The sequence below is a fragment of the Maniola jurtina genome, chromosome 21 (genome assembly GCF_905333055.1).
Source record: "Maniola jurtina chromosome 21, ilManJurt1.1, whole genome shotgun sequence".
Lineage (NCBI taxonomy): Eukaryota > Metazoa > Arthropoda > Insecta > Lepidoptera > Nymphalidae > Maniola > Maniola jurtina.
The window spans coordinates 6,496,745-6,553,581 of NC_060049.1; the positions used below are offsets into that span (position 1 = coordinate 6,496,745).

The 56,837-nt window shown below is 35.9% G+C and overlaps 6 protein-coding genes and 1 long non-coding RNA gene across 8 annotated transcripts; 3 read left to right on the forward strand and 4 right to left on the reverse strand.

Annotated features, from left to right (window-relative positions):
• Positions 1 to 19,696: 19,696 nt before the first annotated feature.
• On the reverse strand, positions 19,697 to 25,755 carry LOC123876546. Its single transcript, XM_045922852.1, has 2 exons — positions 25,368 to 25,755; positions 19,697 to 20,902 (listed from the first exon to the last, which is right to left on the reverse strand). Exons 1-2 carry the CDS (start codon positions 25,509 to 25,511, stop codon positions 19,697 to 19,699), a joined length of 1,350 nt encoding a protein of 449 aa, XP_045778808.1. The 5' UTR covers positions 25,512 to 25,755.
• Positions 21,269 to 25,372, reverse strand: LOC123876506. The gene is made up of 2 exons (XM_045922812.1): positions 24,948 to 25,372; positions 21,269 to 22,739 (listed from the first exon to the last, which is right to left on the reverse strand). The coding sequence occupies exons 1-2, from the start codon at positions 25,120 to 25,122 to the stop codon at positions 21,961 to 21,963; spliced, it is 954 nt and encodes a 317-aa protein (XP_045778768.1). The 5' UTR covers positions 25,123 to 25,372; the 3' UTR covers positions 21,269 to 21,960.
• Positions 25,756 to 26,559: 804 nt separating the features above from the next.
• On the reverse strand, positions 26,560 to 30,443 carry LOC123876507. The gene is made up of 2 exons (XM_045922814.1): positions 30,172 to 30,443; positions 26,560 to 27,725 (listed from the first exon to the last, which is right to left on the reverse strand). Exons 1-2 carry the CDS (start codon positions 30,403 to 30,405, stop codon positions 27,207 to 27,209), a joined length of 753 nt encoding a protein of 250 aa, XP_045778770.1. The 5' UTR covers positions 30,406 to 30,443; the 3' UTR covers positions 26,560 to 27,206.
• On the forward strand, positions 26,700 to 28,748 carry LOC123876505 (protein ALP1-like). 2 transcript variants are annotated; one of them, XM_045922811.1, is made up of 3 exons: positions 26,700 to 27,155; positions 27,755 to 28,060; positions 28,159 to 28,748. In XM_045922811.1, exons 1-3 carry the CDS (start codon positions 26,700 to 26,702, stop codon positions 28,339 to 28,341), a joined length of 945 nt encoding a protein of 314 aa, XP_045778767.1. In that variant the 3' UTR covers positions 28,342 to 28,748. The 2 variants fall into 2 exon arrangements, with proteins under 2 accessions (XP_045778767.1, XP_045778766.1); XM_045922810.1 differs by having other exon boundaries at positions 27,755 to 28,748.
• Positions 30,444 to 33,559: 3,116 nt separating the features above from the next.
• On the forward strand, positions 33,560 to 35,910 carry LOC123876508. Its single transcript, XR_006798372.1, has 3 exons — positions 33,560 to 33,806; positions 34,465 to 34,994; positions 35,181 to 35,910. It is a non-coding gene; the product is annotated as an uncharacterized LOC123876508 (long non-coding RNA).
• A 3,614-nt stretch (positions 35,911 to 39,524) lies between these two features.
• On the reverse strand, positions 39,525 to 41,525 carry LOC123876547 (jerky protein homolog-like). Its single transcript, XM_045922853.1, has one exon. The coding sequence runs from the start codon at positions 41,157 to 41,159 to the stop codon at positions 39,525 to 39,527; it is 1,635 nt and encodes a 544-aa protein (XP_045778809.1). The 5' UTR covers positions 41,160 to 41,525.
• A 5,980-nt stretch (positions 41,526 to 47,505) lies between these two features.
• LOC123876503 lies at positions 47,506 to 56,240 on the forward strand. Its single transcript, XM_045922809.1, has 2 exons — positions 47,506 to 49,434; positions 52,507 to 56,240. The coding sequence occupies exons 1-2, from the start codon at positions 47,686 to 47,688 to the stop codon at positions 52,516 to 52,518; spliced, it is 1,761 nt and encodes a 586-aa protein (XP_045778765.1). The 5' UTR covers positions 47,506 to 47,685; the 3' UTR covers positions 52,519 to 56,240.
• Positions 56,241 to 56,837: the final 597 nt, after the last annotated feature.

A 56,837-nucleotide genomic window follows, 5' to 3' on the forward strand; every position in this document is an offset into this window, starting at 1 on the left:
TGCCTATATCGTCTCCCTCTCTACTCCTTCCATCCTGTAACCAAAACATCCAAGCGGGAGCATCTGATATGTCATTGGTTCGTCTCCCGCGCATCTGAACTTTTATTGGTGGAAAGAAGAAATGACGTTTCTATGTTCCGTCCTATAGACACACCCCAATGTCCTGGCTGGTCCACCCGTTGATTTCTCGTTTCCCATGGTATTTTTTTATTTTCACGCATCTGGTTACAATATTATAGCATTGTTTATTGCACTTCTAAAAGCTTTTCTAAAGAAAGACCCTTAGACCATGTTAATTTTTTGTTAGTTTATGGATGGACTCAAAGAAATTTTAGTTTTAAGACGTATTTCTCAGCCTCTTGTATTTAATTTATTTCGTTTTTAATTTTTTGTTCTACTATTCTTTGAACTTTTAGGGTAATTTATTTCTCTTTCACAAAGCCGTTTTCTTTCTAAGAGCAAAAACTTAAAGGGATGGCCATAAAATCTATGATGAATAGGTATGACCATCTCACACTCCCCCAAAATAGATTTTTAATACACGTAGTAATCCTCTTTTTGTCCCTGCAGCTGTGCTAGTCGTTTCAAAATCTATTTTTCTCCTTATCTGTATTAGAACGCTAGTCTTAAACCTCCCACGCCTATCTATTATACCCTCGGGCATGACCATAACTACTTAATTCAGGTATCTCCTTGTTTAGTGTACCCCAAACTACCTGTTTTCTGTTCCTTTCAATACTCTAATTTTACCTATCTTTCTAGTTATTTACATAGTACCTAAACAAATGAATGGCATTGTAGTTACCCTTAACCTTATCAGTATGAACGTCTATTAATGTATATACATTATTATATGGAACTGCCCCTATTATGTACGGTCCTTCATATAAGCGCATGAATTTTTTTGTCAACTTTTTATCTGCATCTGACTTCGTAAAAGTCTTAAGTTTCACTAAATCTCCTATTTCGAATTGTATTAACTTATGATTCTTGTTATAATGTAATTGTCTACTTTCGGCCGCCTTATCTATGTTTTGTCGTGCCTGCTGTCGAATCTGTTCTAACGGTTCGCCTTGTAAGTCTGCCCTCACCGCTGAGTCAGTGTTGAAATCAGTTGATAGCAGAGTACGTTTTCCATATATAATCTCGTTTGGCGAATATCCCGTTGTAGTATGTATTACCTGATTGTAATAATCTTCTATATCCGATAATAGATCTACCCACGAACGATGTGATTTGTCGCAATACGTCCTGAATAATCTACCTAACTCTTTATTAACTCTCTCTGTCGAATTTGGCCGTGGATTTCTAACAGATGTGTGCGTTAATTCGATGCCTAGTTGGCGAATACCTAACTCGAAAACTTTCGAAGTAAAGTTCGCGCCTCTGTCCGAACATAATGTCTTAACTGTGGCCTGCTTATGAAACCTTTTCACACAAGTTAAAGTAGCTTTCCCACTAGCCTGGCGTAGTGGGTATAGTCTGATTAACTTACTATAAGCATCTTGCATTACGAATATGTATTTAAAACCAAATGGTCCTGCTGGTAAAGGTCCAAAAATATCGCAAAAAACTCTCTCTCCTATTTCCTTCGCTATTACAGTTTTAATCGGCCCCGTGTGCGTTTCCAAAGCATGCTTTGACTTTTGACATGCCTCGCAAGCTCTTACAACACGACCTTATACGAGACATATTTGGGAAATAATATCGACGTTTCATCACGAGCATAAACCTTGTATCGCCCGAAATGACCTACTTCTTCATGTATGCTAACTATCAAATCCCTTAGTATGTTCTCGGGAACATATAACCTTAACATATCCCCTTTTATGTCTCTTCTGTAAAGAATCCCTTCTTTAAGCACGTAGTACTTTGATTCAGAAGTGTCTGCTATTTGCACGCGTCTAATTATCTCACTGGCAGTCTTGTCGCGACTTTGATAACTACCTATCTCTTTCCATTGCTCCCGCACTAATCGTCCTAATGATGTTTTAAATAGATTGGCCTTGTTAGTTAATACATCGGTGGTCCCCTTTAAATGTCGAGACAATTCGTCTGCTACAATGTTTAGTTTACCTTTCACATGTTCGACCATGTAATTAAATCGCCCTATAAAATGTACCCAACGTATCATCCTAGCGCTCAATAATTTGCACGTCTGCAAGAATATCAGGCTTTTATGATCAGTCCTAATGACTAAATTTGCTCCTCTCAAATATGTTTCAAACTTTGACAAACTGAAAATGATGGCCCATAGTTCTTGTTCAGTAACTGTCCATTTGCGTTCTGTCTCTGTCAATGCTTTACTACAGAACCCTAATAATTGTTCTTCACCTGCTTCATTCAATTGATAGACATAACCCGAAACCCCCAAATTACTGCTATCGGTTTGTAAATAATAAGTTCCCTTAGGGTTTGGGTGTACAAGAAGTATCGTGTCTATAAACAATCTCTTCACCCTTTCAAAACAATCATTATTTTCCTCTGTCCACGACCATTTTGTATTTTGTTTTAATAGGTCGCACAGTGGTTTAACCTCCTCGCTATATTTTGAGATAAATCTTCTGAAATAATTTATTAATCCCAGAAATCCTCGTAATTGTTTTATAGTCCGAGGTATAGGGAAGTCTAATATGGCTTTAACCCGTTCAGGATCCATACGTACCCCGTTAGTGTTTACTATGTGTCCTAACAACTTTACCTCTACACATAAGAACCGACACTTCTCTAATCTTCAAACTCAAACTCAAATTATTTTTATTCAATTAAACTTTTACAAGTGCTTTTGAATCGTCAAAATAATCTACCACTGGTTCGGAATGCTGTTCCTACCGAGAAGAACCAGCAAGAAACTCGGCGGTTGCTCTTTTCAAATGTACAATTTACCAGTTCCAGTTTACTTCCAGTTAAACCTGCGGTTTCTAATTTATCTAACACTCGATCTAAATGTTCTAAGTGTAACTTTATGTCCCCCGTAGTGAATATGACTATGTCGTCTAAATAGTTTACGCAGAACTCTCGTACTCCTACTAGGATATAATCCATTGCTCTCGAAAACCCTGCTACAGAAGTCTTTAATCCTTGAGGTAAAACACTATAAGTATAAGTCTTCCCCATAAACGAGAATCCAGTATACTTCCTAGAATCTTTATGCAAAGTTATTTGAAAATAGGCATTATTCAAATCAATTAAACTGATATAATTTACTCCATGAAAGGATTGTAAAATCTCAGATGTGAGTGGAGGTGCGCCCGCGTCACCTATCATTTTCTAGATAAACCATTGATTTAAACGCGACTTGTACACTGAGAAAAATTTCAACTCAGTTGTGCGCGCGGCCCTATGTGTGGGTAAACCTTGTACATATACAGTGACTTTGTGTGCGTGACAAGAGGTACAGCCGGGTACAAATACAAATACAGTTATTTACGGGTTATATACGGATTTAAAAAAAAAAAACTTTATTTCAATTTCAGAATTAAAAAAATTTATTTCGTAATTTAATGTTTATTTATTGAACATTATTCTAAATCGCTACTTGAAAAATCAAATGATGAATTTTCGGATTCGCTGCTCTCACCAAGGTTAATTATGATTTCTGACTCCATGTCAAAATGTCTATAGTATTCTTCTTCTTTCTTTTGTACATTTACAAGTATTACCCCACATCCCTTCATCAATTTGACTTAAACGTTCATTTATGAGTTTCATTATTTCCGTCACATTTTGGTCGACACTATGCGAAGCAATATAATTTTTTAAAATTCCCCACACATTTTCTATGGGGTTTAGTTCAGGGTGGTATGGTGGCAATCGAAGAACTTTTATGCCATATGGCTGAAGTATGTCGTCAATCTTGTAACAGATATATTTTTCTTTATTTTTTGTAATCAAATCATACAGTTCAATTTTTTTCATATCTTGATTAAAAGCTATATTTTTTTCTGTCAGCCATCTCTGCAGTTCTATTTTTTTGGAATTAGAATTAGGGGCTCTGTCATTTTGAACTTTATGGTATGAGGCATTATCAAGCACAACCACAGAGTTAGGTGGAAGATTCGGTACTAGACGTTCTTTTAGCCACTTTTCATAGTTTTCTGCGTTCATGTTAGAGTGGTAATCACCAGAAACACTATTTGCTTTGTATGTCAATAGTGCGTTAGGTACGAAACCTTGTTCTGAACCAGCATGCACAATGATAATTCTTTGTCCTTTCGACAGGTTTCTCTTTAAAGGTGGGTCCATCTTTATTACCCCATCCTTTGTTTTGCACATGATTAGTTAAGATGTAGCTCTCATCTGTATATACGATACACCGATTTTCTTGACTGTATCTGAGTAAATTTTTTAGATAGGAAAATCGTAGTTTTTGGATGTCATGCCGCTCTATAATAACACGTCTGTTATCCACAGTTTTTCGCCATTTGTATCCCAACTTTAACAAAGCTGTATGCAGAGTCGAAATACTTCCATCATAGTTAAGTTTATCTTGAAATATTCTTTTCAACTTTAGCAAGGTAGGTAACTCGCGATGTTCTAAATGGTAAATAGTTGGTAAATGGTTTGAATAGTGGAACGTATAAAATCAACGTTAAAGTTGTCTAATTCTAACTTCTTTAAACGTTTTTTACGGTCTTTATGCGGAGATTTAAATTTTGAGTCAGATTCTTTTCCTTCAGCCACTATATTAATACCTAATTGTTCGCTCTGATACCCCCACTGCCATTGCTGTTCTTTTCCGTACGCTATTTAAATATTCACTTAATTTCGATATTAAAATTGGACTTGCACTGCAAACTGGATCACTTACTAGTTCCAATATATCTTTTTTCAGAAATTCGTATACCTTGGCAATGGTTTCTCGAGTCTAAAACGATAATACGTTAACGTCAACAAGGATAAATTTTTCACACAAATCACAATAAATTTATTAATCATCTTAATCTAAACACACCATCGAGATGTTACATAAAAGTTACATGATAAAAATTCAGTTTTATCTATCTTTGTTTATTATCACATTATTATTATTAATCTAAACACCTACGAGATGTTACATAAGAAGTCATACTACATACCGCGTGGAAGTGATTCACTTCTATAAAGCTTCTCTAATGGCCGAAATTAATGAGGTATCTTTTTACGATTTGCCCTATTAGAGATACTAATTTGACATAAACTCCACACACGCTACGTCAGAGGAGGTTGGCGAATTTTGACCCAGCATTTTTAAACTACCAAAAAAAACTTCTAATGGGTCTTGATTAATGAATCTGGGATAAAAATACTGAATGTTATAATTTTCAAATAATAATTTAGACAATCGTATAAAGCTCTCTAAGGTTGTGATACAACCTTCTAGGGATGGAAAACGCACAAGTCGAAGTTTTCCTGTTTGTATTGCTAGTTTACAAGTAGTATCTTCGAATGATAATTGTTTCAATTTCTTAATGGCTTCTGTCTAAAACATTTTATACAACGAATTAATTTTTACTATTTTACGCAGTTTTCCTTTCGCTGCACCGCCTGGATAGCAATTGACACTATCAAAAAGTTTGTCAAAAATTCTACAACTTCTGCTGTTGTCTCCATACTGCTTGTCTTTCCAGCGTGTAAATTATCTGAAAAATATTAAATACAGATAGAGATGAGTAAAGTATGTAGATTGAATTTTTTTATGATTAACAATCATCTATTCAACCAGTAATATTATTCTTGTAAATTATGCTCTTTACATAGAAATAGAGATAATTATATTAATAACTAGATGATGCCCGCGACTTCATCCGCGTGACTTAGGTTACCGTTTTACCAGGGCAAAAGGTCACTTTCCTTGCCATCAAAAAGCCCGTTCAATACAAAATGTATGAGAAAATGAAATTTTTTCATAATTTTTGTTTTCGTGAATTTTTCCGATATTTTAAAAGTTATTCTGCTATTCGCAATGACTTCTATGTATACTACTAGACAAGCAGTTTGGAATAACAATTGTGTCGCAATTTTGGGTCCCGTGGGCGGACAAAGAGACGGGAGCAGGCACGGTGAATATGCCTTCCACCTTCCAAATGAGATGCGACTCCAAGTGATTTGTACCTTTTTCTTTTCTGTCTCTTAGAGTTTACCAATGTAACAAGTGAAAATTGTTATAGTTACCTATTATAAACATTGTACAAAATCTGTAAGAGTAGGAGAACTAGCTCCAATAAAACTCGCGCCATTGTTATTATTCATCACAGTTTATTATCAAACTTTTAACCATCTTTAATATTACTTTTATCCAAATAAACCTTTACAAATACTTTTGAATTATCAAATGAATCTACCACTGGTTCGGAACGCCTTTCCTGCCGAGAAGAACCAGCAAGAAACTCAGCGGTTGCTCTTTTCAAAGATTTGATTTACAATAAGATTCGATTTACAATATTTTAACCGAAATTACATTTAACCGTCAAACTTTAAACGAACAAATTTGAAAGAAGTTAAGAAACTCAACATTTAAACCAAAGTTACAATTAACTGTCAAACTAAACCGAATAAATTAAAAAGGTAGACAAATTCAACGTGTTATCACTTCGACTGTCGATAATAGAATGCCGCTCCGCTGGACCGCTTCGCTTTTAAATACTATCGTGGCGGTGGGGTTCGGAAACGTCGACGACGTACGATGCGTCATTGAGGATTCTACTCGTCATTCGATCTATGAATTACGTGTCTCATTATTGCGCCGATACGGCCATACTGATCATAGGCGCGTCCCTGCGCCTACTCTCGTCCTTTTTCTCTGCAATAAAGTGCATAAATTAGTGAACCAACATCACACACACATAAACCCTTATAATTTCGAAATCAAAAATGGTTCCTCAACACTCTTATCACGTTAAGAATCTCATAGCCTCAGGGCCTCGACACCCATATTAGCTTTCACGTTAACTCATAGCCTTCACGTTAACACATTTCAATTATCTTGGAACACATAAGTGATAACGTCAGAACCTCATAGCCTCAGCGCTAATTTTGGTTCAGCCTCAGAGCCTCGGCGCTCATTTTAGCCTTGACGTTGACACATGAATTACAAGACAATTGAAAACACATAGGTAAGTGATCATCAGAACCTCATAGCCTCAGCGCTAATTTCGGTTCAGTAACCATTTTTTGCTTTTTTTTTTTTTTTTTTTTTTCACATTTCAATTATCTTAAAGCACAAATGACGTTACAACCTCATAGCCTCAGCGCTAATTTTGGTTCACACATCAAATGGACTTTAAGGATAATTGAAACCCCAAGTGATGACGCCAGAACCTCATAACCTCAGCGTTAATTTTGGTTCAGCCTCAGAGCCTCAGCGCTCATTTTGGCCTTGACGTTTACACCTTCGGAGAGATAGTAAAAAGTGATGACGGCGGAACCTCAAGCCTCAGCGCTAATATTGGTTCAGCCTCAGAGCCTCAGCGCTCATATTGGCCTTGCCGTTTACACTTAAATAATGGAAAAGTACTTAACTTATAAAAGCACGTCAGTCTGCGCGTCAAATCCTCACTTTGCCGTACTATTACGTTTACTCATAGCCGATACGGCCACATTACTTTGTACTTCAAATTTTGGTACGCTTTCCAAACGTTCGTTAATCGTGGCAAACTTTTCTTCTGGTCCCATTGGTTTACTTCGATGAAGTTCACGTCTATTGTTCAGTAATATTCATATTCAGAGGATATTCTTACTTCAGCTTTTACGTTAACATTTTATACAATATTATTATCAGTTTTTTTTTTCTTTTTTTTTTTTTTTTGCATTGTTTATCTTTTTGTTTGTTTTTTTTTTTTTTTTTGCGGTATTACCCTTTTCCTCTTTTCTTTTTTTTTTATCATTACTATCCCATTGTTTTTTTTTTTTTTTTTTGTATCATTGTTTGATAAATACAAAACCCCAACTCTACCTAGACCGGCTCTTCCACCCCTATACCGGTCCCAAACCGACCATCTAGCCTAGCTACCACAACTAGTACTATGACCTCAACCAACGGAAACCACATAAGGTAACCACAACTGTAAAACCTACAGTAAGTACGACAGACCGTGTCTACTGAGAAGTGTCTCTGACCAGAGCCGCAGAATAATGAATCGGTTTTGATATATACAACACCCAGCGTTACGAATTCATAAAACACCACGGGATTCTATAACTAGATCTGATATGTATCACCGACCTGTAGAACTCTGATTATAATAACAACAAGTAACTGGGCGACGGTACCTTACACTAGATTGGCTCCATCGTAACTACTATCTCAACCGTCTAATCAACATTTCTAACCAACAATATCCACACGTAAATAAATTCACATTATCTGTACAAATTGGAACGAACTCACCAATTACAACTGCAACTTAAAATCACTTTCACAGTACTGACTCAAGAAGTCCTTTCACTACTTCACTCTGTCGAAACACCACACGTAATGAATGCCGCTCTGCCGCTGGTTAGCGTGTCTACCCCAAAAATCTCCCTACCACTTCACGCCATTTTATCATAAAAATACCCGCGCCACTTGCTATTGGTCGATTCAAACATATCACAAGACTGCCAACATAAAAAATGATATTGCCAATATTGTTAAAGTTGCCACTTGAAAATAATATTGACTATGGATAAACACGATTTACTCAAAACTTTGAATAATTATGGAATTATTAAACAGTAAATTTAATCGAATCACGACAATTGTAATGTTATTATCTGTTCGTATTTGGTTGGTACCAAAAATTTGTAACAATAAGAAGAAAAAAGTGGATTCGCAAACACATCTCTTTATGAGGTCTGTACTATTTGGTAGATAATAGGAACACATGGAAGCACTTAAATTATAAAATCGCGTCAACACCTTGAAATTAAAATTTAGATTGCACTACAGGAACAAGTGAGGTCTGTCAGTCAGTCATCACCGATGTGGTCTCATTGATTTCTTAAGTGAATTACATAATTTGAGAACATGTTCGGCCATTCTGCCCATGACAACCTTTTCTCGTCGGTAGACAATAAGTACCTCAGATATGCCGTGATTAAGTCAGTACTTTCATCTCTTTTAGGATCGCTTTATGGTGTGATTTGATGTATTCCACTGAAGGTTTGATTAGACATTTTTAGCTTTCTCGTAAAGCTTGAGCTTGATCTTAATATGGGATGGTGTTATTAAAACTGATTTAAATTGTCTGTCAATCGTCCGAGTAAATTACTTAGTAGAAAATTCTTTATAATAATGGCCTTCTTAATGAACCAAACTTATGAACATTCAACAAATTTATGACTACAAGACTCGTATCTTGGTTGAAAAATGAAACCTTAAAAATTTATTCACTACTATCATTTAAGACAAAAAGGAAACTGGGATACCGGTTCTACGTATCGTTGATATTTGGCATTGGCACGCACAACACACGGAAACGTTTAAGTGCGAAACTTGTAATTAGAATAAGTCTGAACCGAACGAGAAACTCGAAAGAAATGGCCAATACGAAGATGTTCCAGTAAGTCTTTAAGATAGCTTGGATTCGGGCTCCAAATACCTAATCGAGCAATCCATGTACCCACAAATGTTTAATCCGCCAAATGCGGCAGTGGTCTGAGAAACACGCGGAACAACTATTAAAATATCAACTTAAAAAAAAATTAAAAATCTCTGAGATTAAATCCTACAAAAGATATTCATAACCAACGGCCAAGAAAGACAATTTAGTTTTCCCAACAACACTTCCTAACGGAGCCAATACTTTTAACGGAAATGGAAAATGATCAGCAAATCACCAAAGCCGTTGAGTCACCTCGCACAGACCCGTCAGCTCACCACAGAGTTTGTCAAAGTTATTCGATAAACCTGTATTACGAAGAAAACAACCGATTCTATATGACACAACATCCAGTCAGTAGCTTGGTCCTTGGTAATAGTATTCCACCATAAAACAGAAAACGTTGAAAAGAAGGAACACTGCCGATCAGTGTCTCCCACCATAAAACAAGCCCTTGATCTAGTACGGTATTAAGGATCACTTAAAAAAACAAAACTACTATGCTATTATGACCTCTCAAAGTGACTGCTGTGAAATTTAAGAATATTCAACGGTTCGCCATTAACAGCGAAATCTACGAATAATCAAAAACGATTTTGAAGACAAAAATAAACGGAACTATCCAGAAACACAACAGGAGTCCGATAAATTGCTTAAACCCGTCTACTATCATCTTGGGACCACGAAATAGTAAAGTAAATGTTTTCAAAGAAATACACCTGTGAAGCTTTACAAAACACATCTGCTTCTAATAGCGGCCTACCACTGGAAAAATAAATAAAGATTATGATAATAATAAATGAAATGATGACAAATAAAACAGCTCACACCACGCCAGGCACGTCATCTTCTGTCGGCAACTATCTTTGAAATCTTAGGTTTGTATCACGTTCCAGACTTTGGATACCTTCAGCCATTATTTCACTTATCCAACATCATACGTATGCCAATTCACTCAGGTTATACTCCTTGGATTGATTGTTCTAAAACTGGTACTGTACTCCGTGTCGTGGTTTTAAGCAAAAATTCCCACGATTTTACTGCTCCTAAATGAGCGCTAGCTGCTTTCAGTCGCACTTCGTTGTATTTTAAATCATATTCATTTCTTTCACATCAGGGTTGAAGTTTGACAATAAACGGCTAAAATCTATTCATTATTTCTCAATCTATGTCTCTAAAGTATTATCCAGAAATGCCGTTGCTATTAGCGAGGCGATGATGGTAATTGGCGTTGATTCATCCCACTTCTGATGTAAGAGTAGGAGAACTAGCTCCAATAAAACTCGCGCCATTGTTATTATTCATCACAGTTTATTATCAAACTTTTAACCATCTTTAATATTACTTTTATCCAAATAAACCTTTACAAATACTTTTGAATCATCAAATGAATCTACCACTGGTTCGGAACGCCTTTCCTGCCGAGAAGAACCAGCAAGAAACTCAGCGGTTGCTCTTTTCAAAGATTTGATTTACAATAAGATTCGATTTACAATATTTTAACCGAAATTACATTTAACCGTCAAACTTTAAACGAACAAATTTGAAAGAAGTTAAGAAACTCAACATTTAAACCAAAGTTACAATTAACTGTCAAACTAAACCGAATAAATTAAAAAGGTAGACAAATTCAACGTGTTATCACTTCGACTGTCGATAATAGAATGCCGCTCCGCTGGACCGCTTCGCTTTTAAATACTATCGTGGCGGTGGGGTTCGGAAACGTCGACGACGTACGATGCGTCATTGAGGATTCTACTCGTCATTCGATCTATGAATTACGTGTCTCATTATTGCGCCGATAAATCTAATGTACTAATCATTGTAAATATTGTGGTGAATGTATCACCTATTAAAGTAAGTACCTACCTAATACCTAATACCTATGTATAGGAAGTAATAAATTAAACGCAGATAATCTTGTACCGATCGTTTATTATAATTATTAATACAAATATCTTAACATGTCTTGACTATTAGGTAAGAAATATACAACTATATAATGATAACGGTGCGTAAAAATTACTCAATTAACGTTAAGTATGCTATAAGCTTATAAAATTGCTAAAGCTTATAAATTATAAATTAATAACTTACTTATGAAAGGTTACGCCACCAGAAGACTTTTTAACTTTTTGAGAGTAATTTTTGCAATATCGTAGTATGCGATTCGGCATTTTCGTAAATATTCAATATTTGTCCAATATCTAAAACACAAAAATTATAATTAAGTACCTATTTATAACCAATTGAATTTATTTTTCTACAGGTCTACCCTATTCCACTTAGGGCATATCTGTTTAAATAATTCTCATAATCTTTGTCAACGTCTTGGTAGTACCGCTCGCTCTCGCGTATTTTTAGTAAAGAGTAAACGTGATGGACAATTATGATGGCAGTTGTGTATTTATATTTACGATAATTATTGTTTTTAGACAAATACCAAATAAATTACTTACTTGATTGAAATAAACTTTAAATCACGTAGAAAAACTACGCACATAAATAATTTCAGTGTTTTATAGGTCGCTTTTAACAAAATCGGTGTTAGTTTGTCGAAAACAACGTTCACGGCTTACAAAATAGTGCACTGATCTTCTCGCTTGCTCGCAGTGGACTAAACGAGTTACGGTGAATTGACCAAGACTTAGTGAGCAATTATTTAAGGCGACAGAGCTTGTCTAGTAGTATACATAGAAGTCATTGGCTATTCGGGACATAGACAAATACAACAAACCAAAAACCATGAAAATAGGTCTAGCCGTTTTAGACTTATAAGTGTTCAAACAAACCCATCTTTATCAGTACATGGGATAAAAAGTATCTTATATCCGTCTCCTGATTCTAAGCTACCTCCCCACCAATTTCAGCCAAATCGGTTCAGCCGTTCCTGAGTTATAAATAGTGTAACTAGCACATCTTTCTTTTATATATATAGATTATTATTATAGGCATCCGGTACTCTTAATAATTGTATGCTAATTCAGTCATACTTTATTTAATTACTGAGTACATTGGTGTATTTTAGCATTGCAGCAGTTCGAGTCCGATGAGGAGAGAGTTGGTAGACACTAGGAAAGACATCCACTTTCTTAAGGAATCGTTCCTGGGAAAACAATAAAGGTTATGCGTCTCATTAGTTGAGGTGCAACCACAGACACAACACTTAATTGGTCCCATGACGATACATTCGCGTTTTGCGACCACAATCCTAAAAATCAAGATGCAAGCACATATAAAATAATATTGTAATCTTTGCACGCAAACGTAGGAGAATTTGGAAATAGCGACCGAAGATCAAGATGACGAGCAAAGATAATACCACAGACTAGGTATTACAATGGCGAGTGGTACCGGGTGGTACCTACATCTGTGGCTAAGAGAACGATTGCAGCGCCAAAACGATACATTTTGGAACTAAGCTGTCATAGCCCTGAACTCTATAGAATTCGCCAATCTCCTTTCTATAACTAGTAGTAGGGGTGTCCACTTAAAAAATACATCGATGTTTTTTTCGATGCAATACATCGCGGCTGTGCATCGATGTTTTTCGATGCATCGGTTAGAAACATCGATGTTTTCTCAAAATCGAGTACTTTTTCTAACATTGCATCACAAGCTGTAGTCGGTCTCCTGAACACATTTTTTATTATAGATTACTCCTACAACATGTTACTAAACTATGTTACTAAAATAAAAAAGAAAGACTTTTCATGCAGTAGTCATTTATTAAAAAAAAATATGGCAATGTGTGACAATAAGACTTATATCCAATGCTCTTTTGGAAGACTTTGCAAAAACAAAAGCCTATTTAAACGTTTCCCTTTCAGTCTGTTTCGTTGCTGATTGACGATTTGTGCTGCTTTAGAAAATAAACGCTCAGACGGTACTGACGTTCCCACCATGGTCAAATATTTATAAGCAATTTTATAAACTTTAGGAAGCTGAATTTTCAGATCATTCCAAATTTCCAATGGGTTCTCATTGAGTCTTCCTACTGGACTACGCAAGACTAAATTAAATTACCATTTTAAAATCACAAACATTTGAAAGTAATAGGGGTTAAAGCATAGACATACACAAGACTAACAGTGACAGATTAACGGTGTTACAAAAAATGAAACGTAAATGTGTGCGTGAAATAGAGTTGTCCTGACTTTAGCATTTGTATTATCGATAGTCTTACTGGTGAAATCATAGGACACTAATGAGTTAGTTTAACGAAGTGAAGTAAAAAGCATCTTATAATCTTAAAAAATCAAATACATTTCAAATACACAAATAGTAACAAAGCTAAAGCTAGGTAACAGATTATTATTTATTAATGAAATGACTTTAATATTTTATATAAATAATTTATTAATAAATTCTGAGATAATTATAGTTATTTTAACCCCTTATAACATTTTTTATTGATATTTCGATAGAAAACTATTAAAAGACGTTTTAAAAAAATCTTTTTTTGAGAAATAGAGCAATTTTTGGGATTTTCATATAAATTACCGGTTGGTTTTCCACCTTTATTTTTTAAAGGGTGCAAGTAAATTTAATTTAATTACAATAACACTCTGATATAATGTCTAAGTGACAAGTTAATAAAAATGAATAGTATAAATGGCGCTCAATTCATAGCTAATGACCTCCCGATAAGCACTTAAATACAGTAATGTACGGGTTACCCTTAACCCTGTATATGAAATCTAAGTCACGCTAAATAAAATAAAAATTAGTGAAAATATTTATTTCGTTCTTTTCTTTTATTGGAAAGTACCTAGTGTTTTATATTGTATTTTACATACATCACATGAAACCTATCACATCAAACCTACCGGTAGACACGATTATCGACTATCGATACTTGTGACGTCATTACTTTGTCAATCCCTATCGTAAACAAACGTGTTTAAATTTTACACAAAATATCCAAAAATTCTTCATTTAGCAATGTAATTTGATGATAAGTCTTAAGGGAAACCTATTATCTAAGCTTCCAATAGCTATTTTGCCTAATTTTCAAACAACAAATGATGAAATAATGATTATAAACAATTAGTATAAATAATCAGTAATTACCTGTGAAACGTGTATGTACGCAGATTATAACGTCTTGTAACGTCACATTCGCTCACTGAACAAGACACCATGGTGGCAAGACATAGATTTTACGTTTTAATCGTAAAATTATTTAGTAAATGCAAAAAATCACCTCGACTTGGAACAGGCCGAACTCTTACGGCCCGTTACTCACGTAAACAATGACTTATTGGCATCTTGTTTCGCTATCTCGCTTTCGCTCGCGGCAGTGGGTCTTATCTGACTACCTCTCGCTCCAACGCTTTGTCAGTCTTTGAGCGTAGCGAAAAGTATGTCTATGGGTTAAAGTATGAAATCGCCGTTTAATTGTAATAGGTACTTCGAATTGACATAGAACCTTCATGGTTTGAGATTTTTGAGTGAAACTTTTTTCATACGGTACCTATGTAGTTCTTCTTTTAAAAAATGTGCAACATTCGATTATCAACTTTCAGTTGTTTTTTCTATTCAGCTTAGACAATAAAGTGGATACTTCGAAAATTCGTGTGATTTTTGAATACGAGTTCCGACGCGGAAATAACGCGGCAGAAACAGCTCGCAATATTAATGTTGCGTTTGGAGAGGGGACTGCTAATGAACGCACTGTGCGATTTTGGTTTAAACGCTTTCGTGATGGAAACTTCGATTTGAAGAACGAACCACGTGGAAGACCGCCCACACAGGTGAATAACAATGATTTGAAAGAGATGGTAGAAGCCGATCCGAGCCAAACTACCCAGGAATTAGCGGCATGGTTTAACGTTACCTTACCAACAATATTGACTCATTTGCGTCAAATCAATAAAATAAAAAAATATGAAAAATGGGTGCCTCGTGATTTGACTGATCTGCAGAAAGAAACGCGTGTTGAAACTTGCGTTGCCTTGTTGAATCGATACAGAAATGAAGGAATATTGGATCGAATTGTGACATGTGATGAAAAATGGATTCTTTACGATAATCGTAAGCGGAAAATGCAATGGCTGACCCCAGGTCAAACGCCGCAACAGTGTCCTAAAGCAAAGCTTACCAATAAAAAGGTAATGGTAACTGTTTGGTGGTCTCAGCGTGGTGTTATTCACTATTGCTTTCTCCGATCTGGTCAAGCAATAACGGCAATGTCTACTGCGCCGAACTCCGAACAATGATAGCGAAACTAGCAGTGAAACAGCCCGACTTATGAATCGATCTTCACCATTATTGCTCCATGATAACGCGAGACCTCATACAGCACGAGAAACCGTTTTAACTGTACAGGAACTGCAATTAGAAACCATTCGTCACCCTCCGTATTCGCCAGACCTTGCTCCAACGGACTACCATTTTTTTCGTGATTTGGACAATTTTTTGCGTGATAAAAAGTTTTCTTCTCAGGAGGCAGTGCAAAATTCTTTCACACAGTTTGTCCAATCTAGATCACCAGAGTTCTATCGCAAAGGCATAAATGAGATTCTATTAGATGGCAGCAATGTATAGATAATAATGGTAATTATTTTGATTAAATAAATATGTTAAATTAAAAAAAAAAACGAATTTTTATTTTTCAGTACAAATCGGCAATTTCATACTTTAACCCCTAATACATTTTTAAACATGTAGCCCAATATCGGGATTTAAGCAGTCACAACCGTCTTCTTCATGAGTTGTATCAGTATTTTGGTCTGTATTAAACAGCACATTCATATACCAACTCAATTCAGAATGGCAAAAGCCATTCATCTCCGAACTGCTTTAATAATAGGTTTATAACATCCCGTTTCTTCGCAGCTGTTTTTGGATGACCTATACCAATCTCATTTAAGGTCATGCGATGAAAAGTTTTATTGCTTTTCAATAGATTAGTATATTTTTCATTGTCTTGAAATCTGTAGTGATTGTATCCAATGCTTTTACACTCTCTCTCGAATATATTTTTTTAATAAAATAAGTATATCCTTTTTAAATCTCTCATGCCTTGTATTTTTTTTAAAGTCTATTCTAAGCTTTTTACATCGAAGAGTTTCCATCCCTCCCCTAAAAAATTTACTTTTCCGAACTCAGGCAAAAACTCTATATGTTTACACGGTGAAAATTTAGTGGTTTTAGAGCCAGGGCTATATGAACTATCCTTAAGCAATACTATCAACTAAAATTGATTGTTTTGGAAAACTAAGCACTTTAATTATTTGATAAAAAAAATATTTCGACACAAACTCGAATCTGTGAGAAACAGTAGTAGGCGGCGAATACGCATGCGCTCTGAGTGCAGGTGCCCGAACCGCTCTGAGTGCCAGGGCCCGCGCCGCTCTGACTGCCAGGGCCCGCGCCGCTCTCGGTGCAAGTGCCCGCGCCGCTCCGAGTGCAAGCGCCCGCGCCACTCCGAGACAAAGCGACCTACTACTACTGGTTCGCGAATTTTCCCAAACAATAATTTCACTTCACCACGGCTCCAAAACCACTAAATTTTCACCGTGTATACAGGGTGGAATTTTGTAATGCCACCTGAAGGAAAAGTACTCTTAATACTGTAGATAGAAAATTTTACTCCAAGAAAACATTCCTTTATTTTTGAATAGAAAGAAAACTACATTCAAAGATTTTCAAAAATTCGCTTGCCACACCCGGGAATCCAACCGACTAAAATCTGTAAAAATTACAATCTGTACTTTTATTGCATAGATCGTTAGGATCAATATAAGAATCAAATCTCTCTAAGAAACTTGATAAATTAAATGAAAGGAAAACCATGAAATCTGGACTTATAAATTCAATGCGTCAAGTTAAAGCTCTTTAACTCAAAGATCCATCTGTTTACTTGTGTTAGTAATTAATATTTAATAATTATTATTGACGTCATTTGTCCATTAAAATAACGAATTACTATTTAGATAAGACGATTGCAATTTGCACGTGTTTGTAATGCAGACTCTATTCTTAGATACATAAATAAATATATCCAGATTTCATGGTTTTCTTTTCATTTAATTAATCAAGTTTCTTAGAGAGATTTGATCTTTATTATTGATCCTAACGATCTATGCAATAAAAGTACAGTTTGTATTTTTTAAAGATTTTAGACGGTTCGATTCCCGGGTGTGGTATATCGGGTCTATATTCAAATTGTCATCAATTAGGTACAATCAGGATAAAACACAAAATACTAATAAAAATTTAAAATTTGTTTATTTTAGTTTTTCATTATAGCTGTTCATTGGCATTTAAGAACATAATTTGATTGACTTTTGAGGATGTCAGCCTTGTTCTTCTTTCTGAAATTATGTATCCACTTTTTGAAAAAGCCCTTTCGCATGGCACAGACGTCACTACTATGTTGCATATCTTAGTAAAAAGAGAGTAGAGTGATGGATAGAGGGCTTTGCGTTCACGCCACCAATTTAGTGGGCAGTCTGTTCGAGGTATTAAATTTTCTTTTAAGTATCTCGTCGACAGCCTTGGTATGCGCCAATCTCGGTGTATTTGTGTGATTTTGCTTGATGGTCAAAATCGGACCAAATAGACATTTCGTCCTCGTTATCTTGAGCCATCTTGCAGTTGTTAGCCACATCGTCGTCGTCTCGATTTAACTCGGCGGCTTTTTCAATTAAGACACATTTTAAAATTGTCAATGCATCTTAACTTTTAAATGCGTGTTGTTTGAATCTTGGGTCTAAATAGGTGCACAAACCAATGGCTTCATTATGTTCAATATCTTTAAACCGTGATCTAAGTCCTGCTTTTAGAGTTTGTACCAGTTATTTAACATGCGCAAATAACTCTTTTTTTAAAGTCGCTCATATATAGAAGTCAAACCCTGTGTCATTACAAGAGCTTTGCTTGCTGTTAAGTATTTTTTAGCGCTCGTCGTGACCGTAGCTTCATAAAACGGCTTAAGGACAATAATCAGTTCCTCGATGCATCTCCACTCTTCCATCGGAATTACCGGCAGATTTGCATTCAGGTTCGGGATAGTGGCCCTTAGTGCCTCCTGTAGATCTGAGAAGCGCTGCAGCATGAGATATGTCGAGTTCCATCTGGTGGGAACTGACACCATCACAGTTTTCACATTGCCTTGAAGAACATCTTGAGCATTTTTATCTGATACTTCAAAAGTTTTTCTTTCGCTTGGGAACTTCTTTTGAAATGCGCTATAAAAATAGCTCTTATATTCTAAAGAGTGCTTACAATACTTTGCAATCTAAAACAACAGTGTTATAATTTTATTTTTGTACGTCGCAAGTAAAAATAGCTTTTATCATCATGAACTAAGTGTTCACATTACTTTGAATACTAGGAACTTACTACAAGCGAATTAGAGGAAAAGAACCGCTTTCCGGTCAGAATCAACGTTCGTGTACATAGATGGCGCCACCATCGTTAACATGGTATATTATTTTCCAGTAGCCACATTTAATTTCATCAACTCTTGACGAAGATGAGCCTGAGGAAAAAAAATCTATAAATCAGTCTGTTTCAACTTGCAACACAAAAAAGTATATAAAAAATATTGATATTAAAAAACACAAATCTTGTTTGTTATAATGGAGTGATACGGTGCATTATCCATCACAATTACTGATGGCTCAGTTAGATTGGGCACTAACTTTTCAGTTACCCATTTGGTGAAGTTTTGAGCATTCATCTCAGAATGGTAATCTTCCTGCTTGTTTTTATCAGTAAATATTAAAAGTGCATTAGGTACAAATCCTTTTTCACTTCCAGCATGCACAATTATCCACCTCATTCCTTTAGAAACATCTTGTTGGACCCCAGGAATATCAAAAGTTTGCCAACATTTTGTTACTTTATAAGACTCGTGTATGTAGCTCTCGTCCAAATAAATAATGTTTTTTTTGCAGCTCAGGCAGTCTTCTATTTTCTATAATTTGATTTAAATAAAACTCGCGTTTTGAAGCAATAATTGCTGGTTTCTCGGTGAGGGTCAGTCTGTTTGATATGCATTTTTTATATCTAAAACCAATAGAAATCAAAAAAATTCTAAGAAGCTCATGGCTGCCATCGAAGTTTAGATCTTCCTTTACCACCGCCAACAGTTTTCTTAGTGTAGGTACTTCTTTTTGCACCATTTAGATTTCATTTTGCAAGTCCTCTCCCTCCAATTCCCTTACAAGCTCTAGAGGAATTCCACCACTTAGCTCAATGCTAAAAACTCCATCTGGTTGAACATGCTCTCCATAGTAACTTCTCGCTTGTTTCAGCTGATATATACCGAGGCTAAATAATATTAATTCTTCTTCGGTCAGCGTAGGAAAGTCATTAAAGTCTGCCATATCCGGAGACATGGGCTGGAACTGTGCTCTCATTCTATTCAAGTTACGTCTGGCGACAAGATCTGCCAGTGTATTGGGCATGTTCATCCTTTCCCGGATTATTTGTAAAAAATCAGATGCATGGACATTATCCACTATTAACACGTGATAAGCATTTATTAATGCTGCTGCGATTCTAAAATATTCAAACATATAGTGCAATGTTACATTAATATGCACGTTTCTCAGCAGGCGGAAATCTCGTTTAAATCGGCCATTCACTAATTCCACAACCCAGCGGCAAAGAGTAACAAGGCGTGACTTGTTTGCTTGTTCCGTGGTTAGTTGCGATGCTCCTGGATGCTTTGTCTCCGGCATTTTTACAGTGTAACCATTTCCGTCAAGAATGGGAACTGCATCTCTGAATCCACGGTCCAAAATAAATACGTCCCCGCTTTGATAGAACCATTGGAATAATCCATCGCCATGATCACTTTCATTTTCAGCAATATTCTGCATTATCTGCGCATCTGAAGAAGTAGCAGCGTGTGGACCTGAAACTTCTATTATGTGACCGTCGCAGCAGACAAATAAAAATGGTTTTACTAAGTTCCGGAACTTGTGACTACTATAAAATTTTCGTTGAAAAAAGTAGTTAGAGCTTTTTTGTATGTAGATGTATGTGCCGTCTACAATTGTAATAGCTTTTCTTTCTTCGGGAGGACTTTCAATATTTCCAAAAAGACTTTCTGGGATAAGAAGATTCCTTCGTGTGACATCTTCCCGAGTCATATGGTCAAACCCCAAATGCATTGGAACAAAGTCTCGCAAAAGTGCTTCTCGGCCGGTCGCAAGCATTCGCGCGAATGAGGATTCGCTCGTTTTAAATATCGTTGCGAGCCTAGCATTTGAGTCGCCAGTTCGGATCTTTGCCAGTAAAGCTGCTAAAATTGTTTTTTTGTTTCTTCTCTGATTTAAGCTCGGAGTGTTGGCCAATAAATCAGAGAATTGTTCAGCAGTAAGGGCGCTTTTAGTGTCACGCGGATTTGCTCACGCACGCGGGATTGGACCGCATGCGTAAAATTTCACGCTGCGGATCATACGCAGCATGAGTTTCAGTTTTCTACGGGCTGCGTAACGGTATAGACGTGTTCAAAAATGATCAATGTCAGAAGAATATGTGTCGCTTACATACTTTACAAACGACGAAACAAGAAGACAAGAGTACATGTTGATCCCTTTCTTGAAAATAGGCTTCTTGCTGGGGCGTTTGTTACACGCTTTGGAAAACTACAAAATAATGAACGTAAATTTAAAAATTACTTTCGAATGTCCATTCGTTCTTTTGATGAACTGTTGTGTAAAATTGAGAATAAGCTACAAAAAAGCAGTTTACGAAGGATTACAATACAACCGATTGAGAGGCTCGCTATTACATTAAGGTAAGTTTTAAATTTTAAATATTTAATTTCCTGCTATGATTTAGTGGAAAGGGATTTGAACAGGTAGGATAAACGTTTTTTGACTTCAAATTACTGTCATGTGTAAATTTACATGTGCAAAAAAAAATTTTGTCATGTACTCTGAAATTTCATTGTTCATAATTTCATTCAATTTCATGTTGAAATTTCATTAAATAAGATTATTTCACTCATAAAATGTCGCCATTAAAGTGGAATCATTCCTACCTTTCATCACACGCTACTTATTATAATATAGATAAAAGTTATAGGTTTGCACATGACAGTAATTTAAAGTCAAAAAAAGTCCTTAATTGGTTTGGGATTGGTACGTTCAACCTACATACACAATCCTTTTTTTTATCTGATAAAGTACACATGGCCACAGATCAAGTTACCCAAAACCAGCATAAATGGAACTCGCGCCTTGCGTATTATCATACTTAGGTAACCCGTCGGAGTCCCGCTTATACTGGATTTGAGTAACTTGATCTGTGCCGTGTGTACAACCGCACTCATATGACTAAACAAACAATTAGAGAGAAACTGGAGAAAAAAAGTTAATCGTACTCATTTTAATAAAAAGAGTTTTATTCATAAATTAAAAAATCAAATTTTACATCATTCATTTCTTTGTAAATTTGTATCCTGAGCGTTGACATTACTTTCGCCTGTAGATGATGTTGTTGCTGGGGTATAAATTACGTCATAAGACGTGATATTAAACAGGCCGCTTTCAGTCGAAATAAGAGTTTCATTGTCATTCACTGCAGCAGAACTAATAGCATTGTCGTTAAGACTCGAAGTATCCTGGATTATACTATTGGTTTGGTAATCTTGATTTATCGGTGACAAACTGTCAAGCTCAGTAAAAGCACTAGAACTTGTTGTAGGTATGGGACTGTAGTATGCAGGTTGTGTTTGACTTTCCATTTCCATAACTATATTTAACACTTTTGTTCTGAACATTAGTTTTTGATATCTAGTGAATCTTTTTAATGAAGGCTGCAGAGACTGAAAGAAAGCCAAATCCTCACTTTCTAGCTCCAGTTGATTAGACTTTAAGCATTCTAATAACTGTGCCTCAAATTCAGATGGTGCTTGCTTTTTAGATTTTACTTGTTTTTGTTTTGATGTTGGGTGAGAACTTTCTTGACGTGAAGTATCTGGTTGCGTGGACTCATTAGGTGTTTCTAAATTACTTTGTTCAGACATTTCTTCACAGAGTGACTCTTCTCCAGCAGTTTCCGTTGTACTGTCTAAGAAAGTCAAAATGTCATAGTAAGAATATTTCTTCTTCTTCTTCTTACTCCCAGAGCCGGATGGCTGATTTTTTTCAGATATCTTGTCTTTCTGGTAAGTGTCCCTTGCTGTTCGCCAGCGTTGTTGTATTTTCTTGTCTGAAATGACAAAATATAATAAGTAAGTGGCAAAAGTACACACAGTTTCAGATCAAGTTACCCAAAACCAGTACCAATAAACGGAACTTGCTAGGGCCTCGCCGGGCGCCGAGTCGTCTACGATAATAAACAACGCATGAGTCCTGTTTATACTGGTTTTGGGAAGCTTGATCTGTGGCCGTGTGTACAAATCTGATATTAGTTGGAAATTTAACTGCATTCGATTAAAGGCCCTCCTTAATTCACACATGTTGTCAACTTTACACTGTCTCATGAAGCATTAGATAAATCAAGCAATATATATATACCTATACAGAGTGGAAAAATAAGGCCGCAGTTGAAGGAAAAGTACCCTTAGGCGCAACGCAAACGGCGGGCCGGCGCAGGCCGGTCAATTTCGCCGCGAACGATAGCGCAAAGTGAATCTTATACTAGACGCAGACGGCGCGGCCGGGGCGGCGCGGCGCAGACATCGACGAAATAATTCATTTTTTACAAAAATAATTAGAACTTCATTTAAGGATTTTTGGAAAAACACCGGATTGAATCGGGCAATTTGTTTATTTGTTACAGTAAAATTTGCCATCATCAAAATTAAGGTGAAAACTTCCGGAAGTCACTAGCGCTGTAAGTTTTTAAATTGTTTTAACAAAAATTTGCTTTATTTGCATCTGTCAACCTTCATGAAGGAGGACATCTTGTAATGTAAATATTGCCTGAAATAAACGATATTTCATTATATTATATTATATATATTTATTAGATTCCTTTCATTTGCCGGAAATTTTACCATAGGGGTTAATTTATACAGAGAAGATTTCTTATAAAATATTTACAGCATAGTTATGTGTCTCAAATCTGCTAAAAGTGGCCACTTTTAGCAGATATGAGATACATAACTATACTTCGAACTTTTCATATGAAATCATAACTGCATAAATACCCCCCTATGATAAAATTTTCGGCAAATCATAGAAATCTAACGTAGCTATAGTACTGTAGTTAAAACGAATTAAAAACTTCTAGCGCTAGCTACTTCCGTGCCCTTTCACCTTAAGGGTATTTATTTTTCTTCTGAAGTAAAATTCGAGCGGTGCATGCTGTCTTATGTCTGATGTCAGCATTATTAATATATTATGTTATCATATTATTAATATATTGTTTTTGTTTTCAGATATTTGGCAACTGGTAATACATTCACTGATCTACACTATTCCTATGTGATTGGAATTGCAACAATTAGCGAAATAGTAAGACAAGTTTGTTACATAATATGGATTGAACTAAAAGTCTGAATGTATTCCACAGCTTAATGGGATCAAATGGAAAGAAATCGCAGAGGGATTTCTCACATATACAAATTTTCCTAATTGCTTGGGTGCAATTGATGGAAAACATATAAGAGTGATTCGGCCGCCGCACAGTGGATCACTATATTTTAATTATAAGAAATATTATTCTGTAGTGCTCCTCGCAATGTGTGATGCTGATTATAATTTTACATATATTAATGTCGGTACCAGTGGAAGCAACGCCGATTCAACCATCTTTAGAAGGAGTCAATTGTATACGAAACTGGAAAGTAACACGTTGGGTATCCCTGACCCGCAAGAGTTGCCTATTATTTGCCCCGAAGTAGCTTATCCATCTAGTGTAAGAGCAAAGTTGCCGTTCGTGATAGTGGGAGACGAGGCATTTGGTTTATCATCACATGTGATGCGGCCTTATGCTCGTGATAATTTACCTTACAAAAAGAAAATATTTAATTACCGTCTGTCCAGAGCTAGAAGGTACATAGAATGCACTTTTGGAATTATGTCAAATAAATTTAGAATATTTCACAGATCCATGAATGTCAAGTTAGATCTAGCACAATTAATAGTCAAGACGGCATGTGTACTTCACAATTTCATAAGGAAACGGGATGGCTACAAGGTCAGCCATACATTTGTCACAAATGGTTTTACGGGACCACTACCCAGGCAGCAGACTGAAAGTAGTAATACGTCGGCAAGTAATATCAGAGATATATTTGCAGATTACTTTATCAATGAAGGAAAAGTCTCCTGGCAACACCGATATATAATTAATTAACTAAACTCAAAAGGTTTTAGAAGGTTTTTGATGTTATTTGTGAATTAAATAATTATGCTTATATTAATAAAGTAATGATGCTTGTATAAATAAAATAATGAACCAAACACATACCCGCCTCTTTTCTTTCCTCTTCGCTCAAATTTTCGTAGTTAGGTGCCAATTCCTTCAAAATATCTCTCCATGCAGCCTCCCTCGCGTCCCTGTTTTTGTATAATTCATTGCGTTTATCCCACAAAACGGGCCGCAGATGAACTTCAATGATTACTCGTTCTGTATCGATTTTCATTTCGGTAGTACAATACGGCGCGTGCGCCCCGCTCGACTCTAAAATGGGCACTGAAGTTGTAGGCAGCGCTTACGCATGCGGATACCCCGCACCGGGGTGACGCCCCGCACAGCGCCCCGCGTCCCGCGTGCGTTTATCACGCTTTACAATAGATACCTATATGAAATTGTTCTTTGCGGATGCTACGCATGCGGTCCAATCCCGCGTGCGTGAGCAAATCCGCGTGACACTAAAAGCGCCCTAAGACCAGTCCAATCGTGGAACTCTTTGTTATTGATCAATTCATAATGCTCAAAATCTAAAACTTCTGTTTTGATGTGGTTTATTAACAACCTTAGCGCACTAACGATCTGTGCAGAATTAAAATCTTGAATTAAATTGTCTTGCATAGCAAGTAAATGCCATTCATCTTGCTCGAGGTGTGTGCTGCAAACACGACCTTTTTCTGAAATTAATACACTGTATCGGCAAAGAACACGTAGAATAATGTTTTCTGATATTCTGTGTCTTGTTGTGTCTACACAGTGTTGAAATACACAAGAGTTTGCCGTATTACTAGTTCGGACATATTCAGGTAAAACTGTAGAATGAGGCACAGCGTCAACTCCTTCGCCTGCAACATCAGGTTCTTCGTTGTCAGGTTATTCCTGCACTTCACGTTGACGTCGGAGATATTGCCGCTCGGCCCTTTGCCAACAAGGTCGGCATATAACATCTGTAGGTTCATTCTGAAAAAAATGTTTATCAGCTTAGTAATATATCATTAAATAAAAAAATAATAAATCTGCGGAGGGCGGGGGGCCCTCTTTATTTGAAAACTTGTATTTGTTAAAAAACACATAGCAGTAAATGCGGCTTAGGTTATATGTACATGAGTATTATGATGTTTGTTCGTAGTAAATATCTTAGGCATATTCATTCGATATAGTGATAATACAATCCTTTCCTGATGATCCAGTAGATCTTCAATAACAAACTGTGCGATTTCGATGTGTTGTGATTCACGGGATGTCCAACTATAACTTCGGCGATCACCAATAGGCACACGACACGAAATACACAATTGTACGTTCATAATGTCAGTTAATAAGCCACAGAGCTGCGTAAAAGCTTCGCTAAATACACTTGATATTGTATCACTTTAAGAACAAGAGAGTAATGTCACGATAGCCGTCCGATGTAACCAAAGTCGCATGGATAACTGACTGGGCGCGGGCGGTCGGCAACCAATAACAATGCGTTCACGCACCCAGGTAGCCGTCCCTTTTCATTATTTCTCGGAATTCCATTTGAAGTTTTGAGAGAGAGAGAGTAACCAGTAATGATTGACTCTAAAAAGACAACATTCTTTATTATAAAGAAAATGAATGTGTTAAATAGTACGTTTTTATATTATTTTGACCACTAGGATTTGACCTTGATTATTTTGCGGTCATGTAAGTTACTTTTATGGTCAGTTCACATTATTCCAGTCCAGTAATCCAGCGAGTTAATCCAGTCCAGTACTGGACTGGATTATATCGTCCACATTATTCCAGTCATTCAAAAGCTGTTAGATCGATAACACTATAGTGACAATGCTTTCAAGAAAGGAGTTTAGAAATTGTTTTAAAACTGTTCAATTATTACTGTTAGAAGAAGTAACTGATGTAGTTGAAGAAGAACTAAAAAGAAAAAAGCGGATTTGGGTGAGAAACTGGATAAGCGAAAGAAATGTAAAAGGAGGCTCAACAATGCTTTTGCAACAGCTGAAATCAGAAGATGCCTATGAATATAGATTGGCAATGAGAATGACAGCAGAAAATTTTGAGGAGTTGTTATCATTAATTTCAAACAATATTCAACGTAACGATACATTATTAAGAGATGCCATACCTGCAAAATTAAAACTAGAAGTCACTCTATCCTTTTTATCTACTGGAAATAGTTACAGAAGCCTCAGTCATCTGTTTCGGTTGCCAAAATCATCTATATCGCAAATCATATCAGAAGTTTGTCAAGAAATAAAAAGGGCATTAAAAGATCACATCAAGGTAACTAATTTTCTTTATTATAATTTCCTCATACTTAACACTATTTCACATTTAAGCTTGATTGAAAGCATTCATAATAATATTGGCGTATTCTGTATCTTCACACAATAAATTAAGTGAATCATCAGTGGCTTGGGTGTCTGTAGTAGATGCTGGACTCATTGAAAATGTATTAGAACTTGGACCAGGCGCTTGTAGTATGTGAGAATAACTCGTATTACTAAATCTCAAATCGTTCAGTCTACATTTTGTTACCACTTTTTGTATTTCTTCTTGGCCTAGGATAGCCTGTTCTGTGGAAAGTTTTCTTAATTGCGTTGCAATGTATTTTCCAAAGATATCAAATTCATCTTCCTCTCTTTCTGAGTTGGAGAAGTCATTTTTGATCTCCTTCATGTTTTTGACAATTGCAGATAACTCTGTTAATCTAGACTTCTTCTTTCGTGGTTCCGGTGCAGAAGTTTCCGGTGTAGGAGTTTCCGGTGTAGGAGTTTCTGGTGTAGGAGTTTCTGGTGCAAAAGCGGAGGGATCGTCATCAGCCCGCACTCTAGATTGAGATTCTGTATTTTCCTGAAAATAAAATTATTATTTTATTACAGGTACCAAGTACGCCACTCGAATGGGGACAAATCGAGAAAGGATTTCGGAATAAGTGGAACTTTCCCCTTTGCTACGGAGCGATTGATGGAAAACATATTAAAATTACGGGCTCCAAGGAGTATGGAAGTGTGAATTTTAATTATAAAAAAGATAATAGCATTGTTTTAATGGCACTTGTAGACCACGATTATTGCTTTACCTATATCAACGTAGGAGCAAATGGAAGTGCATCTGATGGTGGTATTTTCAAAAACTGTTCTATCTATAATCAATTGGAAACTAGCGGCTTTATACCAGAAGGAGGGGTAATTGTAGCTGATGCTGCCTTTCCATTAAAAACATACATGATGAAACCATATCCTGGGCCCAATTTAAGTTTTGAAGAAAAAATATTTAATTACAGATTATCACGTGCCAGACGCATTGTCGAAAATGCTTTTGGAATATTAGCAAACCGATTTCGAGTTTTCGAAAAGGCTATTTCGACAAAGATAGATACTGTGGATCACATTGTATTTGCAGCTTGTTCTCTACACAACTGGTTACGAAAAAAGTCGAGCGCTTATCTAACTACTTGTTCTGTTGACCGCGATGATATTGATACCCACAGTTTGATTGAAGGTATGTGGAGAACTGACGTACGCGGTTTAAACAGTATCACACAGCAAGGCAGTAACCATTCATCGTTAAGTGCAAGAGAGAAAAGAACACAGTATACTAATTATTTTGTGAACGAAGGGAAAGTACCGTGGCAAAATAATATGATTTTTTAAAAAGTAGGTAACTGTAAATTTTATAGTCACTGGTTGTAGACGAAAATTCATTTCAATTTATCATTCATTCTAAATAATCTTAGAATTATACAGGGTGGTCAAAAAGTCGTGGATCAAACGCAATAGGGAGATAGAGGAGGTGATTTCCAGCAAAAAACATTTCGACTGCATGGCCATATTTAAATTGCCCTAAAAGTTATGAATATTTTTGGGTTTTTTTTAAAAATACCAAATTCTTTTACAATGAGACTAATAAAAAAAAATGTAACAAAAAAACAATAAAACAAACGATGTTGTGTCATTACTAGATAATGTATCAGCACTACAAAAGTTCTTTTGAGGCTCTGGGTACCAAATTACAAGACCAATTAATTTTTTTCCGAAACTTTTAAAGCGTTACCAAAAATTAAATGTCACTTTAAAAGCGCACTGTGAAAAAAAAATGTACTACGGAAAAGTGACCCTATATCAGGAAAACTTGCCGATTTAATGCCAATTCAAATGAGGTATAACACATTACCCTTTGTTTTATAATTCTGGTTTTATAATCGTTCTTTCATATCAAGGTGCAAATTTCAGTAGATTAGTTTAATTCAAAAAAAAATTGAAGATTATCATGCTGCTAGTTAAACTGCTAGTTTTTTGTACGTTGGAATGCTAAAAACATCACTGTGCTTGTCACACTTAAAATTTGTGAAAAAAAAAACATAAACTCTTTACTACCACCACGTACCAGAACTACCCAGAACGCCCGTCTTGCAAGTAGTTCATCTTTTCTAGGAAACAAAAGGATAAAGAAACTATGCCTCTCTTTCACACTAATCATTCTTCCTTATTCCAACAACGCAAATAGTAAGGATGATTAGTGCGAAAGAGAGGCATAGTTTCTTTATCCTTTTGTTTCCTAGAAAAGATGAACTACTTGCAAGACGGGCGTTCTGGGTAGTTCTGGTACGTGGTGGTAGTAAAGAGTTTATGTTTTTTTTTTCACAAATTTTAAGTGTGACAAGCACAGTGATGTTTTTAGCATTCCAACGTACAAAAAACTAGCAGTTTAACTAGCAGCATGATAATCTTCAATTTTTTTTGAATTAAACTAATCTACTGAAATTTGCACCTTGATATGAAAGAACGATTATAAAACCAGAATTATAAAACAAAGGGTAATGTGTTATACCTCATTTGAATTGGCATTAAATCGGCAAGTTTTCCTGATATAGGGTCACTTTTCCGTAGTACATTTTTTTTTCACAGTGCGCTTTTAAAGTGACATTTAATTTTTGGTAACGCTTTAAAAGTTTCGGAAAATAATTAATTGCTCTTGTAATTTGGTACCCAGAGCCTCAAAAGAACTTTTGTAGTGCTGATACATTATCTAGTAATGACACAACATCGTTTGTTTTATTGTTTTTTTGTTACATTTTTTTTTATTAGTCTCATTGTAAAAGAATTCGGTATTTTTAAAAAAAACCCAAAAATATTCATAACTTTTAGGGCAATTTAAATATGGCCATGCTGTCGAAATGTTTTTTGCTGGAAATCACCTCCTCTATCTCCCTATTGCGTTTGATCCACGACTTTTTGACCACCCTGTATAATTTCATTAATAAATTCTGAATAATTTAATTTCTTAACAAACAAACCTGTACTTTTCTTTTCACCATTGCATTTCTTATAAATGAATTGAACTCGGCGAACCATTTTATCTTCGGCTGGTAAACATCACCACTAGCACCAGAAGTGGAGGATTTTTTAATCTTGTCCAGTTCAAGGTAGTATGTAGATCGCATACTTTTTATTTTATTTTTTACATCTTCTACAGTAAAACCTTCTATTTGCATACCCTCACAAATTTTTTGCAGGGCGGATTGGCGCATGCCTTTGTGTTTATAAAATTCTGAAGTGATATCCCATAGACACACATGTTCTCTATACAAAGAAACAAACAGAAGAGTTTGGTTTTCAGTTAATTTCATTGTTAGGAATTAGCTATAGAACTCCACAAAAAACAACAATGCGTGTTCACTGTAAAACGTGTAATCAAGCACTGGATTGGCCGTTCACACTATTCCAGTGGCGCTGAAATGGGCGAGCTGGAATGAAAAATAGACCGTCATTCCAGTCACTGGACTGGATTGATCACTGGAATGGGTACATTCCAGTGCAGGTTCACATTGTTCCAGTAGCATTCCAGCACTGGACTGGAATGCTGGACTGGAATGCTACTGGAATAATGTGAACCGACCATTAATACAATATTTTTTATATTATAATGACACTCCAACCTTTTTTATCACCTAAGAATTAAAAAAAATATATTTTATTTTTTATGTTATTACGACGTAACCATTGTGCGCACAGATTGGACGTCATAGTAAAAAATGATAGAAATTATGTATTCTATCCGAATATCGTACTTTTTTTTTCTGGCCGGCACTTTCATTTTTTGGTCCAAAATGAATGATGTCCTTTGGTACCGAGGTAGCTTGCGTCCCTGTTATTGACATAGGCAACTTTTTATCCCGGAATATCAAACAGTTCCCACGGGATCTTTAAAAACCTAAATCCACGCGGACGAAGTCGCGGGCATCCTCTAGTAATAATAATAATTGATCCTAACGATTGATGTGATGAAAGTAGAGGTTGTACTTTTGATTTTAGCGAATTTTCGAAAATCTTTGAATGCAGTTTTCTTTCTATTCAAAAAAAAGGAATGTTTTCTTTGAGTAAAAATATCTATCTACAGTATTAAAGAGTACTTTCCCTTCAGGTGGCATTATAAAATTCCACCCTGTATATAAAATATAAAATACTCTATTGTAATGATAGCTAATACCATATGTTAACGCGATAAGATCTGCGTTGAATTTTTCTCCAAAATATGTGGTTGCAAAGTTTCTTTCAGAATTGTTTTATATTGCAAGTATAAATCTTCAAAAAGTTCATATGTGTTGTCCTTTAGATAACTACGGTTACAGTTTTGTCCAGGCCGCTCGCTTTGTAAATGATCTCCTTATGACTTTCCGTGAACTCTTTCCATAATTGTTCCAATATTTCGAGGCGTGACTCAAGATACGAACGCCTAGCCGGTCTTTTGGTGACTTTCAGAAGTTTTTGTCGGAGTGCCTCAGGTTTTCCAGTAATTCGTTTTGATATGCGATTAACTCTTTCATTGTGCATACAGTTTTAAACTCGTTATAACTCAATCTCTGTTTTTTTTAAATCACTCGCTTGTTTTTTTTTTTTTTGCAAAAAGCTGACATTTATGCTCAATTTCGTTTCACGGAACACGCGGCCGGCGAACTTCAATAAAAAACTCTGCCAGCAAGTCACGTAGGCACTACTACCGGGAGCACCGTCGGTTCTGTGATTCGGTCGATTGGACCCATCGATGTATATGGATTAGCCTTTCCCATACAATTCCGTCCGCAAAAATACGCTTGAATCTTACGTCATCGTCATTGACAAGACTTTTGCAAATTCTCTTGACTTTTTGAGCGCGTTTTTTATCTTCGAAGGGCCCATCCATATACATCGATGATTGGACCACCCTGAATATGAATGAGTATACTGAGTGGCAGTTCTCTCTGATATTTTCAGGAAGTGAGTTCCAAAGCTTTCTGCATGCCTTTCAGCACAATCCGTCTATTAGTTTGAGCTGTGCGTTGATAGATCAGTCAGTCAGTCAGTCAGTCACCTTTTCCTTTTATATATTTAAGATGACAGTTATAATTATTTCACGACTAAGTGTATCAATGTTAACTATTAAGAGCTAAATCACAATAATTCTAGAAATGAAACTTAAAAATAATTTTAAAACATACCCTAAATTAACGATTCAAAATCTCGAAAATTAGTCAGTCTAGGTAACTATTTTGGTAAAATACAAAGTTGTAATAAAACTTAATGTCTGCTCATTGGTTCCTACTTTGTACTCATGAGGTAGGTTATCATAATACGTATGATAGTCAGACGGAAGAATCTTCTTTATTTCTTGCAAGTCTTCAAACTTCCGTGCAGTAATAATTTTAAGTCGATTCTGGTGTAATTGCGTTAAATCACTAGTTTCGCTGTAAAGACCTCCTTTGTAGTAAAGGTCGCCATTCATCCTTGTACCAAGTTTTATAAAAAATCGATCCATTGCTTTCATAACGCAGAGCTCTAATGTCAGTCACCTTAGGATCCCCCTTGGGTCTTTCTGGGCGAATACTTTTATAAAATTGTACCTTATCGAATTTTTTGAAATAGTTGTAGTTCAAATATCTCAACATATTCCAACTGTTTATTTTTATATCTTAGTTGTATAGTTTAATGAATTACATCTTCTTTACTATTGTGTGAGAGAGCCAGTATCAGATACAGCTTTGCAGAAATCCTCAGTCTCAAAGAAATACGTTTTTTTGTTTTAAGAGATCGTTGTACTCGGTGGTGCAATTCATCAGCAGCCATAGCAGCAGTAGGTGTATGACCAACTTCCAAGTAGCGCAAAGTAATGCTTTCAAAACTAACTTCGGCAGATTTTACCAAATATATCAAATAAAAGAAGTGTCCAATTATTATTTTGTGCTGCACAGTAAAATTATCAAGCCACAAAATTACGTGCTTAAGGCTGCTTTTCCACCAGAGATGTGCTAGCTACGTTGCTATGGATGCGTTTAATATCCACCAATCATATTCATTGGTGTAGGTACATACCTTAGCACTATTGGTCAACTGTTTTTTATATACAGGGTGGAATTTTGTAATGCCACCTGAAGGGAAAGTACTCTTAATACTGTAGATAGAATCACTATAAGTACGTTGTTTGGGCAAAAATTAAAGGTAAACTAGATTTACGTAACTCAAAATTTAAAAAACCCCCGACATAAAAAATTCTATAAGAAAACTAGAAAAGAGCTGAGAACTTTCAAACGGCTGAATCGATTTTCTTCGATTATAGCTACGAACACTCTCGATCAAGCCACCTTTCAAACAAAAAAAAAACTAAATTAAAATCGGTTCATTCGTAATGGAGCTACGATGTCACAGACAGATACCCAGATACACACGTCAATCTTATGACACCTCGGGGGTTTAAAATGATAGCTCTCAAACACCAAACAAACCACGTTGTACATCGATTACAGAATTACAAGAATATGAGACGAATGTTTGCTATATCAAGGGGCTCGGGAAAGCGTAATGAGAGAACAGCTTGTGAAGCGTGAGAGCAGAAACAGAATTGTATTGGCAAGAGCGTTGATACCGAGGAAGAGTATTTTGAACAAGAACATAATAGGTAATATTTTATATGACATAGATAATCAAAACGATAAGAATGACATCACCATTCAAAAAAATAAGGGCAAAGAAAACAGTCCGAAGGAAACAAGCCCATAAACAAAGAGAAATCAGATGGATAAGTCCAATGCCAGAGGCGGCTTTAATTACTATGTTCCTTCGCCTTTTAAAAGAGTTTTATTTTGGCCTGCGCTTGAACTGAAAAAAAAAACCAAGTGCGAGTGGGACTCGCGCACCAAGGGTTCCGAATTTTTCCGACATTTTGCACGATAAATCAAATCTATTATACATAAAAATAAACAAAAATCTGTTTTAGAATGTACAAGTAAAGCCCTTTCATATGATAGCCCACTTGATATAGTTACCTTACTTTTTTCTCGATGAAGTTGCAGTAATTCTGATAGGTCTCCTCTTTTTTTATAAAAAGTTGATGGTATCGATTCCATGAAATCGGCAGTATCTGCGTATCCAGAGTTCAACAGAAGATCTTCTTCATATTGGTTTTGGATCTAGGCTTTTATCTAATAGCACTGAACATTGCGTAGAATCATCTTAGTTTCGTTCATCAGTTGTAGATGTTTCGTCGCCATCGTTTGATGTTCAATCTCTATTTGCCATAAGAAACTCCATGTGATACTTCCATTCTTTTGTTTTAGTTGCAGCGTGTCCACTTTTTTGGATTTTTGGATCAATTTTATATATGAAATATGGAATTTAATTGATATATTTGGCCAAGTCAAGAATTAGTTGAATACATTATGCCGGAGACATTTAAAAGAGGTTTCCCAAATTCCAAGTACAAGAATTATTGTGGACACAACAGAAATACCCATTACAAAGCCTGGTAATCCTATAGCACAGCAGGTGACATTTAGCAATTATAAACACAGAAATACTGTGAAAACTATGATTGGGGCAACACCTGGTAGTGTAATATCATATATCTCAGAATGTTATGGTGGTTCCGTTAGTGATAGACATATTATAGAAAGATCTGAACTGGTAAATCGTTGTGACAGTGGTGACTGACTCTATTATGGTTGATAGAGGTTTCAATGTGCAGGATATATTTGCTACAAAAGACATTACTATTAATATTCCAACATATTTGAAAGGAAAGACACAAATAACTGGTATTAGAATAGTCCAAGGCCGAAACTAGCAACCAAACGAGTGCACATAGAACGTTTTTTTTTTTTATAAGAATATTAGCCATGTTAAATGACTAATATTCCCCTTTCCTCTCCAACTAAGCGTCAAGCTTGTGCTAGGAGTAGGTACGACAATAGTGCAACGGGCGGGGTTTGAACCGTTGACCTTTCGGTTTTCAGTCCACTCCTTTATCGGTTGAGCTATTGAGGCTCTAGCTGAGGTATTATAAGATAAGATTTTAAAAAGTGAATTAAGCCCATACCATGTAGCCTTAGCATCTAGAATTATATTCATTTGTGCTTTTGTATGTAATTTTAGAGAAAATATTATGAATTAAAAGCTGTTTTATCTCCGTTATATAAATTTTTTATTACACATTCTTTTTCTTTTTAGAGGTGATTTTTAATCACAGCAGCTTTAAATAAGTTGTGATAAAAATAATCAAGTTTGTCTAACATGTAGTTAATGAATTCTTCATCATATTCAATGAATATGACTTCTAAACTTTTAAAAGTATAAACCAATAAGTTACAAAATTTTCTTTTTGTGACATACAATTAATTGCTCTTGTATTTGATAATAATATATGTTTTTCTTTTTGAATGAGAGTTTTCCTTTTTCATATTGTAGATATGGCATATTCAGTGGACTGACTTCTTTGTTCCTCGAACTATATGGACATTTTACTTCAATTATTGTTTCTGCTCCCAGTAAGCCGTCAGGGGATGCTCCTAGGTAAGGGCGATCCTTACACAAAAATAACCTACATTCTACAATTTCAAAATTTATAATTGAACCAAACAATGGGCGATTGTCTGAACACCACAGGCCACTGTGGCGACTGCATCCATTTCTGAACGCAGCTGTCACTCACAATAACTGACATTGACGTGCGTTTGTTTGGCGCGTTAGAAAGATGACACATGTCTATTCTACCGCTCTCTTGTCCTATTGATGACTCATGCTATTGAGTCTATACACCAAATCATCCATCCCATAACGAATTTGGCTTACCAATATCCAGTGGGCAGTGAGGGATTCGATAGGTTCAAGGATTTTATAAAATGGATTAGCGAAACATCTGGGACCGCTTATACAATTTCCAAATTCTCAGATGGAATGGCAACAGTGACAAAGTTAGTCAGATATTCTGTACCAGCATCAGACCCAGACAATCTCTCCAGAGACTTCAACCAAAGTTTCTGAATCTGATGGAGATCGGGACACCTTGACTGAATCTGCCTCGGTTGCCATAGATTACAATCACTTCATACTATCTAGCATCACCGCAGGAGGCAAATCTTTTCTAGTCCAGTTGTCCAAAGGAATAATTGTTAAGGCACAAAGACCTCTCTACACCGGCACCTTTGGTAGATTGTCCGGCATCAAATATACCACCCACATCTGATTCTAACTACAGGACCCGTTCAGGACGTATGGTGCATTTAAAAAAACTATTTGATGTATAATTTTTTTGTTGTGCGCCTATTTTTCTCCGTAGAAATTCATATTCTGTGGACTGACTTCTTTGTTCCTTGAACTATATGGACATTTTACTTCAATTATTGTTTCTGCTCCTAGTAAGCCGTCAGGGGATGCTCCTAGGTAAGGGCGATCCTTACACAAAAATAACCCACATTCTACAATTTCAAGATTTATAAGTGAACTAAACAATGGGCGATTGTCTGATATATCTTGGACATACAAAAAATTGTATGGAAATATGTATTTATAATTTTATTTCGTCATTTTACTTCAGCATTGTGTTTATCAGATCAAAGTAGCATGGGTACTTGTCGCCTTTATATACTAATTACCAAACACCCTGTATTTATTATTGTAATCATATCGACATCATTACAGGAACACATCGAGAAACTAAAGCTGGTTTTTGATAGATTCAAAATTCATAACCTAAAAATCCAGTTAGACAAGTCAGAATTCCTGCAAAAACACGTCACATTTTTAGGACACGAGTTAACAGATCAAGGACGCAAACCTAACCAAGACAAGATCAAAGCTGTCCTGAACTTTCCATTACCAAAAACACAGAAAGATATTAAAAGCTTCCTTGGGTTAGTTGGCTATTATAGGAAGTTCATCAAAACTTTGCCAAGCTTACTAAACCAATGACCTTATGTCTTAAGAAAAACATCCGAGCAGTTGGAGCAGCAGTAGCTGTCTGCGTCGCTGCCATTTCTCGGCTCTTCTTATCCGCTGCTAAGGACGGGCGGTGCACCTTCTCGGGCAGAAGCCTTTCTTCGATTCCGGCAAATCGGGCATCCAGCATGGCGCCGACTGAGGTAGCAATGGATGCCTTTAACTCCTCGATGAGTTCCCCACTTAGGGTGGGGACGGACGTGGTATTCGCCGCCGCCATGGTCGTCTTCATCTCACTAAATTCTCTTCGGTGGGCTTTTAACTCTGCCTTGAGGTTTTCCACCTCCTGGCGTAAGCGGCCATTGTCGACTCTAAGTCGTCGAGTTTCTTCGGCTTCGGTTCTGGATGCCAGAGCATCCACCATCTCTTGCAGAGCGGCCGCTGAGTCCTTAAGGAGCTTAACGTGTAAGCCCTTAAGGTGCCCTGATTTGGTGGCAACCTGAACTGTGTGTGTGGGTAATACTGTGCCTGTGCTGTGGTGTTGTGATATTTCACAACACCACAGCACAGGCACAGTATTACTCCAGGCCGAAGCCGAGTTTATCGCACATTGCTCATGATGATGTATTCAACTCCGGATTCGAGCCACGACAAGACGCGAGAATGCGTCCGCCGCCCGTCCGTCGCACCGAGAATACAAAGCAATCGCAACACGTCTATCTCCCACGAGGTGCGATGCGCGACTCCATGCTATAAAGTACCTACAATATAAGTCTGATCTTGTCTTGTTCACGACAGGTTTAAGAAAACATACTTTACGAGCATTCCGCTTCATATTATCAAATTTAGCTTGGAGCTGTTTACGGGTTCGTGGGTTCTCTGACAGGGCATTAAACTCCGCATGTATGGCGTTCCATGCCTTCTTTTTTTGCACATTGTTACAATTATCTGTTTTTTTGTTGAACAATATAGCTTGGTATTTGTCTATCAAGTTCTTGAACCTCGCCTTCTCTGAACGTTTTGGCGATGGGTGAAATAATGGGCGACATATAAAAATAAAAGACGGAACAAAGTTTTGTATATTTTATTACTTATCGCTTGAACTATGAAATTGCGCAAACTGCCGAATATTTGGTGATATTTCCTGGAACGACAGCGATCCATTTTTGCCTTAAGTCTTCATTTTTGGGAAATCTATAGATAAACAGAAAAAAACACTTCCATTAAACAACCAAATTATGGTTACCCTACTACTTAATAAAAACCTTACAATAACATAATACTTACTTATGAAAAGATAAACCACTTCCGAGGTGGGCTTCGCTTTTGCATGTTTTTACACAGCACGTAAGCACCATTTTTAAACAAGAAACTAAAAAATTTGGACTTTAACAACACTTTCACGCGTACACATACAAACAACACTGTATATTATGGATGTAGGAGGAATCTGCCCCTTGTTAAGGAGGTAGGCCATATTGGATTCAAAAATAGATATATTATATCATTTTCGTGACAGCGCCCCGAGTCGCTAATTAATAATTACCATTGAATAAATTAAAAAAAAATCCATAAAATATTTTCAAAAAAACCGACTTCACTAACCATGAATACTAAAAAATAATCTAATTTATTACCGAATTTATTATGCATACAAGAGTTAATTTTACGCACAACAGACGGAAACGTTTAAGTGCGGAAACCAGCCCAGAGAGAAGAAAAACTAGAGTTAATTTAGTTCTATAATAACAGTATTTGAAGTCGGTGCTTCATATTGTAACTTATGAGACTCCACATTGGCAAAGCATTATTATCATTGGCAAGTCGGAATTAGAACACCTTGGCGACCTTACCCTCACCTCAGTGTTTTTTTTTTTTTTCAAACTACCTCTAACATAATCAGAGACTATGGCTTCCTATTTTTGACTACTCTTGCATACAAGTTCTCGCTTGCATTCTTCTCGTACTTTTATTCTTCATACTTAATCTTTCTTTCGTTCTTCGTCTTTCATGCGATGGGTGGGTTCCCTTCCTATCTTCCTATGTGCTATTCTTTTTGTTTTTTCGGGGGTGTTTTCTTTTATGTTTTTATTTAACGAAACTGATTCAATTCTTATATCTATTTACATATGCTAATTTATGTGCTAGATTAATAACTAATAATTAATAATAACTAACAATAAATTATTGCTACTTATTATCTAAAACTTATTTTCTATGCTGTTTAAAGAATATAATATACAGTAGAACTCCAATTATCCGAATTAATGGGGACCGGGACCCATTCGGATAATCAAATATTCGGATAATCGGATTTTTTTTAAAAAAATTGCCATTGGAGAGAATAAAAGCTACGTTTTGATATTGCACTATTTTTTTATTGAATTAAATGAAAGAAACATGAAATTTTCACATGTTTTAAATATAAATAAAATGTACTTATGTACAAGTTTAGAAATAAAAATCATTGTTTTTTAAACATCTCCGTTAATGTAAGCTGTTTTGCGGTCTTCAACCGTTTTCGGGCAGCCAGGTCACGCATTCGCTTGACGGTAAGCAGTTGCAAGTGGTCACACTCGGGCTGACGCTCCATCCACTTCAAAGCAGTCTCGAGGCCGGCAAATGCTTCACTAGCTGATGGTCCAGCGTCTACTTCAACATCAGCAGAAAGTTCTTCTTCCACTTCAACATCTTCTCTCACACTTACAACAATTTCATCGTCATTGAGAATTTGAAAACCAGGGTCAGACGTGTCACAAGCCATCCACTCTCCTACATCTTCAGCACTTACTTCTGTACAACCAGGAATTTTTACAATCATTTTTCTTATTTCCTCTAGTGACAACGCATCTTCATCATCATCATCCTCTCCATATTCTTGTTTCTCATTTTCTTCAGATTCTTTTTTTTTGTTCTTCTCAGACGGTAGGCCTTTCAGTTTATTCCACGCACGTCTTAGCGTCACTGCCGTAACCAAACTCCAAGCTTCCGCTACCATGTAACAGCAGTCCTTTAAATTTATTTTGCTATGATTTGCCAAAACCAATTCTTCATCTTCAGCACCTTCGATCAGCAGTTTTCTCAGCAGTTGCCTTCTGTAATGGCGCTTCATTGTTTCAATAACAGACTGGTCCATGGGTTGCAGCAAACTTGTAACATTGGGAGGCAAAAACGTCGTTTTAAACTGCCCATTCTCTCTTTCCAACAGTTCTGCTGTAGGATGAGTGGGTGCGTTATCAACAATTAAAAGCACCTTACTGCCTTCTATTCCCACCGATTTTTGGTGCTTTTTCACTTCAGGAATAAACACTTCATCATACCATTCGGTAAACAAAGCTGCAGTCATCCAGGCCTTGGGTTGACTTTTGTAGAAGAGTGGAAGTTTTTTTACGTTTTTAAATGCTCTTGGATTTCTTGACTTTCCTATCAAAAGAAGTGGCAGTTTATGATTTCCAGTGGAGTTGGCACAGTTAAGCACTGTAACACGTTCTTTACTGACCTTATGTCCAGGGGCACTAGATTCCCTTTTAGAAGCCAAAGTGGTTTTTGGTAATGCTTTCCAAACAAGGCCAGTTTCATCGGCATTATAAACAAACTCCGGATCATAGGATTCTGATGCAGTTTTAAATTTTTCAATAAAATTTTCAGCAGCTGCAGAGTCTGCTGAAAGCTTCTCACCAGCCAAATCTAACTCGCGTACACCATGCCTGAATTTAAAATTCCTTAGCCAGCCGTTACTAGCCTTAAAAGATGAATAACCAAGCTTTTCTGCTAAGATTTTGGCTTTTTCACAAAGGATTGGACCTGAAATCGGATTTCCCATAGAACGTTGCTGCAAAAACCATTTAAACACGGCATCTTCCAAATTTTTGTTGGTTGCTGACTTCATTGTTTTCCTGGAGGAACTTCCATCTTCATTTTCAAGCACCGAAACAAAGTTTAAAAGTGTTGACTTACTGTTTTTAATGTCAGAAATTGTTGCTTGTCCAACATCATAAATCTCAGACAACTTCTTACCCGTTACACCTTTATCGAGTTGCTCTATAATTTTCAGTTTGTCCGCTAACGATAGCACAACACGTTTTCTTTTCGAAGCCATGGTATAAAAACAATACAGTATTGTACACGCACAAACAAAAGTAAGCCGTAGCGAAAGAGTAGCGTCCTGGAGCAAGGTCAATAGCACACTGGCTAATCAAAACAAACAATGACAGGTGCGCCGTGACTGCAATGCGCCGGAACTTGTCTTAACTTGCCGCCGTGCCTACACCGACCTCGCGGGGGGAAGTCAGTGTAGGCACAACGGCAAGTTAAGACAAGTCAAGTCAAGACTTGACGCGCAAACACTGGCTTCGCGGGGGGAAGAATAATAGCGCACTTAGACTTTTTTTGGACAATTTTTTGTGATTCGGATAATCGGCGATTCGGATAGTCGGAGTTCGGATAATTGGAGTTCTACTGTAATTATATCTATACAGCATTCTTATTTACTATTTCTCTTGTTTACTTTTGTACATATGTTTTTGCAGTATTTTAGGACAATATCTCTTTTTTTAGTGTCGCATATAATTTCAGCAATGTTTCGTGTTGACAGGTTGATTTTGATTTCTTGTTCTAATTTCATGCGTTCGTACATATGGACTGGACATTCGATCAGAAGATGGAGAACAGACTCGGACACCCCGGGGTCGCAGACGCAATCAGAAACAGATCTTTTGTCATCATTCTTGGCTACAGAAATACCCATTTCAGTCAGTTCCCAGTTGTGCGAATTTGAAGATTTTAGGAGCGACTCGCGGATAGAAGGCCGCTTGCGACTTTTTTTGTGTTTAATTTTAATATTATGAATGTCATCTTGTAAGTTGTTTTTATAAAAGTCTTCAGAGTTTTGCGTTAGGGTCGGTGTACAACTTGATTACTGTTTTCATTTATTTCCGAGTTCATGTCTTCTTTATTTGTTAGCGTTTCTAACGGTCGACGTGTTTCATTTTTCTTAACCCGATTTCTTGGATTCGCCGGAATCGATATTTTAGATTTGAATTCGTTTTCGTTAGACATATTTTACACACTATTTTTATAACACTGCACAATTGTATTAAAAAACAAGTGACAAACTGTTTTTTTACAATGAAGCAACGCTTCAAAATTAACAGATGTTAAAGTTCGTCTGTATCTGTTAAATTTTAACGAATGTAAGTTACGAAAAATAGTGGTTTGAAGCAACCGGCCCTTACAACTCAAAAAATTACGTCCGTTTGGCCTCACCCTAAAGTTCTGTCTTGAGGCATATAAGTAACCCCCGACCCAAAAAGAGGGGTGTTATAAGTTTGTAATGTGTATCTGTGTATTGGTCTGTGGCATCGTAGCTCCAAAATTAATGAACCTATTTAATTTAGTTTTTTGTTTGAAATGTGGCTTGATCGAGAGTGTTCTTAGCTATAATGCAAGAAAATCGGTTCAGCCGTTTTTAGTTTTAGTTATCAGCTCTTTTCTAGTCACTGTAATCTCCACTTGTCGGGGGTGTTATAAATTTTTTAATTTACACTTGCTTGGAGTACTATTCTCTAGACGTTGCCGTAGTGAGGAAGTTGTAAAAATTACTGCATCATGGTTTTTTCCCTGCGCTGCAAGATGTACGTAAATAAAATTACATTTTGCATTATATAGACTATTAACTAGAGTCTATAATACAATGGAAAATGTCGATAGCTCAACCGGCAAAGGAGTGGACTGAAAACCGAAAGGTCGATGGTTCAAACCCCGCCCGTTGCACTATTGTCGTACCTACTCCTAGCACAAGCCTGACGCTTAGTTGGAGAGGAAAGGGGAATATTAGTCATTTAACATGGCTAATATTCTTTTTTTTTTTAAATTGAAAAATGAAGATCCGCTGTTAGATGGTGCTTCGATCACTACATGTTTACCGTCTAGTGCTCCTAAGCAATTGGGAAACCACAGGTAACCAGAAATCTTCAGCAACAGCTTTCTAGTTTCCACGTTTTCGTAGTTATCTCGAGTAAAATACCTCGCTCATTAATTGGTCAACTATAATTTTGCATGTTTCTTTCTTTTGCCTTGAATAAAAAAACTTTATTATTAATATTTCTGACTGAAGTGACTTGACTATATCTAGTGGTATTTATGTTTCTTTAGAAGACAGTATCTTATTAATTAAAGCTTGACCCAAAGCTACGAGACAGCTAGACAGTTGATTCTGTTTGTTTTCATTAAACACCTCTTTCCTATTAATATCACTCAGGAAATGCTGGATTAATGGATTAAGCTTAGGTGCTCTTATATTTCCACAGTTTTAGGGGGGTAGGTACTGTTTACATAACTCTGATCTAACTTCTTTGTCAAGGCCATTTATAAAAATGTGGTTCCACCTAGTTATTACATATATATTTGTGCAAGTCTTCCCCGTATTTGTTTACATTGGTTGGGTCCTCTTCTAAAATCTGTAGTAATTCCGAATTCAGAAAAATTTCTAATTCCGTGTCTACAGGGTGTTTGGTAATTAGTATATAATGACGACACGTACCCATGCTACTTTCATCTGATAAATACAATGATGAAATCCATACTAATACATATTATAAATGCGAAAGTGTGTCTGTCTGTCTGTCTGTCTGCTACGTTTTCACGGCCCAACCGCTGAACCGATTTTAATGAAATTTGGTACAGACTTGGCATACATCCCGGGGAAGGACATAGGCTACTTTTTATCCCGGAAAATCAAAGAGTTCCTACGGGATTTCAAAAAACCGAACTCCACGCGGGCGAAGCCGCGGCCATCCTCTAGTAAAATTATAAAAATTTCCATACAAAATTATAATTTTTTTTATGTCCTAGTTTTCATGGCCCTAACGTACTCTAACTCACTGAGATCGTCGGCCTTGGCCTTTCTAAAGATGGTTAACGATCTCAGTGAGTTAGGGCACGTTAGGGTCATGAAATCTTTGACATATTTTTTTTGTATGGAAATTTTTATAATTTTATTTCGTCACTATACTTCAGCATTGTATTTATCTGATCAAAATAGCATGGGTACGTGTCGTCATTATATACTAATTACCAAACACCCTGTATATTCTTTTCTATTTGATCATGCTGGGTAGGTATATGTATACCACATCAGTGTCAACGACCTCATCTGAAAAGTATAATAGTATCTATTGCGGGTAACACATTCTTTGACAAACCATATAGGTTGACAAATGTTTTCCCTTCACGATTTACGTGGGGTTGGCGCTCTTCCTTACGTTTAAGCTTGCGGCATTGTTCCAAATTATGTCCCGGAATTCTGCAGAAAGTGCACCGTGGTCTTTTATTTGCTGTCGTTGCTGATGCTTGGTTAACGCTTTTATCCGACTTCGTGTCAGTGAGCATCTTCTTTTCAGCTAGAAATCGCTCATCACCTCTTGCAGCCTTCAGAAGTCCTTCAAAGTTTTTGACAGAATCTCGTGCCATTTTTTCGCGGATACTAATGTGCAGCAGTCCAAATATCATATCGATCTGCTGTGACTCGCTATGTTTTGGTTCTGGTAACTGTGCGAACAGTACACGTTTCTTACTGATAAAAACTTCTGTGCCATGTTTATATCTTGTTTGTCATTCATTATTTCTTGATAGATGACATACGCTGGTTTGAGTGGCGCGAAGGCGTGGCGCAGCTTGGCTTCGAAATCTTCCCAGGAACTTGTATTTGATTTTATCCCTTGCCACCAAGTACCAGCTTCAGCCTTCAGTAGTAAAGGTAGGCCATCAAGAGCTTGTTTGTCGCTAATTTTCTCAATGTTTTTGAACACCTTAGCAGCTGACAGAAAGTTTTCGACTGCTTCTGTAGTCCTTGTCCTGTCATATGTAGTAGAGCAGGAAGCAAAAGAGCGTCGTTGCTGACTGGATAATGTGCTCAACAATGAAGCAAACTGTTCTTCAGAAAAGGAGACAGCCATTTTCTTAACTGGAGGTTTGCGAGTAGGTTTGATTTTTACGTCTCTAATCTTGTAAAATGGTCCCGAACTCCGACGTCGTTCGTCCTGTTTTTCTTTTTTCATTTCTTCGTCGCTCGACATGAGTTCTTTGGTTGAAGAGATTTTCGAGCCGCGAGTTGGACGCCAATGTAAAGCAAATGAGGTATGTCGATTTCCAACATAAGAGCCAGGCATTGAACTAATAGTGGTAAACCATGCGGCTCCAGATGCAGATCCGAAACTACCGAAACCATCTTGATCCATTAGGACTGCTGCACTCAAGCCAGAACTGCTAGTCGAATTATTGGGCAACCATCTCAAAGATAAACGGCCAATCTTGAATTCATCATACGTATGGACAAAATTCTTAACCAAATCATTAAGTTTAACTTGGAAACTCCATTTTCCAGTCGTTCCTTTCGTCCTTGCCCATGGAATGCTCAACCGAACAGGGATTTTCACAGGTCTTAGGTAACCATTTCTACGGTTACGAACTTGCCTATACCGACGTTTTGGTTTGACATAGCCTTGTTTTCTAATTTTTCTATTTCTCATTTTAATCTGTTGTGAGATATCTTTTAAAATATTAACTTGAGCTACTGGATCACCATGATAAGCGCGATAAGCATTAAAAGCTTTTGAAGAATATGTTGACAACTTGTTAACTAAACCTTCTTCATTAGTGGAACGGGTGTACATGTATATAACTAAAATTCAGTCAACGGGACACGATCAACACGAATGAACCTCCGGTAAATTAAGAAAATTAATAGACAGATAACTATAATAAAGAAAAGAAAAGTTGAAATTAATAGACTGTCTGAGGTTGTTGAAGTTAAAACTGGTGAAACAGATGTAGTGGAATTTAATTTTAACCAAATCGAATATAAACACTTGAGGCTAGTGTCACAAAACTCGGGAATCGCCATCAATAAATGGTATAATACCGGTAAGATTTCAGGTAATATAAGCGTGTATATCAATTTCGAACCTTTACCGCCGGAAATCCACGCGGAAAAATCTATAACTACTATATATTTACGACGTATATATTTGTCGTATATATTTAGTACTGTACTGGTAACCGTCCGTAAAAGTGGTGCCGGTATTCCGCCAGCTACTACGTACACTGTTAGCCAGTATATACAGGGTGGTCAAAAAGTCGTGGATCAAACGAAATAGGGAGATAGAGGAGGTCATTTCCAGCAAAAAAAAATTCTACAGCATGGCCATATTTAAATTGCCCTAAGAGTTATGAATATTTTTGGGTTTTTTAACAAAATACCAGATTCTCTTACAATTAGACTAATTTAAAAAAAATGAGATAAAAAACAATAAAACAAACGATGTTGTGTCATTACTAGATAATGTATCAGCACTACAAACCTTCTATTGAGGCTCTGGCTACCAAATTACAAGAGCAATTAATTTTTTTCCAAAAATTTTAAAGCGTTACCAAAAATTAAATGTCACTTTAAAAGCGCACTGTGAAAAAAAAAATGTACTACGGAAAAGTGACCCTGTATCAAAAAAACTTGCTGATTTAATGCCAATTTAAATGAGGTATAACACATTACCCTTTGTTTCGTAATTCTGGTATTATAATCGTTTTTTCATATCAAGAGTTTAATTCAAAATAATTTTGAAGATTATCATGCTGCTAGTTAAACTGCTAGTTTTTTATACGTTGGAATGCTAGAAACATCACTGTGCTTGTCACACTTAAAATTTGTGAAACGAACAGAAACTCTTCACTACCACCACGTGCCAGAACTACCCAGAACGCCTTCTTTTCTAGGAAACAAAAGGATAAAGAAACTATGCCTCTCTTTCACATCCTTCCTTATTCCAACAATGCAAATAGAAAGGATGATTAGTGCGAACGAGAGGCATAGTTTCTCTATCCTTTTGTTTCCTAGAAAAGATGAACTACTTGCAAGACGGGCGTTCTGGGTAGTTCTGGCACGTAGTGGTAGTGAAGAGTTTCTGTTCTTTTCACAAATTTTAAGTGTGACAAGCACAGTGATGTTTCTAGCATTCCAACGTATAAAAAACTAGCAGTTTAACTAGCAGCATGATAATCTTCAAAATTATTTTGAATTAAACTAATCTACTGAAATTTGCACTTTGATATGAAAAAACGATTATAATACCAGAATTACGAAACAAAGGGTAATGTGTTATACCTCATTTAAATTGGCATTAAATCAGCAAGTTTTTCTGATACAGGGTCACTTTTCCGTAGTACATTTTTTTTTCACAGTGCGCTTTTAACACGTTCCCTGCGTTACGAGAAGTATTTTGTCGTATTTGAGTTCCGGCCTGTGCGGCAGCTAATTGTCCTTGTCTTACGCCTGGTGCGCGGGTGGATAAACTAAGTTCCCATACACGAACAAAAGAGATAACTATATTCCCGACATCCTTGCTTTATATGTAATCAGTTTTCTATTAAAAAATGTACGGGAAGTATTTTTGCGTAACGCGTAGAAATAAAATTATTTTCCTCTGATGCGGCACGGGAACTATTTGGACGTACCTCTCCACCCCGTACCGCACTGGCGTGCGCGCACGCGGCGCTCCAGTTTGCACTAGTGCGGTGCGTAGTTGAGACGTCTCCACGTTGCTATTTGTTGTCACGCGCGAAGTGCGAAAATGAAACGATCACGTAGGAAGCTTAATATGCGTACAGCAATAAAGACAGAAGGTGAAGAAGCTAGAAATAATGTTGTCCAGTGTAGTGGTTCCAGTCTGACTAGTTCTCAAAAACCGAGTCCGATTTCAAAAAATCCATCGCCAGCGAAAAAAAAAATTCAAGTTTTGCATAGTGTGACAATTAACAAGAAGCTTGATTCACTTATTAGTGATCCGGAGGTGACTTGTACTCAGAAAACAATGCACAAGAAATCGAACTCAATTTTCACAAGTCCTTCGACAAGTAAACAATTTTGTGTTTTGGAACAGGTACAAACCAACGAAAATGATATCACTGAGGCTGATTCGATATCCTTAGACAACATTTCTATAAGTAATTTGATACCACCTCTAGAATCACCTATGAATTCTAAGGTTATGACTGAACTGCTATCGACACCCAAAAGTAAGAAAACAAGTAAGCTATTTTCACAGTTTAATACACCATCGTCTTGCACGCCCACAAATACGGATGGAAACATTCAAATTCACCAAACACCTACGTTGTCTACAAAACGGAAGGGCGTTCTATTTGGAGATTATGACGATAACTCCAATAATGTCAGTGTAAACTCACCGAGCACTCCAAAGCAAGTGAAATTCACAAAAATGAGATCAGATAACAACTATGATGATATATGTTACCCGGCTATACATAACGAAAGATCGCCTAGAAGTGATGATGACATTGAAAGTTTACTAATACAACATAAGGTTTCAACTGCAGCTGACGAAGAATCTGATGAAGAAATATTCGATCAAGTACCTAGAAAAACAAAAAACTTGATTACTACTCAACATCTACCTGAAAAGAAAAAAACCCCATTTATTACTACAGAAACAAAACTTTATGAAGAGCAGAAGCAACTAGATCAATCCAGTACAGAGAACACACAAAACATAGAAACTAATAAAAAAATTCTTTCACCTAAAATTAGAGATAAAACTCACAAACCACCCAGCTTTGAAGTAAATGTAAGAATTGAGCAATTTTCTTCTGATGTATCCTCGTCTTTTGAAGATAGTAACTTAGATTCAGAGGATGGTTCTGATACATTTGATGAAATATATGACAGTGAATCTGAATCAAGCGCTTCTATTGAAGATGTTGATAATGAAGGGTCTGAGGAATGGGTTGATATTTCAAATACAAATGCAATAAATTTTGAACAGTATTTACAAAGAAGCCAAATAAATATTCCACCAAATATACAACTAAATGAACCCCTTGATTACTATAAATTATTTGTTAACAAAGAACTTATTGAAAAAATGGTGGTGGAAACTAATAAGTATGCTGCGGAATATATAAGTTCACATGACATTAAGCCAAAGTCTCGCGTAAAAAAATGGGTGCCAACTACTTTTGAAGAAATGGAAAAGTTTATGGGTGTGTTAATGGTAATGGGTATCACTAAATTGCCTCAAGTGAATTTGTATTGGTCTAAAAAGAAATGCTATCGAAATGAGTATATAGCAAACCTTATATCTAGAGATCGTTTTTTGCTACTTTTGAAATTCTGGCATTTCAGTGACAATGTTGATAAAGGAGACAAATTATATAAGATACGAAATGTACTCGATATATTGTTGAAATCATTTACTGAAGTATTGAAGCCTGGAAGATTTATGGTTATTGACGAAACAATGATACCATGGAAAGGACGCCTTATATTTCGCCAATATATTAAAAACAAAGCTCACAAATATGGCATCAAGTTATATAAATTGTGCACACCTGAGGGTTATACTTACTCAGTAATTATTTATACGGGAAAAGATGACGAAAAATCAGGATCAGGACATGGATATGATGTCGTATTAAAACTAACTAAGAATTTATTAGAAGAAGGCCGAACTCTCATAGCAGATAACTTTTATACTTCAATTACTTTAGCTGCAGAATTACTAAAAAAGAAGACATTTCTTTGTGGCACTGTGCGAATTAATAGGAAAGGACTGCCAAAGACATTCATAAGCACAAAATTAAAGAAAGGACAAATTATTGGATGCATGAACCAAAAAGGCGTTAAAATAATTAAGTGGATGGACAAACGTCCTGTTACAATGTTAACTACCGTCAAAGAGCACAGTGCTACTTTAAAAGATACTGGAAAACTATCACGTGTATCTAAACAGCCAATCATGAAGCCAGCGTGTGTAATAATGTACAATGAATGTAAAAAAGGTGTAGATTTTAGTGACCAAATGACCGCCTACTACTCAACTCTCTTAAGAGGATTAAAATGGTTTCGCAAGCTGATGATGAGTCTGTTATTTGGAACTTGCTTAGTGAATGCTTGGCTTATACATAAAATGAAAAATGAGGACCAAATAACACTGTTAACATTCCTGGAGTCTATAATTCAATCTCTTACGAAGATATCTTTTACTGACTCGCACAACAACGAATCAAAAAAGCGAATAGCTCACACTTTAATAAAAGCAGAAAAATTTAAGAAATGCCATTTTTGTTATAAAGATTTGAGAAAAGAATTTAGCAGCCGTGAGAGTGATAAAAAGGTAAAAAAAGTTCGCACTTATTGCCAGGATTGCCAAAAACCAATGTGCTTAGACTGTTATAATAAAGTACATGACAAATAAGCATAGCATACCTATCATTTCATGTATCATTTACATTTAATTAAATTTAAAAAATAAAAAAATATAAAATATAAAAAATAAAATAAAAAAATAAATAAATGAAGATATAAAAAAGATTATACATATATGTATGGAAAAAAAATAACATTTCAATGACTAAGAGTGTTCTTTGAGTTCCTTATATTTTTGTGATAGTTAAAATACTTAATAAAAATATAATTTCATATCATAACTTAATACTTTAGTCAATCATGCAAAATTTTAAAATTAGGATGAAAATATGTTGTTTGTTACATAGGTACTTAATAGTAATTGTTTTGTTCTTTTATTTAGACTAAATATGCGATCGTACTCTTATTCTTACTCTCAAAGTTACTTCAATATATTCTTTGTCATTGTTAGGATAACCAAAAACCAATGTGTGTGCTATAATAAAATACTTACTTGTAAATTAAGAAATTAAAGAAAAATAGGTATATAAAAAGTAAGAAATATCTCAAAAACTAAGAGCGATGTTTAAGTTCCTTTTATTCTGTGATTTTTACAAAAAAGGTTATTAAAATACTTAATGAAAATATTATTTTATATTAAGTATCTACTACTTTTGTTAATTAAGTAAAATTTAATGATTAAAATAAGGATGAAAATATTTTGTTTGTTACATACATAAAGATAATTGTTTTTATTTCTCATTTTATAATTTCTTTATTATTTTTCTTGTCATCAATCCTGACGATTGCCAAAAACCAATGTGTTTAGACTATTTTAATGAGGCACATGTAAAATAAGCAATTAAAATTAAATTAAAAAAAATTATGTTAATAAAGTTAAAAAAAAAGTAATTAAAAGTTGATTAGATACTTAAATACTTAGCAAAAACATAATTTTTAAAACTTAAGTACTTAATTTTTTTGTCCAATTAAGCAAGACTTTATAATTGAATAAGATTTTTTTTGTTACATACTTACTAATAATTGAGGAGGTGAAGAACAGAAGGTGAGATTTATATATTTGGGCTATGTGTAAATGTCACCTTTTGTTCCTAATCTTCTCAATTGTATTGTTTTTATTTTTTTTACTTAAGACTAATATAATTTGTTAGCTTGCTCTCGTTTAATAGTTTCTCCACTATATTTTTTGATTTAGCATGCTTATGATTAGTAAATTGATCTCAATAACTAAGTCTGATCTTAAGTTCCTATTATATTTGTTTTTTAAAAAACAGGAATTTGTAATACTGTTTTATTTTCTTTTTGTTTTTAATGATTATTATTTTGTTAATTATGCATGTTGAAATATTAATAAATATTATTTCAAGTTTATGTCGCCTTTTCATATTTTACGAGTGTACCTCATCACTAGCGTTCTATCTATTCTACGCGGCACGGGAAGTAATTTCCCGTAAAATCACCGATTTTGAAAAATGCCTATAACTTTTAAAATATCGTACGGAATCCCGGGCGACGCCAACTGTATATACACAAGGATATAACCTATCGATTCGTTCAAAAATTTTGTACTTGCGATGAGTTTCCATGTCTCCAAGGACCTTTGAAGTCAGGACCTGATACGGGAAAATGAAGGTCGTAACGCACAGCTGGCATTCTTGCTACGAGAAATATATGACTCGTACAGCACTGGCAGTAAGTCTTAGTCTAGCGCCAACGCAGTGAAGGTGAGTGACATTTAATTTTTGGTAACGCTTTAAAAATTTTGGAAAAAATTAATTGCTCTTGTAATTTGGTAGCCAGAGCCTCAATAGAAGGTCTGTAGTGCTGATACATTATCTAGTAATGACACAACATCGTTTGTTTTATTGTTTTTTATCTCATTTTTTTTTAATTAGTCTAATTGTAAGAGAATCTGGTATTTTGTTAAAAAACCCAAAAATATTCATAACTCTTAGGGCAATTTAAATATGGCCATGCTGTAGAATTTTTTTTGCTGGAAATGACCTCCTCTATCTCCCTATTTCGTTTGATCCACGACTTTTTGACCACCCTGTATATACCCCTAGTGTCTCGAAAGGTCCGGTGATCCGTACACAATCGAGTGGTGGACTAGGCATCGAACATAGGTTTCCACATGGCTTTATATTACGAGCGATACAAAGTAATCCCGCGACTTATCGGACAAGTGGCGCCATCTTGTTTTCTCTTTGGAAACTAACTTCGTTACATAGTTTCTTAACAAGGTTCAGCGATAGCCATATATTCATTCTGCTTCCATACTGGATAAAGCCACAGTTTGTTTTCTGCTCTCCCAGGAAAAAGCTGAGCCAGACATTACATAACAATAACCTGTATTGTATATGACTTTTGATCTAAAGTATTATTTGACCAGTCGGCGTCAACAAAACGCACTAGTTCAGCTTTTTCCTTTACAGACTTTAAACAATAATTTAGTTCAGCTTTTTCCTTTACAGACTTTAAACAATAATTTTTATTTTTCTTTAGGCATCTAAGTATCCTTTTCACATAATTCTAATGAACACTTTTATGACATTTATTAAATTGACTAAGAAAACTAACACAATTACATATGTCTGGTCTGGCAAGAACCGTTAAATACATAAAACTTCCTTCGCTGGCGCAGAAATTCAAAAAAATCACTAAGCTTTACGGTATCGTGGGTATTCCTAAACTCCTACCATTTTCTGGCTGTAGGTGAATCAAGCTTTGAAGAAGCCAGGTAAATGATAAGAGAATTCCAATGATCTGTTGGTTCTCCAAGTGAATTTAAGGCATTTAAATTTTTTGTAATATTAAATTAAATTACGTCTATCTATACTAATAATAAATAAGATTGGAGTGTCGGTCTGTAATTTCGAAATAACTACATACCTCATATTAAGCTCATATCGAGGGGTGAAAGGCTATTTGGTTTAAGCGACATTTTTGCAACTTTACAGGAGAGCCATTTAAAGTTTAAAATTTCCGAAAAAAAATCATAACAAAAAAACTTCTTCAGCTATTGGAATGGAGTAAATTTAATTTAAATTAATTTGAAAACGTCAAGGTGTTGATGCTTATACCATATAAAACGGACCTTTAATTAAGAAGATAAATGTCGCTTAATACGAATTGCCTTAAGCCACTATTTTCAGGTAACGGAAAAAAGATTTAAGTGACTTCATAACTACAATTGGCTACAGGAAAAAAATACTAAGCGAATCTGCAGTATATTTTCAGAATAAGCCAAACAGCATGAAGTGACGCAGCCCAAAATTAACTGTGGCAAACTATTTATCTCACCTGCCAACTGAGATTAAATTGACTGACTGGCTTATTCACATAAGTAACATAATAGTATTGAAAATGTGACGTTGGATGTAACATTTTAAGCGTCTAAATCAGTCAATGGCTGTTGAAACAACCTGAATATACCGCTATCACCGAAAATTTCGGGTGCTGATATTGAATAAATAAAGAAATACACAGAATCAGTTTAAGTATTTATTAAGTCACGTAATAATAATAAAGTACGAAACGTCTCAATGTAGGAACATCAATATTTTTATTTATTATCTTTCAGTCTTAATCAACCACATCAGTTAAAATAAGTATTACCTACTCGCTTATTCATATTTAACAATATTAGGCGTAAATCTGCATATTTTAACACCATCCTATCCATCACATTTGTCACCGTATGACGATGAGATAACAATCACAAGTTTTTTTGTAGCTATATTCTGCTTAGTCACTTTCACACATTTGGCAGGAACTGTTAATGACAAAGTGACAAAGAAGAAAATAGCTATAGAATAAATATTTTTATGAATTACACCACACACATTACACACTGTGGTGTATAATGTGTGTGGTGTAATTTACCTTAGTATAATGATCATGTAAAATCAGTCTCAATGTAGGAACATCAACTATAATTATAATTAACTTTTAGTACAAACAAAAAAACTTCTAGCAATTATATAAAATACAATCAATGCTTGATAAAAAATGCAATAAAAAATAACGAAAAAGTATTTAGTTATCATTTTCTTCGACTGTATCCTCTACATCAGTATCGAGTAGAACGTCTTTGGAATTGCAGTATTGCAGATTTAAATATTCTTTATGAAATATCTTGGGTACAACCCCTGTGTCACATAATTTCTTTAGATCCATGTATTTGGCTTTGGTAATCGGCAAACTTGAATTATATCTACGATTGATAGCTCTAGGTTTCGCAATAATTTGTATAGTATCTTCCGGTGCACTATCTTTCATTGAAAATTTTACTTTCATCTGATTTGTATGAGATTTCTTAAATGTTGCTGTACGGATTTTACTTATCTTACCTACAAGGTTTCCCTTAAAATATTTATCAGACATATCATCAAAATTTAAGAAATCCTCATGTGTCAGATTTTCAACATTATAAGGTGCCGGTTCTTTTCTTGCTAACTGGTTCTTTTCTTGCTAACTTATAAACTTCTTATCGTTAACTCTTTTTGCAAATCTTATTTCGAATCCTTGCTGCGCCTTTGGCCAACGTATCTGTGAAGTATAGTCTTAACGGAAACAAAATTTACCACAACCCAATTTCCCACAGATATATTCTCATTTTCATGCGAGTCGTCATTTTCTGATTCGCTGTTAGACACGTGATCATCATAATCATCATCTGATATATTATATTCAGACTCAGGTGATGGTGGTACAATGTCATTATCTTCGGAATCTGATGTTAAATTTTCGTTCATTGACTTCAAGTTCCGCTTTACTTTTTTAGCGTCAGATTGGGCTTTCTTTGCCTGACGCTCTTTCCAATCATTTTCTATGCTTAACTTTTCTGGCGTATCGGTTAAAACGCGCGAGCTGCCTCTTTTTCTTCCTCTTGTTGTGGCTTTTCTTGCTGGTGCTTTTGGGAATGGTCTGATAGATTCGAGACTCAGTCGGGATGTAGAAGGAACATAGCTCACTGAAGATGAAACAGGATATGCACTGAAGTTTTTTGTTCCAGTAATTTCGTGAGAACGTTGAATTTCAGCAATATCCCGGCCCTCAGGGGGCACAAACTGGTTTATGGACGCAACAGTTTTGCTCGGGATTATTTTCAATTCCAGGTTCTTCAGAGTCGTTTGTAGTCGCAATAGTATGGTCAGCATCTTGAAGAAGAGAAGGACTTGCAGAGTGGTACCTTGCTTCAATTATTGGAGAGTTTTGATCAACATTTTGGACTTCTGGGTCTACAGAGTGACTCGTTGCTTCAATGGTTTCAGGGTTCTGTAGTTCATTTTGAGTTTCATGGTCAATAGGGCGATCAGTCACAAAACTGGATAAAAATTCATCTTCACTGAAGATAGTAGAATCAAAAGGTTCAATTCCTGTTGCTCGGAAGCCACTTTGAATATTCCTAGGCGTCATAGGACTAGGAGAAGCTTTATTTAAACATCCTGCGATGTCGTAAATTGTGAGTGGCTGGCCTGGGTGATTGCTCATCCAATCCGATTGGATGAGTAACCACCCATGGAATAAATACCTTTCAAGAGTTATCTGATCTCGCTATATCCGCATTGTCACTTCCTCACTCAAATGCTGAAGTGGAAAGGGCATTTAGTGCTATGAATATCGTGAAAAACAAATTAAGAAATAAAATGGCTGTAAACACTCTAAATAGTATTCTTTTTATAAGAAATCAGTTAAAGATAATGAAGAAGAACTGTTACAGTTACGAGCTCCCGGCTGATGTAATTACTGCTATTGGAAACAATTCTAAATACTCTTTTAAATCAAAAAAATCTGACAAAATTGATGTTCCATCTCAGCCGTCTACATCTGCAATAATAATCAATCAAGATGAAGAAGAATTACCAACAGAAGTATTTGAAGTTGATTTTTAGTTTTGTCATGTTTAATTTTATTCATTGTATTCACAATTAAAATATTATTTTTGAATTACCTTGTGATTTAATTTTAAATGATTTAGTGAATTCTGGGGATTTTTTTCAGTTAAAAATATCGCTAAATATGGTGAAATTTCAGACCAAAACTAGTGAAAAAGTGTTTTGCAAGGTGGGAACACTGTCCAATCGTCGCAAGCGGTGTTGAAGTGAGATTTCAAGGTCCCAAATACTGTACGGTCTAGCGGCTGTAACTTATATGACGTATGTGGTGGTATGATTAGCATATGAATGCCATTTTCTTTGGCATAGTTAATCGCTTCTAGACAAATATGGCTCTCGTGGTTGTCAAGTATTATTAAGTTTGGGTTTTCCTTAGAAGATTTTGAAAATTTAACAAAATATTTAAGATAGCTTACAAAAATTTGTGCATTCATCCAGCCACTAGGGTTGGGTGCGCCATCTGCACCTGTAGGTGCATTATTAAGCATTCGTGTTTGCCAGTTCTTACGAGGGAAAACCAGAAATGGCGGCATGTGGTTTCCCATCGCGTTTATTGATGCGCAAACGGTAATTAATTCTCCCCGTTCCCCCGAGGTCATTTTAGCCACCTGTTTTTCCCCTCTCCTGGCAATGATTTTTTTAAGGTTTATGAACAGTG

Coding starts and splice junctions, on each gene's coding strand:
- LOC123876546 (XM_045922852.1), bottom strand. CDS start 25,511: ATGCAAGACAATTTAATTCAAGATTTTAATTCTGCACAGATCGTTAGT. Junction 20,903..25,367: donor AGTTCCACGATTGGACTGGT/CTTAGGGCGCTT, acceptor ACTAAAAGCGCC/CTTACTGCTGAACAATTCTC.
- LOC123876506 (XM_045922812.1), bottom strand. CDS start 25,122: ATGAAAATCGATACAGAACGAGTAATCATTGAAGTTCATCTGCGGCCC. Junction 22,740..24,947: donor AGAGGAAAGAAAAGAGGCGG/GTATGTGTTTGG, acceptor TTGTCATTTCAG/ACAAGAAAATACAACAACGC.
- LOC123876507 (XM_045922814.1), bottom strand. CDS start 30,405: ATGCGCCAATCCGCCCTGCAAAAAATTTGTGAGGGTATGCAAATAGAA. Junction 27,726..30,171: donor TGGTGAAAAGAAAAGTACAG/GTTTGTTTGTTA, acceptor TTTTATTTTCAG/GAAAATACAGAATCTCAATC.
- LOC123876505 (XM_045922810.1), top strand. CDS start 26,700: ATGCTTTCAAGAAAGGAGTTTAGAAATTGTTTTAAAACTGTTCAATTA. Junction 27,156..27,754: donor CATTAAAAGATCACATCAAG/GTAACTAATTTT, acceptor ATTTTATTACAG/GTACCAAGTACGCCACTCGA.
- LOC123876547 (XM_045922853.1), bottom strand. CDS start 41,159: ATGGCTTCGAAAAGAAAACGTGTTGTGCTATCGTTAGCGGACAAACTG.
- LOC123876503 (XM_045922809.1), top strand. CDS start 47,686: ATGAAACGATCACGTAGGAAGCTTAATATGCGTACAGCAATAAAGACA.